Consider the following 72,089-nt stretch of genomic DNA (forward strand, 5'->3'; position numbering starts at 1 on the left):
CTGAATGGAGTTTTTGATCGGGTTGGGCCGGTTCGTTGAATTTCAAAACCCAAGCCTGGGTTGACCCATGTGAGGTCAATGGACCGGCCTAAAAGGAGTTTATGATCGGGCTGGGCCGGTTCGTTGAGTGTCAAAAGTCAAAACCCAAGCCTGGGCTTGACCCCTGACATACATACGAACACTACTCTTGGACTAATTGATATTTGCATATTTGGAATTTAAGTATACAAGAGAGCCTGAAGGGAGCAATTCCTCATCCCTAACAAATTTCTCTCTCTCTCTCTCTCTCTCTCTCTCTAAATGGTGAATATTTGAGATACCCCTTGTATTCTCAAATTAAACACCGACCCCTTGACCTCAACCTTCTCTGAGAGACTAATAAAATGACCTCACCTTTGACCTCTAATCAACAATACCTAATTTTTTTTCCTCAAAACCCATCATATTCAACCGTTGGGCATAAATTTTTACCCTTATCTTCAATCCCCAAGATTCTCTCTCCTTCGAGCTTTACGAATAACATAGGACTTTTGGTAAAGCTGAAAACAATGGATTTTTCTTATAAGAGGAGTTTGGCTAGAGGTTAACAACGAGGGCATTTAAGACATTTTCATTGATTTTTGTTAAGAAGACTGAGATCAAGGATCGTATAATCATTTTCAAAACAGGGAGTAAAAGAAAAAACTATGGTTAAATAAAATTGAAGTGGCTCTATATATTAAGAGAGCTACTATTGCCACACCAACTCCTATATGAATCACCAAAGAAAATAAGAAATTGCACACAGTTGGCATGGTGTTAGTAAAAGTTGGTGTGGCAATAGCAACTATTGTATATTAAACATAATGAAATAGAAATTAACATATAAAGTAATTCAAATAAGAAAAATTTACACAGTTTGATTCAAGCAAAATTTTTTTTTTATGAGGTCAAGTTTTCAATAATAAGTGAAAATAGTTACAAAGAAGTTGATCTTCTATCTCAGACTAAAGAGATTCAATATTTTTCCAACCATTTCAGCAATCTTAGAGTTTAAATGAGGGCAAGCTGTATTCTCATTTTGGAGTGGCTGACAAGAGACAAAGCACTTCAAGATGCCATAAGATACTTCAATATGAAAAGAACGTGGTGGGCACGTTGTCCTTTATGGTCTTCCCTCCCCCACCTTTTTTTTCCTTAACTGTTTTCATCTACTATAAATATCCCTGGTACTATTGGATTGTTGGGTGGTTGTATGGCCAATGCTTTAGAGCACATGTTACAATTTTAAAATATTATAATATTTTATTTTTAAATGGAGAATTACATTTGTTTTCTTTGAAATATAATGAATAATTTGGTCTAGCTTCTAATCTGACTCAACAAGTTTCATAGTCAACTTGATAAAATGATTCAAATTTAGTATCAAGTAATTCGAAATTATTCATGTTTATAGTCTTTTTGGATACACTTAAAAAAGTCTAGTTAATCCCAAGGGGTTGGCCTAGTGGCAAGTTGAGCCTTGGTAAGCTCCTCAGGAAGGGTAGGTCAAGTGTTTGAAATCCCACGAAGCTATGAATTCCTTGGGGCCACCTTCCAGGGTCTGGTTGATCCTTGACTCAATCAGTTGGACTTTTCGAGGGGGGCAGTGCTTGTGACCGTGGGATTAGTCTCACCCGAAGGGTGGGGATACCCACAATAAGTTTAAATAATAAAAAAATTGTAGTTTTTCCCCACCCACGATAAGTTTAAATAATAAAAAAATTATAGTTTTTTTTTTTTTTATAATATTTGAAAAGTAAAAAAAAAAATTATTTGGATTATTTTTAAAACAAATAATTTTAAAACGTAAAAATATTATCTTAACTTTTTAAAAATAAAAAGGAAACTACAATTATTTTATGCATTCTATTTGTGGAGGACAAAACAACCTATTATAAGATATCATGTGTTACCTTAGACACCCAATCCTATCTTCCTCAGAAGTTAGTAGGTTTGAACTATGCGAGGATGGAAGGATGGGGACTGATCAAAGAAAGAAAATAACAGTGAATCCGCTCAAATTTTGAAAAATCAGGGATATGGCATTGAATATGGAGTAGAGTGCTGGCCCTTGTTGTGGTGAGTTCAGCTTTTTAGAGTTCTTCTCCTGGTTCATGAGAAGGAAGGTCCCAAGCTTGTAAGTGTCTTAGTGTCTCGTGTCTCTCTTTCAGATCCTTGTAAGACTCTATCTTCCATTAATGTAATGATGTTTTTTTTCTTTGTATTCAATAAGTATTGCATGACCGAATAATTCAAGGAAGGGCTTGATACTGAACTTACTAGCAATAGCCGGATGAAGCCGCACCTCCGCTTGCAGCTTCATCCGGCTATTCCTTATAGAAGTAAATAATCCCTCACTTTCTGGCCTATTTTGGGAAATCCTGATAACAAGAACATTCTAAAATAAATAAATAAAACTCCCCTCAATAGAAAATTCCTAAAAAATGCTAAAGTAACCAAAAAAATGGGTTTGAATCAAAGAGGGAGGATTATCCAAATTCTTGATAAATATGGATCCAATTAAATACATCTTGCACCCTTACTTTGTTATTCTTGATACTAAGTTTGACTTGGGCATTGAAGAGCTTATGGTGTGCAGACCCTTTTGGGAGCATTTGGAGCAAAAGAAGTTTACAAAGCTCTAAGACTCTATGGTGGAGGGAATTTGTGCCTCTATAATATCCAAAAGACCATTAATGGTGGACATCATAAACATGCCCATGAGTGTATTCCTATCCCTTGATATGGGTTTTTAAATAAAAGGTGGTCTATGATGATTCAAATTTTGGTTTTGTTGACATGTGCTCTAAGGGCACACGTTAAGATGCATTAAATACACTTTGGGAATAAGATTTCCAATAAAAAATACCCTCAATTTTTTGTTCCAACCAAAAATACATTTAAATACTTCTTCCCAATGCATATTTATGCATCTTAAAGTGTGCCCTTGGGGCACATGTTAACAAAATCCTTCAAATTTTATTCCTTACATGGGCTTTTGCCTCATGAAGCCAAGGGTACACTTCAAATTTAAGTGGGTTCAACGGGATTTGAACCTAGAGGTCATGGGATCAATACTCCTCAAGCCTTACCAACTTAACTAAGCATCCTTCAACCTAATGGTTAACCTGTTTGGAGTGGGACATGGACTCATTGCTTGACTTATTTGCATAGAGCTTGAATCTCCTCCTTATGTGTCAATTAATTGTGATTTCACCCACCTACATTGGTTGAGTGTGATATTGGCTACTTAATCTTAGCTAGATTTGTAAACACGAAAGAACATGTGAGGTAGTTTTCAATTTAATTTTGGATGCTAGGTTTAGATTTGTACTATGTTTTTCTTAATTCGCATACATACAGTCATATTTTTTAATGTTATTCATACCAATGGAACATAAAATGAAGTTTAGAACATATAATTTGCTTCACAAAGGCCAAAAACAACTACTACTCCATTTTGGATATAAGGGCATTGTGATATTTGACCTAATCCAATATAAAACAACTAATTATATCAAACAATAATCCCAACTTCAGGACAAAGAATAACACTTTGGTTATCTTCACTCTAAAAACTGCAATCACTTCTCCTTTTGGCATTTTGTTAGCTGCAATCAGATGGCGAAATTCCTTTCCCCATAAATTCGATTTTCCATGACATGTTTTCCTGATGAATTCATTTTCCCTGAACAATGAATTCCCTACCATCATACATACCCTTTAGTAGAAGCCTAAATCTAAGAGCATGGGAAAAAAAATTAGTGAGCTCATTAAAAAAATAGATTGGTCATCCCCAATTCATAAACTAAATTTAATTTTACCATGTGGTTTTTTAAAAAAGAATTGTGTGGCAATATAAACTCTCCAATCAATATGATAAACACACAACAATCGTCTTCCCCCAATACTTATCCCCCTTAGAGAGCGATCCAAATTCAATCTTGCATGCATCTTTTCACTTTTCCAATAAGATTAATGACAAACTGACTTGCTAAAATTGATGCGATTGACATGGTATGTTACAAAACCATATATCTTTTTCCTTGTGTATCCCGAAGAAAAAGATCTATGGTTCTATGCATTACCATGTCAACCATGTCAGTTTATCAAGACTCTTCCGATAATGCATCTTCAACTTTATTAATTTTTTTTTCTTTTTTACACCATTTCCAATAATATCTCTCTAACTTTATTGTCTTTTTTATTTTTTTGCCTTTCCAATAATATCCCTTCAATTTATAACATTTGCTCTTTTACCCTATTTCCAACAATACGTTTGCAATCTTGTTATCTTTTATCTTTTAGCCCTTTTATCACAAAAATGACTACCATACCATGTGGTAAAGTCTAATATATATAATGAAAATAGTGTGAATCTTGCTACTTTTGTCCTTTTTTCTCTTTTCACCTTTCTAAAAAGACTAATAACAATTTGACTCGCTAAAACTGATGCAGTTGACGTGGTATATGCACTAAACCATAAATCTTTTTCCTTACGTATCTCAAAGATAAAGATCTATGGTTTTTGTGCACCACCACGTCAATCGTGTCAGTCATCGCGTCAATCATTGCATTTGTTTATCATGACTCTTCCGAGAATACATCTTCAACTTTATTACCCTTTTTCTCTTTTACATCATTTTCTAATAATATTTCTCAAACTTTATTGTCTTTTTTTTATTTTTTCCCTTTTCAATAATATCCCTCAAACTTATGATATTTATTCTTTTATCCTATTTTCAATAATACCCTTATAATTTTAATATCTTTCCTCTTTTACCCCCTTAATCACAAAGATGATGACTGTACCCTACAACAAAGTCTAATTTATATAATGAAAATAACATGAACCCATTACTTTTGTCCCCCTTTCTCTTTTCATCATTTTGAAAAGATTAGTGACAATTTGACTCGCTTTAAGAATGCAGCGGCACCAAAAACTTGTTGTCTTAGTTTATGCACACAAGTATACGTATTGAAATAAGTAATAAAGTGATGAGAAAGTATCATTCCCACAGAGATTAAATACCAATCTATTGCTAATTATCCATTTATCTCACTCTAATTTTATCCAAACAAAAGTAAAAAATAGGAATTAAAAATAAACAAGAAAATTAACACATATAATAAATTTGAAGATTAAATTCAATAAGTGATGAAACCTAGGTTTATAATTTCCCCCAAACAATCCACTTGATTAAATCCTCCTTCCGTCTATGATAAATTAATCCACTATGATTGTCACCTAAGAGCACTAAATTCTCTACAAGTCTCTGTCGATGGTCATGTAAAAATACCCTTCTAAATTAACTCCCTATATGTCTATGAGAATTAAATTAAGAAGAATTCATTAAGAATAAGCTCTCATAAGGGATGCACATGCAACGTGAGTATATGTCTATCTCAAATTAGCGTATGTTATTCTATCTAGGTAATGAACACAAAACAACTCTGTAGATATTATTAAGGTTCATCAATTCAATTCAATCAATGACCAATTAATTAAATCGTATTAAACATCGAATAGAATAAACAATCATGTGTATAAATAATCATAAAAGAAAGACAAAAAATTAACCAAACATTATGAATGGGTTCCATTATAACCTTATAATAGAAATTAGTTAATCATTGAAAAAAAAAAATCACAAAAGTATTCAACCATTCTTAGAGATTTTAAAAAGAAAAGATAAAGCTCAGAAAAATAAAATTCAAAAGTCGAATCTCTAGAACCATAGATCTTTTTTTCATTGTGTATCCCGAATAAATTTTTTTATGATTATGTGCACTGCCATGTCAACCATTTCAACCACTACGTCAGTTTATCACGACTATTCCAAGAATACATCTTCAACTTTATTGCATTTTTTTTTCTCTTTTACATCATTTTCAATCATGTCTCTCAATTTTTTTTATATTTTTTTCATTTTCAATAATACCCCTCCAACTTATGACCTTTATTCTTCTACCCTATTTCTAACAATACCTCTACAATTTTATTGTATTTCCTCTTTTGACCCCTTAATCACAAAGAGGATGATCGTACCCTATGACAAAGTCTGATCTATATAATGGAAATAACATAAACCTCGCTACTTTTATCCCTTTTTTTCTTTTCACATTTCCAAAAAGATTATGACAAATCGACTCGCTAAAACTGACACGGTTGATGTGGTATGTGCACAGAACCATAAATCTTTTTTTCCTTGTGTATCCTAAAAAAAGATCTATGGTTATGTGCAATGCCACCTCAATTATGTCAGTCAATGCGTGAACCATTTCAATCACTACATCAGTTTATCATGACTCTTCAAAGAATACATATCCAACTTTATTATTTTTTTATCTTTTACACCCTTTCCAATAATATTTCTTGAATTTTATTGTCTTCCCTCTTTTTTCCTTTCCAATAATACCCTTCTAACTTATGGCTTTTACTCTTCTATGCTATTCCAATAATTCCTCTATAACTTCATTGTCTTTCCTCTTTTATCCCTTAATCACAAAGAGGATGATCGTACCTTACGATAAAGTCTAACTTATATAATGAAAATAACATGAACCCCCCCACACACAAAAGGGGTTGGGATTTAATCTCATTACGAATCTCAATGACAACTTTTAACTGTATTGTCATTTCCTCTTCTCTTCCTTCAAAAAATATCTTATCAACTTTATTCGTCTTTTTTGTCTAATATTTTCCAAGAATATCCTCTATAACTGTTCAATACCTTCACTTTTCTCCCAATTTTCAATAATACCCCTAAAGTTTTATAGTTTTGTCTCTTCTCCAACTTTCCCGATAATACCCTTACTTTATTATTTTTTAAATAAAAATTACAAATTACAAATACAAAGCCAAAACATTTAGTTGATTGAATGACCCTAACCATTTGATCTACAGTGCTTGCAGTCTTTTTTGTGACCATCCTATCCTTTTGTGTCTCTTAGGTAAACTTGTGACCATCCAGCTGGTGTAAAGTGTAAGCATTCTCTAAGTTTTTAAGGTTGATCCAATTTTATCAATATATATTCTATAATTACTATTACAAAACCTTTTTGCCTTGTTGGGATTTTTAAGAAAATGATGGGCTTGGGCTAATGATATAACCAAAAGCCCAGAGACACCTTGATCATCCAGGTCTAATCCCTCATAAGGATCAACAAAGGATTAAGAGAATGTTACATCAGAGATTATCTTTGACTTGCAACATTTGTCCTACCTAGATAAATAGTTTCATGGGACAAGAGCTGTTGTGCCCCTTACTAGGCTAATCAATTTAACATTAATCTATAGACCAATAGGTGGTACGTGCAAACACACATGTATTACAAAAATTAGGATTTATATATGTTTAAAAGGTTTTATATTTTTTTTAAACTTTTCAAATACATAACCTAATTTCTTAGTATATTTTATATTATAATATATTGTAAGGGCCTTTTTGTATTTTAAAATGTTAATTAAGGCAATCTTAAAAATAATATAATAAAAAGATATTTTCATAATTTTAGAAAACTCACTAATGTGAGATTGTAATTTTATTAGGATTGCAACTTGGGCGGACCAAATCTGAACCCGACCTTCGGGCAGGTTTGAGCACAATTAGGTAGGGTTTGGGCAATTTTTTTTTTTACTGAATCAAATCGGGTTGGGTCTGAGCATAGCCATCGGATTGCCTGAACTCGAACTTTGCCTAATTTGCCCAAACTCAAATTTAATATAGTTAGTTACAATTTAAAAATAATTTTAAATATATTTGTTTCTTTCTCATTCACAATTCACATTTCAAACTTTAGCTAATCATCATCATATTTTTTAGGACAAATAATCGTAAACATGGGTTGAGCATTTTATGCCCAAGGTCGGGTTGGGCACGTGCACGGGTTGATCCCCAACCTGGCCCATCCCGCCTGAGTTGCAGTCCTAAATTTTATTCGTTTGACAAAAAATGACTTTGATAATAGTAAATTTAAATGTAAATTTTTGGGGCATTTTTGGTGTCAAGAAACACCTATTCAACTTTGAATCATTATAATTACAATAGTCAAGAAGGTTTGTATTTAGATTTCAAAAATAATTACTTTTTTACTATTATAAACTTCATTTTCAAATAAATCATGAGGGTCCTAATTTACTCACCCAATGCCCTTCAATTATATTTCGACTAACTTTGGTTAAATTAGACTCGAATCAAGGTTTATATCCTTATACTTCACAATTTCCCTGTCTTTTAATCCGATTTGCTTGATGTTTAAATTGACAGCCCATGTAAATGCAACACAAAAGCCCAATAAAAAGCCCAAGCCCAAAATATGTTAAGGACACGAGGTCATTTTGTGATTAGGGTTTCACAAGAGAAAAAGGAGAGTTAAAAAAAGAAAAAAAAAAAAAAAAATATCCGGTTTTGGAGGCAGAGCCGTGGTGCTATTTGAATCACCTCTTTTCCATGATCAAACCCTCTTTTTCTAAAAACCCAAACCCTCGGCGGCTGACCCCCCAAAGTCCTCTCTCTCTCTCCTAGGGTTTCTCTCTCTCATCCAAAACCTCCCATAAGTTAGGGTTGTATACTGTCTCTCCCTCCATCAGAGCTCCTCTCATCTGAAGATCTGCGATCATGGCGGCTGTTGCTCCACCTGCTGATCGTATCCTTACTGATTTTTCTCATTTGGGTTTCCTTTGTTTCTTGGTTTCTTTCGTTTTTTCTTGATCTCTTTTTGTTCTGGGTTTAGATCGACTGAATGTTTTTGAATTTGTGGGTTCGTTTGTGTTTATGTGTAGATCGGGAAAGATGAGTGTTGGATTTTAGGAAGATGGGTTGATGTGTTTTTTTAGGGTTTATCGTTATTTGAGGTTTCGAGATATATGTAGGATTTTATTTTCTATTGGTTGAGAAGGTTTGTAAGAATTTTATTTCTTTTATTTAGTTCTATGTGGAGATTAATTTGTAGTAGATTACATATGGGTTTTGGTTTTATTTTGGTGTATTAATTAGAAATCCAAGAATTTATTTTTTCAGATTCATTCAGGAATCGGGATTTGATTGATCTTTTTCTTGGTATTTTGAATCTAATTTTTGTGCTGAGAAGATGGTAGATGTTTGATTTTTTCATCTCAGATCTTCTATTTAGTAATAGACTGAGTTCATGTATAATTTGAGTTGATTTATGTTTTTAAAGATGATTGCTTCCTTCACTGTAACTGCTACAGAAGCTACAGATTTACTACAGAAGTTATCGTTAGATCCTCAGACCAAGGCCCTTCAAGCTCCTGAGGTCACAAAGAAGGTAACATCTAGTTCATTACTTCTGTCAATTGAAGTTTTTGTATTTTAATGAATTTATTTAAATTTTTTCCATTATATTTGATGATATAGTTTGATAATCTCCTTTGAACTCTCCCCAGACTTCAGCCACTCCATATGGGTCTGTTGATGCTAGCGAGGCAAATGGTCAGATACAGTATTACGATCGGTCCACAACCCCTCTACCTCAGGAATTCGTGGATCCGACTATGTGCTATGTTCCTAATGGATATATACCACCTTATTATTATGGAGGTAAGATGATCTGGTGAGATTGTTGTATGATTTGTATTTAGGGGAGTCTCAGTTTATAGTTGGCTAAAGAATTCAAACATACTTTGTTAAAAAATGTTTTGGGTTGTCAATGAGTATCTTAGGTCTAGGTTGAGTTATATATGGACAATATGTGCTTATGTTGTGACCCATCTCAGTTTTACTTGGAATAACTCTTCAATTTTGGCTTTTTTAGGTTATGATGGGCCTATCAATGACTGGGAAGACTATAGGTATTTGAATCCTGATGGATCAGAGATGACTCCTGTAAGTTTTTTGTTTGTTTGCTTACGTACGTATTCGAGGATGATGATGTTTTAGCTTTGATTTGATGAACTAACAGTTTGTGAATGTATATGTTAGATCATGCCGTATATTTTTATAATTTCTTGCAAATTCATTGAGTGTTGGTTTTGATGGGTGAATTTGTTAATTCCAGGGAGTTTATGGGGACAATGGGTCGCTTATGTATCACCATGGGTATGGCTATCCACACTATGGTCCATACCCTCCGGCTGGATCGCCAGTTCCTACAATGGGTCACGATGGTCAGCTATATGGACCACAACAATATCAGTTTCCTAGTAATTATTATCAACCACCAACACCACCAAGTGGACCATACACTCCTAACCAAGCTCCTGTTGCGCAAGGTGAAGTTTCCACCTCCGTGGCTGCAGATCAGGTGCCTTTGTCAGTTGAGGTGGGTAATGGAGTTGCAAACGGGAACGTTAATGGCAATAATAATGGGTCAGCTCCATCGCTATCAGGCCACCCCAATCCGTCTTTGAATTCAAATGGTTCATATGGAAGGGGGGGTGTCTTGCCTGGAGGAATCACTTCTCCTGGTTACCAGGATCCAAGGTTTGGCTTCGACGGGATTAGGTCTCCGGTTCCATGGTTAGATGGCCCGATTTTTTCTGATGGGCAGCCAAGACCTGCTACAAGTATGTCACTCTCTTCTACAATTTCACATATCAATAATAGCATTCAATCTGGAAGGAATCAGAATCTCCGACCTCTTTCGCATCTCATGGTGTGTAATATTCAGTTTATTCTTTTATTTCAGCTTACACAACAGATTGTCCTTATAGAGTTGCTAATGTTATTGGAACTTGGGTTTCCTCATTTGTTTTGCAGGGTTTGCATCCACCAAGACCGACATCCGGCATGGGTGCAGGTCCAGGATTCATGAATAGGTTATACCCAAACAACAGGATGTATGGTCAATGTGGAAACAATGTTAGATCTGGTCCTGGTTTTGGATCCAATGGCTATGATAACAGGGCAAATGGCCGTGGATGGTTTGCTGTTGATGGAAAGTACAAACCCAGGGGCCGGGGCAATGGTTTCTTTGGTTATGGTAACGAGAACATCGATGGATTGAATGAGCTGAACAGAGGACCGAGAGCGAGAGGCTTCAAGAGCCAAAAGGGATTCACACCCATCACATTAGCTGTCAAGGGTCAGAATCTCTCTTCCAATGGAAATAAGGACGACAAGGAAAATTCAACTTTGATTCCTGAGAAGGAGCAGTACAATAGATCAGACTTTCCTGATAAGTATTCCGATGCAAAATTCTTCATTATTAAATCTTACAGCGAGGATGATATCCACAAGAGTATCAAGTACAGTGTATGGGCCAGCACACCCAACGGAAACAAGAAGCTGGACGCTGGCTACCAGGAGGCTCAAGGGAAGTCTGGTGACTGTCCTGTATTTCTGTTTTTCTCCGTGAGTTCTTATAAGACATCTTTCCATATTGGGTTTGTTCTTTTATCTTAAAATTTGTTTTGTCTTAACTAGTCATCATTATTATTATTGTGTACATTGTTTTTCAGGTCAACACGAGTGGGCAATTTGTTGGTCTTGCAGAGATGGTGGGCCCAGTTGATTTTAACAAGAATTTGGAATACTGGCAACAAGACAAGTGGAATGGTTGTTTTGCACTGAAGTGGCATGTGGTAAAGGATGTACCCAACAGTTTGTTAAAGCACATCACGCTTGAAAATAATGACAACAAGCCCGTGACGAACAGCAGGGACACCCAGGAGGTGTGTGTGCGCTTCAAACAATTATATTGGAATAGATCTGTACCATATGATGCTAGTTGAGTTTCTTTAACTTGTTATGGGTATTGTGTATTGCAGGTCAAATTTGAACAAGGTCTCCAAATGCTCAAAATATTTAAAGATCATTCTAGCAAGACATGCATCCTGGATGACTTTAGTTTCTATGAGGCTCGACAGAAAACAATGCAGGAGAAAAGGGCTAAGCAACAGCAGTTTCAGAAACAGGTATGAAATGTCTTCCTTGAAATATCTCTGCAGTAGTTACTAGCTTGCTTGTTTAATTGATGCCTGCTTCCTAGATACTTATATTATTGTGAATGTAGTATTTTTTGTTAAGCATGGTGGAAATATGCTACTAATTCCAATGACCATGATTGTTCCTATAGATTGGTTTGCTAGAGAAAATTTTATTACATAGTCCACTAAAAAGTGAATGCTTTTAAAATAGTTGCTAAAACTTCTCCTGACACTCATCATGGATGTTCTACATTTTTCATGTAAAATAGTAGCTTGTGATGATCTAGGATAATATAGAGAAGTAGGTTTTGATTTCCCTGAAAAGAGCAATGTTAAAAAAAGAGAGATTTTTATGTACTTGAACTTTCAGAATGATGTCTTCATATAAGCAATATAATTTCTACAGCCATGTTATTCTTACTCTGTGTTTTTAGCTCTTGGGTTGAGATGGATAACATTTTAGACAATCCAATCATACATATTATATCATTCACCATGCAAAGATCATCGTTGCTAAAAATAACTACATTGTAACAACCATATTAAAAAGTTGCCTTTAATTATGGGTTTAAATGAACAATTCAGATTCTTCAAATTCAAGCTATTTTGAAGTATGTTAGAACTGATTGAAATTATCTAAGAGTGGGATTTAGGGATCAACTATTTACCATGCTGTTGGATGGTCTAAAACGTTATTCACATGGACCCTGCAAGCGGGGGGAGTACACTGGGATAGGGAGTATCTTTTTCAGTAGGGGAAACATGCAATGCTGTATCATGATATTTCTGAATTGCCAATGCAGGTGTGGGGAGGAAAGCCTTCTGATGCTGCTGTGGCTCCAACTTTACTGAAGGAACCAGTTGCGATTCAATGTAACGGGGAGCGGAAGTTACCCGAAGAGAATGGATCGATTGCAGGAACCGGAGATGCCCCGAAGGGTGCTAAATCAGTTATAATGACAGAGAATAAGGTCCTCTCAAATGGGGTTGCAAATGGATGCTAGTTTCTTTCTTTTCCCAGTAATCTGTACCAGTCTCTCTAGTATTTTGGGGGTTTTCTTGGTGGAGTTAGGTCAGAAAGCTTGCTGGTTTAGGTTTGTATACAGAGGCAGACAATGGCCGACTGTGAGTATCCAAGTGGAGGGCCTGGGTTATTACTTCGAAGTGGCAAAATAATGTGTAAAATGGGATCAGAAGCCCTACTTGGGTTTTCCCCAAATTTGGTAAGGCAGGTTCAGCTCCTTCTCAGAATATTGAGTCTTTTTTTTCTTTTTTTTAATCTTTTTTTCCCCTTAAAGCTGATTTCATATCTTAGTAGTAGGATCTTGTGTTGGGTTTGTTTTTATAGTTAGTAGCTCCTAACAAGGTTTTTTTTTTTTTTTGGGTGTCTATTGGGGCTTTGGGTTTCTTAGAGTTTTTCTTCTTTATAAATGCTTTTGTTGGTTGGTCTTTTCTACCCCTTTCATGTATTTTACTTTGTCGTTGAGCTTTGTATGTTTAAGAGAGTTACCAGAAGAATCAGGTGGCGAAGTATTGCAATGGAGGAGTAGTTTATTAAAGAACCATTTTAAGTGTTTTTTTCCCTTCCCTTGTTAAGTAGTTAAGGAGGCAAACTACCTATTTTGTGAGGCATGCCCATCTCGTCTTTTAAATTGTATTTCATCTGCTGCCTACAACCCCCGCACATATTGAAATGCTGTGTACTCAGTTGAAATGCACCATACAGTGGGCTAGCAAAGCTATGCATATTTTTTAGATCATTAGAAATACTGAGATTATCTTGTGGGCGAAATATTCAATGTTTTGGCATCAAATGTTTTGTTTCAGTCTTGCAAATTTAGAATTTTTAAATCATGCCGAGTGGTACTGGCATCATACTAATAGAGACTGCTTAAAGCTTGGGCATACATTGAACGCCCTTTCTTTCTATACAACATGGAGTTGAAATGGGAATGATTAGACATGCTTCGAGTAGTTGTGTATTTCATATGGGAGTGTAATAATACCCATCTTCAATTTCTTTCTTGCCAAAAATCACTCTTTTGCGCTAAAGGGTTATATTTATCAAGTTCTTCAACACCAGTATCTCAATGATGTGACTAGTTCGAGGAGAGATGAAACGGTTAAGGGAGTTGCACATTTCTGTCCTTGTGATTAAGTGCTTTTTTTTTTTTTTGACTGGAGTTGTAAGAATGCCATCAATTTGAAAACATGGATTTATAAAAAACTCACCATTGGAGTGTTTAAATCACCTTTGTTTGCTTTATAGCAAATGCCAAAGGAAACTCGTGTATGCGATAATGGGCCCCAGATTTTGTAGTTTTCGTTCTGGTTCTTGACTATGATCCCTGACACAACACAATCAGGCAGAGCTTATGTTGCAGTTTATTTGGCTTTCTTCGAGTAGGGAAATGAAATGCTGTTTTACTCCAAGCCTCTCAAATAATTTGCTCTAAACCTGGATCATGAATTTTCTGGAACCTGAAGGTAGCTAAAAAAAACCCCGACAAAATAGGGTTGACACAAGTTCCCCTACACCCTTCCATATCAAAAGAGAGCTGCTATTGGCGCCCCATCTTTTACTTATTACACCCAAATTTAAATAGTAATAATATTTAATAAAATAACAAATGAATGAATGGTTGAGAAAACATAAAAGTTTGTGTTCCATTAGAAGCTTTCATTGTTTTTGTTAGATTTCTATTTTTAGGTTTTGGATTTTATTCGAGTTGTAAACAACTGAAATTGGTTGAATGAGTTTTCTAATGTTGAGACAGATAATAACTGCCAAACCTTCATAATGTTTGGATAGTGTGTTTTAATTTTTAATTGGGGTGATAAATAATTTTAGAAATTGTGGTGTAATAAGTAAATTTTGGAGGTGCCAATAGCAGCTCTAACAAAAGGATTGTAGAAAGATAACAGTCACCTCATCCACCTTGGATGTTCCATGAACTAATGGGGGTTACTTTTCAAACCATAACAAACCACTACCTAGTGCCCATGGACTTCAAGGCGAATTTTTTTTTTGGGGGGGTTAACTATGAGTTCTTTATATAAGATCTGTGCTACATAATTTTTGGCAACATCCTACCTTGGGGAATGGCGTTTCTGCAATGGCAGTTTAGAAACCTAAACTGGAATTCTGCTTCCGAAAGAGACTCCAATGGTCATCTGACTGCCCAACAAAAAAAAAAAAAAAAAGGGCAAGAGATGGTGCCAATGCCCAACCACCCAGGTGCCTTTATAGACTCCTCTCTGTATTGTGGATCTTACCTTGAAGATCTCCCCTACAACAGACGATAAAAAATACGGGAAAAAAGAATATGGGGAGACGAAGCTCACTCAACTCAACTCAACCCCAACTCTTAAATTAAAGAGCTAATCTCAACAATCAACTCTCAAAAGGATTTTATCTGAAAATGACAAGAAGAGGCTCCAGTCAGTCACCTTCTTTACAAGAGTTTTAAACTAAACAAACTCTCAATCCATCCTAGCCAGAGGATTGCCATCATCAAACTTCTTTCAATTACAAAAAACACTCTTTTAACCTTTTTCAGTATCTTTGCTTCTAGGCTTCCATACACTGATGGTGTAGAAGAGACAAACAAGATCAATAGAGTTGTACTGTGACTAGGGAAAAGCCCCCACTACTAACCTCTACTTGTTAGCAATTGAATTATGTAATAAAAACTTCCAAGTTTCATCTCCATAGGTTAATTTGTTATTTTATTGCTATTTGCAAATATCAGGTTTACATGCTTTCAATTATTAGGTCAAAAATTAGGTGTAAATAATTCACATGCTTTCAATCATTTGGTAAAATATTAGGTGTAAATAACTTTCACATGCTTCATGATTAACAATCTCAATCCAAACATGTGGTGGTATCCTATTCATAGAAGATTATCTTATATGACTAATAGAAAGTTAAAATTGGACTGCATTAGGTTCTGGCTTTGAGTCTATATTTATTCGATCTAGTTATATATTCAAGAGCACATACCTTGGTGCATATTATTTGCGGATGTAGTATTAATAGATGAGATTAGAAAGGGAATCATCACAATAAAAAAACTAGAATTATGGAGATGTTAGAGTCCAAGGACTTTAGGATAAGTAGAACCAAGACCGAATGTGTAAAGTTAAATTTAGCACTAACACCAGGAAGAGAAATGTCAATTAAAATTGAAGACCTAAAAAAATACCTTGAAGTGACAAATTTTGTTATCTTGGGTCTATTATACATAAAGAAGAAGAGATTGAGGACGATGCTTGCCAATAGAATCAGAGTTGGATGGTTAAAGTGGAGATGTGATTCTCGAGTATGAGACTAAAAGGAGAATTTTATAAGATGGTACCAAGATTAGCTACGCTTTATAGAGCTGAAAATGTTGGGCGGTTGAGAAACATCATATTAGTAAATTGAGCATAACAGGGATGAGGATGTTGAGATGGATGAGTGGACAAACTGGGAAAGATAAAATTACAAATGAATGCATTCAAAAAACATAGGGGTAGCTCCAATAAATGATAAACTAAGATAAAGTCGGTTAAAATGGTTTGAGCATGTTCAACGAAGGCCCTGATTACAGACCCAATTAAAAGAACTATTCAAGTTGAAGGTCCTAAAAGAGCGAGAAGGAGACTCAAAAGAACTTGGACAAGAAAGCATATATGAACTCAATAACAATAAGACTTGGCTTTGGACATAGTAGAATGGAGGAACATGATTCGTTTAGCCGGCTCCAAATCTTTGGGATAAGGCTTTCTTGTTGCTGTACTAATAGAAATTAGAAAATTGGAAATAAACAACAGATGCCTAAATTTAGCAAAGAACAATCGAAATTTGATGTAGTCTGATATCTAATTAGAGAGCATAATAAACATGACAGTTAATTCCTCAAATCCACTGAGAAACTGTTAATAGTTCGTATTTTGCAACCTGGCGAGCACAAGATTTAAATATTTGATGATCCATTCAAGAAATACAAGAAAGAAATTTGAATCTGTGGTAAGAGTTAAAAACCTTTGCTCGCATCAAGGATTGTGACTGTCTTTCACCAAATAGGATGAAACAATTCAATGATCAAGAAGATATATTTGCCATACTTGGTGTAGTGGAAACTTATTGATCATAAACGGACAATCTCACCTAATATACCTTCACTAAAAATTGTGTGTAAAGAAAGATATGTTGCATGCAGGTGTGGTGTGTTCAAAATCTGACGTGGTTGTGCAGAGTTGATTTAATGAAAACCAAAAATAGGATTTGTGGACTTGGGATTATATTTTGAACAGATCAGAATGAAGTAATTATTACAATATAAGTCAGCACTTAAAGGCAAAACGTCTTTGTCAATTTTAAGCTATCCAAATTTCTGCTTCTCTCGAGAAAATAAAAAAACAACCTTATAACCTCTACTCACATACATCATATGTATTATCTAAAATCTTTGCACAAATGAGGGAAATTATGCAATTGCAATTTGATACGTAGTATATCTTAAAGAGAGCACATTTCCTCACCTCCACCACTCTTTTCTTATTAATACCAAGATGCATCTATCTATTTTCTCTCCCTTTAAAGTTATTTTTTTTCCTGATATTTTTCAAACACCACATTATTTTTAATCAATATGTTGGGTTGCAGTAGAAATAGGATTGTGTGAGAGGTTTAGTTGAGATCTTCACACTGGTATCCATTACTAGATATTTTTATTTAATTACCAAGTTTATACCTATTTTAATTTTAAAATCCTATAGTATTTTTAAGAATTTGGGGTTTTAAGACAAAAAATGTGGTAATCAATAATCGTTACCATCACATCAACAATGCTTATCCCAAAAAATTTGGGGTCGGCTCAACAAACTTTGTTCCTTAATTTAGTTCTGCTTAAATCCATGTCTTAAGTTGATTCATTTATATCCGCAATCACTACCTCAATCCACGTTTATTTGGTCTTCTTCTAGCTCTTTTAATACCATTAACTTGCACATGATTAGGCCACATCTCAATCGACTTTCCCTTAGTTTATTACCTACTCCTACAATTTCACAAATGCATTCACTTTAATTCCATTGCAGCCCTTAGCTTTGGTATGCTCAACCTATGAACATGTTTCTTCATCCAACATTCAGCTCCAAAAGCATAGCCAGTCTTATTGCAATCATATAAAATTTTCCCTTCAATTTGATTCGGATGGGCCAGTCAAATAGCACTCTAGAAGGCACCGCCACTTCACCCATCCAGCCCTAATTCTATGGAGAACGTCCTCTTCAATCTCTCCGTTCTCATGGAAAGAGAACCAAAATAATGAAAATGAAGTATTGTGATGGGATATCTTTGAAATATATCATATACCCACGGACAAGTGAATACATATGTTTAATGTTATATTTGCGAAAAATAGTAATTTCAATTAGAAAGGGGGCCAAACTCATAGTCTATGATAAATGTTAATCAATATGTTGCAATAAGGGAAGAAAGAATAATTGGAAGTGTCGTACTAAAGTCCAAGGAGTGTCGAAATTGAACATCGTTATCACACTCTTTTTAGAAGAGTCCATATAACATATCAAGAAAAGTCAAACAAGGTTTTCACACACTAAACATTTTTTTGGGATCGTTCATAGATTCTAATATATTCATGTAAAAAAAATATAGTATTTCACAAGTTCTTAATCTAAGTTACGGTAAATGATTTCCATTGGAAGATTTGTTTTAGGTATGCCTGAGAAGGTGGGATGATACTTTAGTAGTAGACTTAGTTGCACTTTTTCATTTGTTGTGCATCAAAGCAATGGGTTTTTTCTTGTCTTCAGAATGGATAGATTTTTTTACCCACATATTGTTATCAGTATGGAAGATTTTTCCAGAAATGAGGGCTGCGATTTTTTTTTTTATAAATGTAAGACAAATAATATGTCAACATAAGTTTAGCCAATTGAAACCTGCAATTATTTTATTTTCAGATTAAATTATCCAACATTTTTTTTTGGATAAGTGATAAAATAATCCAATATTTGACTTGTCAACACTGAGTGGCTGAACTTGCATGGAAACTAGCACTACAGAAATTGATGTTATGGAAATAATCAACCTTTCAATAACCCTTCCTTGCAATAATACTTTATTATCATCAAGAAAATGTAAGAAATCAGGTAAATTCACTTGAAAAAACTAACAAACTAACAAACAGTTGGTATAAATAAAATACATTTCTGTAAATTTTATAGTTAATGTACACGACTATAGGGAGGCTGCCATGAAAATTTAGATTGGATGATAAAATATGATAAATTTTTCAGGGCGGTTTTAGGCCATAACATGTACAGAGCACAGGAACATACCACTACACTGCAATCAATGTCATGGCTCTGAAGGAAGCTTTCCTATGTATTGGCGCCACTCGTCAGGCACACCTTTTCTCAACCTCAGAGACTTTAGAGCTGTACTTGTCAGTGGTATGGCAAGTATATCAAAGTCTTTTGGGGCCTGCAAGATCAACAACAATCAGCCCAGTTCCTAAGGGTGCAACATGGTTTGGTTTAGTGCCAAATTGGAACAGAACCGACAAAGGTCGGTTCTACTAAATCAGAACCAGAACCGAACCAAATTTCCCATAAAACTGAACCAAACCAATCCGAACAGAGGTCGGTTCGGTTCTATGGGTTGCCAATATCTTATAAACCCTCTTTGGAAGCAACATATTTTTACTGAACATGAAATTTCATATAGTAAGCCCATTAATCTATCTATATATAAAAAAGTCATTGATCTATTCGGAAAAAAAAAAAATATCATTAATATATGCCTTAACTCCTAAAAAGTAGTAAGTCATTAAGGGTTTGGTTTGGTTCAGTTTTGTACAAGCCCTGAACCAAGAACCAAACCAAATGGATCAGTTCTCCATTTTCTCAACCCAGAACCGAGCCACAAGATGTTCCAAACCAGCCCAAAGCTATCGGTTTGGTTTAAACCGGACCAAGTTGCACCCCCTACGGCAATTCCTACTTCATACATAAGACAATTTATTCTCTCATATAAGGAAGCAATGGCGATGAGAGAGAAAGCAAGAAGACACCTTGGGAACTTTAATCAGTTTCATATTTGCTTGCTCTAAAGTTTTCTGTCCTTTTCTTGAGTTGCATCTTGCACAAGCAGTCACCTACAATAAGGAATAATCTATATCAGAAAATATACTTCAAAGAAAATGTTGGGAAAAGAATCTCTACGAACGCATTATAACTGACTCCCATGAAAGTTTCCACAGATTTATAGGTGTTCAGACATTCTATTATTCTAGATCTTTCAACTCTCTCGTCCCATGGGTGCAAACCCCAATCCTCCAGTTTCTAAACAAACCTTTCCTTTCATATTCTGAATTTCCATCCCACTTCACAGCTGTAATTTTACCATGAATCTGAGCATTTCTCCAAGGATGAGGTGTCCATTCATCCCCATTTACCCAAAAAGATGGTTTCAAAGTGAACTTTCATGATTCCCCCCGTACAAGGGTTTTGGGCTGAGTAACCTTTAAAAAAGCAACATATGTAAAAATACCAATAAATTCTACGTAAGCAGTTTCACGAGTTTAGGGTTTTACTGTTTTGAGAATTTCTTGTTTAGATGGGAGCTTGTTAGTAGAGGGTGATTCCGGCTTGGAGTGGGTGGTGTCTGTTTGTTTTTTGTTAATACTTTTTTTTGTGCTATTGTTTGTTTTCTCTCTTTCTCTTTGTTTTGTTCTCCTCTGAGGACTTCTTGTCCTCCTCTAATAAAATTTTGGTTATCAAAAAAAAAAAAAAAAGAAACCAAGAAATTCAAATAGGGATATCAGATCGGCTTCCTTTAGGCAACTCATTGAACCACAATGAATCCACCTTGTCCCCATGACTCCAGGGGGCAGGACCATTATACTTCCATGATTCTCAAAACAAATGGTTTCATATGTTATAGAATTCACATCTTTGATAAGTTGGGCTACAAAACCTTTTTTTCTTTTTCAGAACTATCCATTTTTCCCCAAGTTACTTTCAAGTATAGGCATGTTAACAACAATATTCTGTGATTTGTGCAAAAGTTTACAAAACATGATTAAATACTACTAGTAATCTTGGTCTTCACATTTTGAGTAGGAAAGTAAATGATGTGTTAATATCATGCATGCACCCAAAACTAAGAAAGATGTGTTACATTAGGTAACTTCTAAAATCTTTATAATGCGTTACCAAATTTTCCCATTTCCATTCTCCACCTCGTGAAATTGGCAGAACATGGTCAATAGTCAGGTTCTCACGTGAGGAACAATACCTGTTGACAAAGGATATAACAGGTTAAACCCACAATATTTTATTATTTGTAACTGCTAAAATTGAAGAAAATTAAATTTGGAATGGAGAATTGGACATGAGCTTTATGATTAAGCAATCGAGAAATACTGAGAGGAAAAATAGGTCTGAGCTTGGAAGGTGTTCTCAAGTAAGGAATATATCTGTATCTCACAAACCTTAGATGAAATTAGAAGAATATAGTATTTCCATTTCCTTCTCAGTTCTAATTTGGCAGAAGTTAAGAATGATTTAGCCAAATGAAACCAAAGGAAATAACAAGAATACTTGTTCAAAGTGTGGAAAACAAAGCACTTCAAACAAAATGTGTAGGAAAAGAAAAGGAGTGAAGTTGACAAATAGCTACTATTTGGCATAGGGCAAAGAAAGTATTGGACCATGAATGAATCCCATCAAGTGGACAAATTACCTTCACAAGGTTTCCTCTTTCTTGCAATTATGACTCTACATTTGATCAAGTCTGGATACTTGATGGCATTGCCACACATCATATGCAATCACATAGGTCATACTTCAATGCTTATAAAGGATGTGAGGGTGGCAGGGTGTCAATGGGCAATGGCTGTAAAGGGCCAAGCGGTGTTGGTTAGTGCGTTGAGGATGTTTTGACAGGACAATTCAAATCTAAAAAACATTTGAACAATTGTACTCCTGGTTTAAAACAACGGTAACAAAAGAAATAGCAACCTTCATAACATGAATGCTCTGGACCCATTCCATTTATTGGAAACAATGACATTGTTATAGGTTGTTTTACATTTTATGATAGCCACCATAATGATTCATAACGACGTCATTTGAAAAATTCTTTTTTGTGGGGAAAAAATAAATCTCAAATAACACCATTATCTTAACTTTTTTGAAAAATATTGCCCATTATTTATAATAATTTAAGTTCAGAAAGTGTAGTTAAACATGTTATATATATATATATAATCTATGGTGGGACTGACTATTATGTGAGGCCATTTGGTTACCATTATAACGGAAATAACAGTGACGCCCGCTTGTCCATTCCTCTGTTATAACAGGTCTATTTAAAGTTTGATTACAAGTTCATAAGAAAGGTGCAGTGAAAGTAACCAAAGGTGCTTTATTGTCAACAACGGAGTTCAGTAAAAGCTGGGACAAGGATTTGATGATATATAATGGATTCTATCCAAAGAACTTGTACTAGCTATTTGAAGGTGGGTAAGAAAGTAGCATAACTTCCAGACTTTCAAGTGAGAAAATTGTTAAAATAAGCGCAGTTAACTACTAATGTTCCAACCAGTGTTACCTCATGCTTATACTTTTGGAATTTTTGTTATGCTGATACTTGTTGGCTGTTGGGCACTCCTCACCATGACACAACAATTCTGGACGTGTCTCATTTCGATACGATAAAATGAAGTGTCCTTTAGGAACAATAGTGTAAAATATTGCATGAAGTATTGCAACATTTAAATGAAAATGCTTGGGTCCTTCAAAATTATTTGCATGATATCGAATAATTTAAGTGTCAACACACACAGTTTAAATTTTCATCTATTTGCCAAGTAAGTTTTCCAACCAGTTCTCTAAAATTTGCTGTAGTTTTGTTTCACTAATACATGCATTATATCTAACATATCAAACAATTAGCATATCTTATTTTCAAATTTTTGTACATCACCATATTTGTTTGACTAATACATGCGTTATATCTAACATATCAAATAATTGCATATCTTAAAGGACTAGTGTTGAGGGAAGGATATCACCATATTCATCCTACTCTTAGTTTTTCAATTTTTATCTTTTGTACGGACATATCACTATATTCAATTTTTCAAAAGATGGTGTGCCAAACACCTGTCGACCTGTTGACAACTGGCACTCGTGCCACATGTTTAGGTAATACTAGTTCTAATTGAAAATTGGCTTGGTTGGGCAATGATCTACGCAAATGACCATTGACGAGCATTCTTGGAAGAGTAACTTCGAGGTGTATATTTGGTGGAACATGTTTGTGAATTTGATATTGGTTCTACTTATTTTAAAGTCATTGGACTCCAACACTTATCTCCATAATTCTATTTTTGTGTTGATTTCCTCTTTAGTCTCATCAATTAATACTACATCATCCACAAATAGCATACACCAAGGTTCTATGCTCTTAAATATGAGCGGTTACTTCACCTATTACTAGAGTAAACAAATACGAACTCTACGTCGACCCCCTGATGTAAATTAATTGTAACTGAGAACTAGGGTTTAAAACAAGTCGGGTTCAGGCCGGATATGAGCATGTCCATATCCATATCTGAATTTTTTATCTGGATGCATATTTGGACCCAAATCCGACTCGGATCCTACTAGCTAAAACCATATCCGAACCATTTTACTTTCATTAAATTCATATCCGGATCCAATTCGAGCGAATTAATTGATTCGGGTCAGATAATGTCAAACCGTTCAAGGTTATTTCAAATAAAATTGCTAAAAAGTGGCCAAATGGTTAGTTGAACTCAAGACCTCTCCATTTTGAAGAAAGGCCTTGACCACTAGACCCAACCATTGTTTGTTCATAAAAGATGGTTTGCAAAATATAAAAAATACAACTTCCAAAGTAATATATCATTGGGATCTTGACCGATATAAGGATTGATCTGTATCCGACCCGGATTTGACTTGGGTCAAGGGACATCAACTCATATCTGAACCATTTTTTAATTCGGATATACTTGATAGATCCAAACCCGCTAAATTAGGATTCAGATCACTCGGATTTTGGATAAAATCCATCCCATTTTACGCCCTACTGAGAGCTCATTTGTCTCCCCTCTATTTGCTTTCACACTAGTAACAAGCCGCTTAGACATATTTTTAATTATGTCAATATATCCATTCAGGGCTCATTTCCTTCCCACTATTCACTAAATTAACTCTTTTGGTACTTTATCATATGCTTTCTCTAGATTAATAAAAATCAAATGGACACTGATTAGGATTCATGTTAGGAGGTAGCAGATTCTTACATCGGCTGTCAACCTGACACAACTTTCCTCCAGTCCTCCTTTATCTGGACTTGGGATCGACACTATAGTGTAAAGGAAACACTACACAGGTAACACACATAAATAGAGCAAAGTATGCATCCATAGGGACTTTTGGGAAATTCCTTGGTAGAATCTTGTTTGGATATATTTGCTTCAATAGAAATTTCTGTTATCTTAAATAACCGAATATGTATTGTCTTGGCCCTATTTATATAGTAACACTTTTTTCTAGACTATCCTTCCATAGTTTTAGTTTTGAATTTACTCCCCTTCAGTTTCATCAACCAACACTATTATCAGCAAATAATGTACTCCAACGAACCTGTCCTTGAATATGAACTTAATCTATCCCTAACTAGTTTAGAATGGTCCATAAACTTAGAGAGTCGACTTGTAGTGCAAATCTGCTGGTACTGGAAACTCCAGTATCTTACCATCAACTAGTCTCACACTAGTTACTACTCTTGTCCATGTATAGTTGCCCATGTCTTCTTGTTTTCCAAATACCCACCAAACTCTATAGGAACTCCACATGCTTCTAAGTCAACAGTAAATTATCCAAAGAGTTGATACGTTTTTAGTGGATTACTTACTGACAACAGAAAGCATCTCGAAAATATATATTCTTTCGGCTGAGGTTTTGAGTGATTCTTCTTCTCTTGACAACCTGCAGTAAATGTGGAACCTGAAAGTAGGATGGGCTGTAGTAAGTTGAAATGGACTGATCATAATCTGTTGGAACAAATTGGTTAAAATATCAAAACGAGAAGTTAGAAGAATGGTAAGAGAAAAATAACAGCAAAAAAGTTAAAAAAAGTTAATGCATAGAACAATCTAATGACTCATAAATGTTTTGTTTACATACCCTTAAGACAGCTGGTATGTAGAAGGAACCTCTTGGAGAGTTTACAGTCTGATCATAATATTCAAGAACATCAGCCTGGACGGAAACGAGATCAGGAGTCAAACAAAATGGTGTCAATTAAAAACACATATCCCGTGAATGAAAACATACATAAAAGACATAGGATACATGCAATGGGATGGGAACAACATTTGGTGAGCTAGAAGAATTTTGAAACCGAAAAGCAACCTGATTGGATTACTTTTATCATCTAGTTAGTCAAAACTCTTTTGGACAGTCAAGGATTTGGAAAATGGTCCGGAAAAAAAATCATTATGTTTATCATCCAATCAGGTCATTGAGCCCATAGTGGACTCCAACACCCTATATCCATGCCAAGGACACCGAAGGTTGTTAGTAATCATTCTGGTGGGTTACCACAATAACTTCCTCTTCTTTAAATAAATAAATTTCCAAAAAGAGAATAAATTGTTGTAGTATGTGATATTGGTTTAAGGCCCAGGATCCTGACTCAAATCGACTAATGCCTATCCCAACTCGGATGAGTGCGATTTAAACAATCCCAGACTAATCTTGAGTTATTTCAATGGCCAAGTACAGTCCGAGTTTATGCTGTGTTGAGTCTAATTCAAGGTCGAGCCCGGACTGAACCCAATATCGTTGGCAAGTTCAAAGCTGAGTTAGACCCGATTCCAACCCAAATTAAAACTAATTAGACCAATTAAAGGTCAAATCCGAGTTGTTATTTGGTGACTGTGGTGTTTGGGTTTGTCCTGCAACAATCATGAGACAGCTCAAAACGGTTGCCACGTTTCATGCCAAGAAACTGGGAAACAAGCAACCACATTAGTAAATTTTAAAAAAAATGATCAGTAATTATCAAAGACATTAAATAGAATTAGAGAGACCATTAACTAGACAAACAATCTAACCTTCTCCATGAACTCCAAACAAATAGCACGCTTCCAACATACAACATTGACAGGCCTAGCAGTGGATTAGAAAAATCAGACATATTCAGTTCAACTTTATGGTATTAACCCATTTTCTTTTTATCAAAATATTTACTAATCAAAAGAAAAATTGAACACTAACAATTAAACCATTAACATTTTATAAAACTATTAATATGAATAGAATCACATGTTTACATTTTCAATATGCAAATGACATTACCCAGTCCAGATGATGTTAAGAAATCAAAACCCAATGAACTTCCTTTTAACTTATGAGACAAGGAAGTTAATCGGAAAAAATGGAGGAAATATCGAAAGCAAGGAACAACATTCAGAAACACAATAGAAAACTAAGGAAAGAAAATAAAATAAAGAACGGAAGCTGCCACTCCTTGCACCAAGGATTAAACATGAACTCATTTTTCTGGTTTCACTGCCTCCACTAACTCCTTCAACAAATACCTCGGTTACAACCACAAAATGTAGTACCTCCACAGACCTCAAACCCCTCAATCATTAAAAAATGATAAATTTCACAACTTACCATGATCCCAGTCATATGTTTGTTGGTTTTGTTGTACGAAAATATTAAACTAATCACAAATCCAATGGACATCTTCAATTTGAGATTAAGAAACTTCTTTTATTAAAAGTGGGTACCGCAGTTAGACCCACTCTCAACAATCAAAGCCCCTAAAAACTAAGGATGCTGGTTCCCTCCACTTTCATCATTGATCACCTCATTAAAAGCATTGAGATTTCAAAACTTTTCTCGTCGAAACAATCAATCAATTTACCAATTATGCTTAATTTCATAGGTAATCCCTTCAAATCTATTTAAAGCAATCGATCAACAACGCTGAAGTTCCCTGGATCAGTGCTTTTGGCTATGCTACTAGAAAGAAAATTGCATCATCACACAATACTAAATTTTAAATTTTCTTCAACAAAATTGAATGAGGATTCATATAAAACTAGAATCATTATAAAAAAACAGCTAAAATAGATTTAGATAAAACTCACATTAACAAAAATCTCAAACCAACAAATAAGAAAAATCAAATAATAATAAATTAACAAACTACCCACTAATCTAAAAAAGGAAAAATGAAAAATGGCCAACCTGTAAGAGATGTCCAAAACCAAGCCTCTAAAACAAGACAACTCATCCCTCTCAAACTCATCATCTTCATATTTAACTTCAACTTCCCCACCATCATTATCACTGAAACCACTTGATTTCTTCCCCAAAGAACTGAAAATCCTGCTAGACCCATAAAACCTGGCCTTGTTTCTGTGCAATTCAATGGGGTTGGTATCCATGAATCTATACCCGCCACCAACTTTACAATAAAATGGGTCTTTGGGTTCGAACCCAAAAGACACTCTTTCGCCACAGAAGAGCAGCTTTGCCCCTCCTTGAGCTGTGAAGTGCGCCATGGACGTTGTCGGTCTGCAGATGCCCTTAAAACTTCATTGAGAGAGAGAGAGAGAGAGAGGTTTTTCACCTTGATGGATCCCTCTGTGGTGACTCTGTTTCACGCATTGGAGAAGAGTGGAAGCAAAATTTTCTTTTGTTACGCAAGAGATTTTAGAACCACAAGTTCATGGTTTATGCCACTCGAATATCTCTTCAATCAACCTCACTCTCTTCAAACTTAATTGCTATCCACTTACTATAGTGGGGCTCACTAGGTTTGGTAGGGCTCGAGCCATATCGAGCCAAAATTGCCCTCAAAACACTCAACTTAAATCAACACCCAACTTGAGGACTAGCCTACGCAAAACCCAATTCAGGTCATGTTGGGTTAGTTCGATTGAGTCTGATTAATCAGGTTAGAATTATGATTGTGACGATTGTTCGAATGGGTTGGATTAATCAGTTTATATACGATCACATATAATGTTATGTCCCCAACATTGTTTCACGAGATCAAGACGTATCGCCCGAGCCATCTCAATATCAGGCATGGATGACACAAATAAATCAATTTTTCGTACGAGATTTAAAATCCATGCTCATTTTTCTACCAAATGTCTCAAATGTATCGGAAACTCGTTTGGACGAGACGAGATGCAAAACCGAGTTTTAAAACTATAGTCCCCCAGCTTGAAAAGGATTTTTCTTGTATAGTTCATTGAAAAAGATTTTGATTTTGGCTAGACACAATGGAACTACTCAGAAGCTTCGGTGCTTTTAGTTTGGGTTTTGGTTTTCAATTTTGATTATTGTAATCAAGTTATAGAAATTAGTCGTTTCTGGTTCTGATTATGGATTGTCATAATCAAATTATAAAAAAACTAAATTTCGAAATAAAAAATCTTGTTTAGTTACACTATTTCAGAAATTTGATTTTATAATCCAAAAACTCGTAATCTTGTCTGGCTAACAATGTTTTGAACATTGATAATATGAATAAAATTATCTAATTATGAGAGTATTAATAATTATCCTATACATTGAAGATGATGAATTTTGTGAAGAAATAAAAATTAAAGAATTTGAATCAGAGATTAAATACAAGGGTATTTTAGATCATTTTCTATTAATTTGCAAAGGCTAACAATTATGATGATCCATCTATAGTAGGGTTTTTGTTTCCTTTTTTGCAACCATTAATCATCATACATCTTGTGTGATCTCTCAAAGAAATCCTTCTTGTTTATCATCTGACCCTCTGTAATGTCTTCGAAATATTTTTTTAGATCCACTATAACTCAATAGGGCTGATCTTTTGCTAGACCAATATGCAAACAATATGCTTTGATTGGGGGTTTCCAAAAATTAGATTTTAACAGTTTTCAACTAAGTAAGATATTTGTATTAAAAAAACACAAGATTCATAAGTTATACAAATAAGTGCTTGGAACCTTGACAATGACTCACTCAACTTCAAGGTTTAATGAGAGTAGTGTTCTTCTACTTGGGATTCATCTGAACGAGGCCTTCGATTCCATATATCTATGAAAAAGAATGTGTACCAAAAGATGAAAACTATGTAAAGACAGATTTCATTAGACTTGGACCGATCCCTTTCTGCCAAAGAGAATTCTATTTACAACGTCAACAGGCAAAGCATAAGCTGGGTCTAAAGCTTTCAATCCAGGGTATTCAAGAAGTGAAAGTCCTGCACCAACACCAAACAAGAGAAACATATGAGACAACATATTCAATGATATGGAAGCTGTTAATCAAATAGGAATGAGGAATGCACATGTCAGGACACAAGCGAGCGAGCCACCCAGCTCAGCCATTGTATGCTGTGGCACAACATCCAAGAAAGTTGGGACCCACAGTGCAACAGAGGAGCCCGGTAAAGGAGATTTTATGGGCAGGTCAAGAACGGAGTTAATAGGATGGTCATCATACTTCTTCTATGGTAAGATAAATGTTGGTGAAAGCTCTAGAAAACAAGACGGAAAGAAGTCTAAAGATTAAGAACAGATATTTATTGACCAAAAAGAGACCTCCATGGTTGGACCACTAAAAGGTGGATTCACACCCTTGGATGGGTGCTTTATAACTTTGGCACATCACCTCCTGAGAATTCCTCTTTAAGAGAATAGTTAATTGGTAAGAAAAAAAATAAGGAATTTGAGCTATTTGTACCTGCAACACCAAAATATGTATGGAAAACATCAACGGCATCATCTGGCCTATCCGAAATTCCTCCATTCTCCTTGTCCTGCATGTTCGTTCAACAACGAGCACCATCAACTCAGTACACATTGACACTGAAAGATTTTAACAACTTTGAAACTTCAAAAAAGGGTGCCAAGTTCAACATTACATTATTTCCAAGAAATAACTTCAAAACTACTGAAATGTGTACCTGACAGTCTAAGATGAACTTTGCAAGCTTGTCCTTGTCTATCCAATGTACTCTATCAATCATAGTTAGGCTTGAAAGAACCCACCAAGAGTAACAGACCTGAAACCAACAGGTGGATAATAATTTATGAGAAATAGGGTAGAATAGCGTCCAAGAGAAAAGAACGGTTTCAAAAATCTCACATCAGGAAGCTTCTCTGGGCGACCATTTAGACCTCCAGACTTAACTTGTCTCTCACATAACCACCACCCAAGAAGGTCCTTGTCAATATGATGTAGAGAACCCGTTAAAGCAAGTGCACCCACACAGCAGAAGACTACAGTCACAAAATCCAAGAGTTGACCGAATTATGAAAGCTTGGTGTTTAAATGATGGGCAGCGAACATGCCCTGCCTAATTATAAAATTCATTGGTTCATTTTAGGTTGCTGAAATTGACTTGGTCAAAGTGATTGGATAGCGAAGCAAACCCTTATAAACTAGTAAAAAAAAGAACCTCAAATAGGTTTTCATCCAAGCAAGTTTGTCCACCTTAGACTGACTAAGCCATGTCAACTATAAGCATGTATAGACCACAGTTAGTAGGCGAGAGATACAACTAGTGACTATAACTTAACATTGTCAAATCAAGTGTCAGATATTTCAGGATTCTAAATTCTCTCTATACCTATTTCCCTTCATCACTTTCTACAGGAATTAATTGTCAAGTTCTCATATCCAAGGTATCTCAAGAATGAGCTCCAAGGCTTCCCAAGTCAAAGAAACCAGAGCATATTTATAAATAGTAGAACTAAACAAACTTAGGTATGATGCTACGACAACTAAACTGTCTACCATGTTGTCTAGCAGAAGACATGTCAACTTCATGACAAACAATCAAGAATAGTGAAAATAACTTCAAAATCTCATCTAGTAAGAACAAGGAAGGAAAATTTAACACAGTAGATCCCTATGGCAAAATAATTTGATAGAAAGAAGCCTTATTTTTCACGGTAATTGTACTTAGAAGGGATGAGATCCAAACAAAGAAGTAATGCTTATACTCCCAAGATCGAACTTTTGTGGCAGTAAGTTGAGTAATTTAACGTGAATAGCAGCTACAAAGCATGGAAGTATTTAACATGTTTGAAGTCACGGAGTTTCCAACCCAGAAAGATCAAGTAACATCACACAATAAAAGAAAAAGAAAAGAAAAGAAGCTCCATTTGCGAACTACAAATAAAAAATTCAGAATCAATAAAAATCATACAACATACTTTGTCCTGCATGTGACTCCCCACCAGGTGTGCATCCAAATCCACCATCCAGATTTTTACAGCTCACAATGTAATTCACAGCCTTTTCCACATTGATTTTATCTAAACAATGCAATAACGAAAGGCAGCATATTGCAATATAAGAAAATCTACAAAGAGGAGAAACAGAGTTAGTAACAAGACTTCTGCGTATTTTTGATAATGCAACTAAAGCACACAAATGATAGAAATCTGTGCCTAAGAAAAACAGGGGTTTGGGGATTAAAAGTTTAAGATTGAATAATAGAGCACTTTTAGGCAAGTGATTATGGAGGTTTAGAGAGGAGAGGGGTAGTTTGTGGAGGAGGGTAATTCAGGCTAAATACAGGGAGAAGAGGCTAAATTGGTATAGTAGTAAAGCAAAAGGCAGGTGCAGTATGTGGAAGGGGATCCTCAAGGTAGTAGAGCAGCTTGATAGAGATATTAAATTTAGAGTGGGCTCAAGGGTTAGAATTGGGTTCAAGGAAGATAGATGGTGTGGCAATTCGACTCTGTCAATACAATATCGATCCTTGTACACTTGTTCATTGAAGAAGAATTGCTCGATTCAACATTGTCTAATTCGCAACTAAGGGTTCAGGAGAAATTTTAATAATTGAGAGCTAACAAAGGTGGCATCTTTCCTTGATTTCGTAAATTCTTGTCAATTCAGGGAGAACGAACATGACAAGAGGGAATGGATCAAGGCTAAAGATAAGAGATTCTCTGTCGTTCTTTTTATAAGTCCCTTCTGCCTCCGCCAGATTGTTCCTTCTCGGAGTCTATCATTTGATCAAAGTTAGTTCCTTCTAAGGTCTCCTTTTGTGTTTGGTTAGCTTCCTTAGGGAGGATTTTAACTATGGACAATTTGATTGTCCGGAGCTGCATTACTGCTAATTTTTGTCCCCTTTGTACGAGGGATGGGGAATCTTTTGATCACACCTAAATTCATTGTTCCTTCTCTCGGGATATTTGGTCTCTCTTCCTTGTCCAGTTCCAGATTTAGTGGGTCTTACCACACAATTTCTTCTCTTTGTTAGAAGGGTTGGCTAATAACTCCCTAAAAAAAGGCACCTTTGGGCTATTCTTCCCTCGGCTATTGCTTGGGGACTTTGGAAAGAGAGAACTAACAAAGTGTTCCAGGATAAGGTAAGGAGTTCTCAAGGCATTTTCATGGAGATACGTGACTATTTGTACCTTTGATCCAAATTAAGCAAGGATTTCTTTCGATGATTTTGGGTTTAGATGGGATTCTATTTGTAATATGTGTAGTAGTTTCCTTTTCTTGTTTATTCTTGCTTTTCCTTTCTTAGGGGGCTACCTCAGCCTCATTCTTTTGTATTTATGTTGCTTTTTCCCTTCTTAATATTATTTTACACTGAACAAAAAAAAAGAGAGACAGAAATCACAAGGAAAGAAGAAAGTACCGAGTATCAACTTCACCCCACATGTCCCCAGAGAAGGATCCATCTTCATTCTGCAGCTCCACAACATCTGATTTCAATATCAAGTGGAACAAGAAATGAATGGAACTAAACTACATCCTTTTAAGTTGAAAACCCAAATTATAAAACAGATCCACATGTAGATTTCATAAATGGGACCAAGCTACAATTCTCTTCTTTTTATCCATTTTGTTCTGATTTGCTCAGGTTAAAATCCTGCTAGATGAGATAAGGCTGCTATGTTTACATGATTAACAGCATTGCAATCCACAACTAAAAGTCCATAGGACAAGCAAAACTCTCTTATTTAATTGTACCAAGAGTACACCACATGGTTTGAAAGTAAAGCAGTTCAAAAATTCAGGTCAGAGTGACTACCTACAACACAAAATCAAGACTTTCTTATTTCCTCCAATAATTTGATACAACTAAATTTTTTAAGGACTTAAAAGTGTTCATTCCAAAAATGTTGTTAGAATGTATTAATGTCTAATGGATAGAAAGATGTATTAGTTGCACATGTTGAAGCATGACTGAGAAGTCTCCTAACCAAAGAGATCAAACCCTAGTAAAGCATGCCCTGAAGGATACAATTTGCTAGCTTTTCGATGTCAAGCACATCTAGCTTGTCAAGCAGAACCAAAATTTGCACTGCACTAAGCGTATACAAAATGTGGGGATCATGCCCAACGTTACCAGCAAAGCCACCTGTAGAAGACAATAGACCATATCATGTTTCATGTTTTATAAATTTATTAGCATATGATTGATTAATATATTGCTCTTTTGAGTGAAAATTTACTATCTCAATACTTAAAAATGCTAAATCAAGTTAATGTGTAGCCTAACAGATGATTATATAATCCAATTTGACATTCATAGATCAGCTTTATTGTCTACATATGGCTAATTTGTGGGTATTTTCTAATGGATTAGAAGTTAAAACCAAAGGAAAAAAGATTAGTTCATAAACCAGATTCGTGTTGGCACTGCATGACCCATGAAACAACTTCATCTTTATCCACAACTGCGAGCTTTCCCAGAATATCCAAGGTGGTCAAGCCCCAATATGCACCGCTCATCCTTAGATGCTCCATCACCACGGATTCAAAATCATCCTTCTTCTGGAGACAAAATTAGGCAAAATTGAAAAGTGGGTAATTCATTATCTGACAGTATATGACATTGCAAGCTAACATTACAAACCTTTTCGACTGACAAAACATATCGGACGTGTTTCTCCACTTCAAGTTCCCCCATTGAATCCCTTTAAAAGAAGCTTCTACACATCAAACCATAGTTTCAAATCATAGCTAAGAAATAATGAAAGATATTCAATCAATGATATTTATATGGCATCTCAAAAGGGGAAAAGATGAACATGAGGTTATCACACTAATGCAAATAAATCTCGAGATATGAAATCTTTCACACAAAAGTCAAAACTAACAAGAGGGTAGAACTCCAGATTGTGCTGCTGTTGAATTTGATGAAATAAAGTGTGTGACGTGTCGAATTGACTTTGCTTCTAAATGCTTACAATATATGTTTGGATTCAAATTTTTATAAAAGCATTCCAACTTGAAGTGGTCTTCGATTTGAAAGAAAAAGCAACCCTTGTAGGGCTACGGTTTCCATGCAAAAATGTTCAAATAGATTAAGGGCTACGGAATACGGAACGATTTTCATTAGTCTAAAAATTACACTCGATTACGGTTCAATCTTGCAAATCAGTTACTCAATTCGAGCTCTGATGCTTCAGCTAGTAAAATTTACACTCGATTAAGGGTTTGAATCCCCTTTCACATAGAAAGAGAGAGAGAGAGAGAGTGTGTGTGTGTGTTTTCTTAAAATTGGCAGAAACCATTAATGGAGCTCATAATTTTCTACACCATGCAGCAAGACAAAGATCCATAGAAAGAGAGAGAGGTGGCGCACACCTATGTCGATGTCAAGTGACGCTCGTATGCGACCTCTTCGCTGTCGTCGAGCTCTGTGCGATTCCTCCTTAATTCTAATTTCTATTTGTTTTTATTTTTACTGAGGTTATAATAAGTAAAACTTGGGTGCCAATAGAAGTTTTCTTTCATAAGTTTTGAGAGCTGCGATTGGTACCCAACTTTTACTTATTACACCCTAATTTCAACCATTCATTTATTTTTTGGGGATTTTTTTCAAAACATGTGCAACTTATGTCCAAATTCCTATTTTGGTACACTTTTCATTTTAATTCCCAAAACATGCATTTCAAGTGAATTTTGTCATTTTTATAATCAATGAATTCGTAGATATTAAAAGTGATGGACACACAAGTTGGTAGGTTATAAAAATGATGAATCCGTTTTGGGACTTAAAATGAACAATGTATCGAATTCATAATTTCTTCATATTCAACACACGAAATAGAGATTCACCCTATTCTTTTAGGAAAAATTACCACTTCATGTGCTGAACATGACAAAATTCCAAGTCTAGTACATTGTTCATTTTAATTCTCAAAACACATTTTCGATCAAGTTCACTAATAGGTAATCTAATTTAAAGTGACGAACTCATTGATAATTACTGGCAATCTTGCCGTTAAAAAATACGGACATTTGTCTTTGAATTTACCAGTGAGATCGTTAGTTTATGTTTAATGGGGTATGATAAGTAAAGTTGGGGTGCCAATAGAAACTTTCTTTTGTTTAAGAATCGGCCAACAAATAAAAGGGAATTTGACCGTAAATCTAAGTTGCTTTTTTTCTGGATGACTTAACATTGAAGATTTAATTTGGATCCGTTCAAACCTGACTTCCCCTTCAACACTGCAGACATGGAAGTGTGCAAGAAACCATTGATTGGTTTCCTCGAGATACAAGAAAAAAAAATCAATGATTTTCTGCACACACTACCATGTCAGCACAGTGTTGAAGGAAGTCAATTCAGCATTTTCCTTTAAATTTTTTCCAAATTTTTATTTAGTAATATAAGTATCGAAGAGAATTTTGAAAAAGAAAGAAAAAGAATCTCAAAATTTCACCCTTAATCATCATAAAAGCAAGTAAAGGGGGTGAACCCAATCTTGGTTTTGAGTTTTACAATTATAATAAATAAATAAAACCTAGCAAAATTGATCAAAATCAGCCCTAGACTATATAATACAATATTTCAGTTGGGATAAAAGCCAATACAGTCTCGAATGATATATTTTGAGACAATTTGGATTTGTGCGAGACACTGATCAAGTAGAACTTCACCTTGGCACGTCAAGGAAGCTCAACTTTCTCTACCACTCAATCAAGACGTGTGAAGATAATCACATTCACCATCATGTAAGCTACCAATCATAAGCATTTAATATTGCAAAAGTTATGGACAATTGCTAACTTACATCCTTACAACACCGTTGTCAAGGTTGCGTGTAACATGAAACCATGTGCAGGGATTGGCAAGGGTAGTATCCCACTAAGTTGGATTTTAAGTTACCCAATGCATCATCACCTGTTGACAAATTCAAGCTGATATTCTAAATATTAATAACTCAAAACTCACAAATCTTCAGGGGTAAAAAGGTAAATAATCTCAAAATCAAGATACTATATTTAACCTAACAATTGGTGTATTAGCATCTTCAATTTATCAGGTGAAGCCATTAGATGATACAGAAAGGGACATCTCGAAAGCTTGGGAATTTAAATAACCTAATCAGTAATTTAAATTACCAAATTTGCACCACATCACAACTCTTTGCATATGGTTTTTTGCCCAAATGAAAAGATGTATAAATTGAACCAGAACCCACCAATCAAATCAACACAAGCCAAGAGATTAGTTCATCCTAATAAAAACAGGTCCATTAAAGAAAAGTTTACACAGTATCAAATGGAGAAGATACATATCTCCCCTTCACCTATTATTGGGAGCTACATTTCAATCCCCACATTGCAGCACACCCAAGGAAAACAAATTCCAAATTGAACAGAAAAAGAACTCATGAATGTCACGGGACTCAACAAAACCAGAAAAAAAAAAAAAAAAAGAGAATCCTAAGAATAAACAATAGGGATTGAGCGATGATTTGGATGCAAGGGATTCAAAATAATTAAAAAATAAAGTACCTGATGAAGAATTAAAACCATAATGGAATGGATTGTATGTCAGTCTATGGACAATGTAACTAATAGGGGGTGGGTGCACCATAAGTAAGTCAGCGGTTCGCAAAGCCAGTTTGTGTTACAATGTGTTGCTGCTTTCGCTGGCAGAGATCGAGGGGCCTTCAGACTTCACGACATGTGATCCTCGGCTGCTACCGATATCAAGCCCCTGAAAGCGACCCAGTTGATCTTGCTGCAGAGCATGAGAATGGGCTGCTGTGAGAATAGACTGATTTGTCATGTTAGACTGAGAAGGATGAAACTGCGGAAATTGGATGTTCTGGTGACGATCAGGCCCTGTTTGTTGCGGAAGTGAGAACATGGATGATGGGTTGAACGGCATATAGTGCATTCCCATGTTAAATGCCTCGCTGGGGCTCACTATTTCTCCGGTGGCCATCTTGAGCCTTTCAACTTCCTGCTTTAGTGCTTCGTTCAGAGCTGGATGTGTTATCAAGCATCGTTAAGAGCACAAACTTAGAGATTTCCCATTATAAATTTAAATAAACCAGAATTCAAGAACAAATATACAGAATATCGACCCCAACTCCAACACCATAAACATGGCCCATAATCTTTTCCAACTTGACTGTTAAAATGGTTTGGTTACCCTTAAAAGAAGCTTAGCCGAAAAATCAGACTACCAGATTATGTTCAAGAGTTTATGTACTAGTGGAGGCTAAAATTTAGATAGCTAGACAATAACATTAATGTTCAAGAAGAAAGATTATATTTCAGGTAGTTTAAACTTTAAATTTCCTTTCTTATTTGTTTGATCTTTGGGGCATGCCCCTTCTGAGATGGCATTCCATGACCTATAACAGATCAGGTTAATACATTCCTGCCCAACATGTGTGGTATGTAAAGAAATGAAACATTGAGTTCTACGCAATTGATCATTTTTATTTCTTTCACCTAAAGTTGAATTTTAACCGGAGATATGCCCAAATTCTCAAATTAGTATCCAATATCTTATATGCATGGCAAGCAATAATGTGTAGATATTTTTTTTTCAGTACAAATAACTGTATTAGGAGTATTCCACTAGTAAAAAATAAGTCAAAACAAATATTTGGACACCAGCATTACACCAGGTGAAGGGCCTCTTTCTCATCCTCTATCTAGTAATAATTGCATAGAAAGAGAGCTTATGCATTTTGGTAGACCTACAAGGTGTCTCATATGGCGTCCTTGAGAAGATTGAAATTGAAGGTGCCAGCTTAGCTAAGTTGGTAAAGAAGTGTGGAGTGTTGATCCCACGACCTAGGTTCAAACCTGGTTGAACCCACCTTCACATTGACCTCTAACCACTATGCTCGCCTAGCAAAAAAATAAAAATAAAGAGAAGCCCAAAATTCCAAGACATCCATATACATACATTAGCATAAAACATTTGAGCTATATTGAAACCAAAAAAGTTCTTTAACTAAGTGTAAGGAAAGAAATGTACGAAAACTACAAGAAAACATTCTACACCATAATAACTTAATAAAAGAAGATTTCTAACACTACCAACTTCATAAATTAGGATGTGAAGTATATAGACTACACCAACCCTTCTCAAGATTTTTTTGTTTATTTAGAAAACCAATAAAAATGAGCAGTGACATCATCTTCAGTGTTAGAATGTATGTCAGGGTGTATCTGCGTCGATACGTATCCGACATGGGAAAATATCATAAGTAAGTGTCCTTATATAAGCCCAGAACAACAAGCAAATAAACCAAAATACTATATAAATCTAAAATATGAAACTAGTAACTTCACACTATAATATAGGAAATATTGGGTAATAATTTTGTTCAAAGAAATTTAAAGCACCAAACCAAGATTTGGAAACAGCAAGAAGAAAAATGATAAAGAATTGATGAGGTTCAACGCATACTATTAAATTTCAACATATCTCAATGAAATAGTACCATTTCCACAAGGCTTGAATCTAAATTTAACATAATTTCTCTTTTTGTATATATTTCAGTGGAAATTACCATTCATTTCACAAAATATTCTGGTGAGCAGTAAATTTTCAACTAAAATAATCAAATTTCTTAATCAGAAAAGCAAAATTTTGGTGGAAATATTTCACTGAATGCAACCAAAAGTTTGAAGCAAAGGTAATTAACATGAAACACAAACATCTTATAAATAAAAAGTTCAAGTATTGCTCATATGTCCCAACTCCCAACAAAGGTATGTCACAATTAGCATGCTTATGTACACTTTTTTAGGAAGACTAATGATAAACTGACTCGAAATTCACTCGCTTGACGTGTATCCCGAAGAAAAAGATCTATGGTTCTGTGCACATGCCACGTCAAGCGAGTGCATTTTGAATCAGTTTATCACGACTCTTTTAGGAAAGCTGCATGAGATGGAGTAATCAATTAATCATAACATAATAGTATTTATGGAATTAGTTGGAAATGAAACTTACCATCGCGCAATTGAGCTTGTTGTTCCATAGATTGTAACCGAAGTTTCAGCTCTGTGTTCTCAGAACTCAGACCCGTAGTATCTCTCTAAAAGAAAAAAACAAGGGATAAGGTCATTGCCTTCCTGTAGCACTTGTAACAACTATGTGAAAGCAATAAAGAAAGTAGCCAGGATTCAAATTATCCAAACTGAAGAATCAAATTCCAATAGACTGTCCTGGTAAATGACCAATGCATTCTTAGAGAGCATGTACTACATAATAAATAACTGGATAAACCATTGCCCTTTTTTTTAAACAAGTATAAGCTTTATTAAGAAAAGAAGAAAGATACAAAGGGTCGGTACGAGGTGACCAACCAAAGAAAGCTAACTACCATACAACAAGTCCCATCTAAATACAATATTCTCGAAGAACAACCCTTTAAATTCCGGGTTTAACTTGCTCCAAAAAAACAGCAACCCAAGAATGGTGACCACAAGCTCTTGAAAGTGCGCCGCTCATCTTTGAAAACTCTCTTATTCCTCTCCAACCATAACCCCCAAATACTTGATAAAGGTAAGAACTTCCACAAGGTTTTCATTCTTCACGAAAATGAGTTAGAATCCCAACATTGAAACAGAGAAGAAACCGAATTAGGAAAAACACAACAAACTCTAAAGAGGTCAAAGAAATGGGCCAAAATGGCGGAAGATAATTTGCAATATAATAAGATGTGATCCACTGATTCACCAGACGAATTGCAAAATACAGAAGTTTGGAGTCACAAAACCCCTATGAATCAAAAGATCAAGGTGGGAAGTTTATTAAGCATTGCTAGCCAAGTGAAAAAACGCACCTTGGAGCTCCAAATGAAACTAGCCGGGAAGTGAGAAAAAGAATTTGGTGTGTTTACCATTCAAAGGTAAAAGAATTGACAAAGAAGATCTTCCTTTTGGTAAGATTCCATTCCCTCTCCTCGTTTCTCATGTGCTTCTAGCGAGCCACATCAAGTTGAGTCGTAAGGCCTATCAGATCCTGAAATTCTCAATCATTGAAAGCCCTTCTGAAACCCTCAAGATTCAAGAATGCAACTGAAGAGAAGTTGTAAAGACGAGGGAATTGATGACAAAGAGCTAAGTCTCCACACTACAAATCCTCCCAAATTTTGATCCTATCTCCCTTCCCTACCGTATACTTCACCCACTTCCTGAACTCAGGCCCAATCTTCATGATACCTCTCCACACACTACACCCGTATGAGGCCGTGACTTCCATGCTCTCTCACCCACTTCTATTTTCCCCATACTTTGCTTTGATAACACATTTTCACAGACTAGAGTTCTCTAGCTCGTACCTCCACAACCACTTTCCTAACAAAGCCTTATTCACGACCTTAAGGCCCCTAATCCCAAGACCTCCATTCTTCTTCAGCTCACAAATCAACTTCCAATTCACTAGGTGTATCTTCTTTTTCCCCATTTCTATCATTCCACAAGAAGTCCCTCAAGAATTTATTCAATTTTTCCTCCCCACTCCTCGGGATAGAAAACAAAGAGAAATGGTAGATCAGGATGCTAGACAACGTGCTCTTGATAAAAGTAAGCTTGTCCCCCTCCATATGCTCAATCACTGAATCCCAAATCGTCTTATTCCTGTATTCCACTCCTATTGCCAAACCCAAAAACATCGACAGAAGGGACTCCTTTTGGCAACCAAAAAGGCCAACCCATCTAGACACACCCTCATCCCCTCCCACCCCGAGCATCTTGCTCTTCCTGAAATTGATTCTTAATCCTGACACCGCCTCAAAACAAAACAACACAATACTCCCCTCAAATACTTCACTTGCCAATCTTCCGCACCCAAAAAACTAAAGTATCATCTGCAAAGGGAAGGAATGACACTAGAATCATCCTCACCTACTGAGAAGCCCGAACTCAGCCCAAGACTGGAAGCTCTCCTAAGGAATCAACCCAACACTTCCACCACCAACACAAACAATAAAGGGGAGAGGGCTAAGGAATCAACCCAACACTTCCACCACCAACACAAACAATAAAGGGGAGAGGGGGTCCCCTTGCCTTAAACCCTGGGAGCTTGTAAAAAACCTGCTGGAGTTTCATTCACCAAAATCGAGAAGGAAGCTGTTAGACACACATTTCATCACCTATTCTATCCATTTTTCCAAAAATCCCATGCAGTGCTTTAAATATCTCAAGAAGGCCCAATTCACATGGTCATACGCTGCACTTGCATATGCTGTAAGAGATTCTGTAATCCAAACTAAATAATTTGATTCGATGTTAAAAAATGACAACATGCCCCCTGCACATGCCTGTGTGTGTCAAGATCAGACAAGTGTCTATTTATGACTGAGTTAGAGGTTATGTCGGCAGATCCAAGAGCCCATTCAGCATCCACATTTAAAAGTTTTCAGTTGTCAAAGACTGTCTAGGAAAGATTGAAAATGATACCTACCATAATATACATTAAAATCTATATTGTTACTCCGTGGGCTGATAAGGAACATAATGGGGATAGTGCCACTGGATTCAAATTTCCAAGGACAGTTCTTATGGGATAATTGCATAGTTTCCTTCTTTGTGTGAACTTTTGTACTTGTTGATTCAGGATTATGATATATAAGCAATCATTTTAGGCTTATTGTGTACTCTTGTCCATTAGCACTCAGTGTTAGCTCTTGATTGTTGTCGCATGTAGATATAGACCTCGGTGTTGAACCACATAATTTTCCTTAATCTTGAAAATCGATTCTTTTTTTTGCTTTGAATCTCATTCATGTCTTTCTATCTAGGTAACATCCTACCCTACTCTATATCAATAAGAAATGTTCATTTACTTGAATCTACCCTTTGGATGGAACAGAACATCTTTTCATACTTGCATATCAGCAGAATTGCTCTCCTATCTGGTCTTTTCTTTTCCTTACCTTTGTTTTTAAGGCGAAATATACCCAAATTTAGTGTTGGGTCATAGATCTATGTATCATCTACCGAGTGCAAAATATACCCAAACTATGTCTATTCTAACAAATCCATAGAACTATGATATTTCGAGGTTTATATTCCTCATAATAGCTTACGCCTTATCCCAACTATTTAGGGTAAACAACATGAATCTTGTTTTTTGATAGGTAAAGGGTTAGTGGTTAGCAAGGTGAAAATTTGAACCTAGGACATGGGAACAACACTCCACATGTCTTACCAACTTAGCTAAGTTGTCACTTCCAAATGAATCCAATCTCATCATTCAACTGTACCTGAAACAATATCTTCTATCGAGCCATTTGTATTCACTATTCAAATCTTTCCTTTCTACTTCAATAAATTTCTCTTTCTTCCTTCATTTTTTTCCTTTTTTTAATTTTTAATTTTTAAATTTTTTGACCGTCCTTTCACCTTTTCAGAATCCACAAGTAGTACCAAAGTTCCATTTGAAATGACATTTTTTGTTTGGATGTCTGCCCTAGACAAAATTTGATTAATGACCATCTTATTCGTCGAAAAAGAATTATAATAGACTTTTCCAAATAGGTGCAATCATCTAGGTTGAATGCTAGTGGTAGGTGTTCACCCCAAATGGGTGCGACCCCATCACGAAGTCTTTAACCATTAGATTGAATCCTATAATCACTCGAGGAATCTTTGCTGGCTAAATTGTGGTTGTTGAGGTTAAAAAAATCATAGTGACTGTTTGAACGATCACATTGGCCTCTATAAAAGTCAAATTCATACCCCTAACATAGATAAAAATAACATAATTTCCATGTTTGAATACCATCTTGTTTGGAAAAAATTACTTAATGGTTGGATCTCTTTCTATTAGAGAAAAAAAGAGAGAGCGATAACAAAGGATCAGGGGTTTGTTGTAACCTAAGGGATAGCCTAGAATTTATGGCATTTACTACTTTTTGAAGTGTGTTGGGTTTTGGGGCCTTCGGAAGGAGAAAAACTCTTGTGCGTTCGACGGGAAGGAGCAAGCATTGCATGATATATTCACACTAGAGTTTGCTCGTGCTGTAGGTACTATCATCTTCTTTGAGATTAAGGTGGTAAAAGAGGAAAGAGAATAAAATTGTAGGCGTATTACTGAAAAAAGGGTAGAAGGGTAAACACAATAAAGTTGAAGGGGTATTATTGATGTTATATTAGTATTTTATATATGTGCCATAAGGACATATGTGTAATTTCATTTATTTTCTAGTTTTATATAACTACCACAGTTCATAATGAGAGAGTCAAGTTCGACTCCTCCCACTTCCTCCATTATTTTCTTCTCTAAATCCTAATCCGATCTTCTATATGGTATCAGAACTTCTCTAGTGATCAGATTTTGGTTCTCTTTCCACTTCTTCCGCATTTTTTTTTCTTCTTTTTTTCTCTTGGTATAAATCGGATTTTTCTAATCTCATTTGTACCTATTATCTTCGTGGTAGTTAAAATCCTCTATTTCGAGGATTTTTTTTTATGGTTAGAAAACATCCTTAACGTGATCATAAATCAAGGGATTTTATTCAATTATTAGTGGTTGATTGTGTTGCGGTGTGGTGGTTAGGTTTCAGATTGTGTTTCTAACCTTCAAGGTACCCTGTAACTTTTTTTTTTTATCGATACCCTGTAATTTCAGATTGTGTTTCTAACCTTCAAGGTACCCTGTTACTTCATTTTGAGAGGTATTGGAGATTTGCGATTTTATCTGGTAAGGGTTTTAGAGCCTTGCGTTTTTATTTGGAGAAGTTTTAGAAACCTACGACTTCACTGTGATAGATTTCTCTCTATTTTTTTGAGATTTTTCACATATCTTGACTATAAGGAATTCATGTTGAAGAGATTTTCTAGTAATAGAAAATTGTTCACGAAAATATCTAAAAAATGTAGAGCAATTTTCATCATGGAGTAGAAGACTATCTTGGGTATATCTATTGATTTGGCTGGAACTCAAATGACTTCTATACACTAAAATGGAAGTAACTACATACAGTGGTCGAAGGCCATGGAGATATTTTTGAAGGCCAAGGGTAAGAGATCTCATCTAACCAAAGCTAGGTTCAATTTTCTTGATGAAAAAGCCATTGAGGTATGGGAATAAAAAGATGCTCAGATTGTTACTTGGTTGTAGAATAGTTTGGAGCCGCAGATCAGTGTTATGTTTTTGGATACTACAAAAGAGATTTGGGACGAGTGAGGCACATGTATTTGAGATCCAACAATATAACCCAATTTATGAGATCACTTAATAGTACTTCTCCTTACAGCAAGATGATAAAACTCTGGATTAGACCTTCGTTTCATTGATGCGTATACGTGAAGAACTGAATCAATATCAACCTATTTCTAGTGATATCATTCAAATGCAGAAGCAAATAGAGGATATGGATGTTATTCGTCTTCTTTCATCCCTCTGATCAAAATATGATGTAGCCAAGTATCAGATTTTAGGAAATCCTGATCTTCCTTCCTTGAGAGATGTTTTCTCTAGGCTAAAGAAAGCCACTCTATCAGATAGTGGCCAACCTACAAGTGATCGCTTTGCTTTAGCTACTATTGAAGATCGTGGCGGTCATGGTTATAGAGGTAGTTGTGGGGGACATGGTAGTGGCCCTGGAGATAGAGGAGATAATAGAGATTCAGGGGGAGGTCGTGGAACCCGAAAGTGTACCCATTGTGGTAAGGATGGGCACACTATTGATTTTTATTGGGATCTTCATGGGAGGCCAGTCATCCCTCAAGCATCATCATTGTTGTGATTGTAACTAACGTGTGTGGGTGTTGTGATGTAAGTGGTATATGTGTGGGTGTTGTGATGTAAGTGGGATACGTGTGGGTGCTGTGATATAATTAAAGTGTGGGTATTATGGTCATTGACCAGCCCCATTATTTAATATACAGAGAGGGCACAGAAAAGATAGAAACCAATTTTCTGCGCCTCCGTGATTGATTATGCATGATAACCTACTCTGATACCATGTTATAATTTTTTGCGCCTCCGTGATTGATTATGCATGATAACCTACTCTGATACCATGTTATAGTGTAAAACAGAGGAGGTTTATTCTTTGATCTAATCTAACTCATCCGTGATTGGTTATGGTGTAAAACAAAGCAGGTTTATTCTTTGATCTGATCTAACTCATCCATATCTACTTTCTCTCTTTCTTTTTTATTCTTTCTCTACATTGGGTGATTTGTTGAGCCCTAGTAATCTAATTGCAAATTAAGGTTCTGGGTTTTTCTTTTTAAACATTCACCACTCGGTGAATATGTAGGTGATTGTTGGTCAATGAAATTAGTTATTTGGCTCAACCATGTTAGAAACAATGAAAAAGGGTGGTGTGCAATTGTTAGTGGGTATGTTTTCTAGTTATTTTGGTGATGCTCTCTTGTGATTTCTAAGAGTTGGAACCGGTATCATATTCTTTTGTGATTCTTTTCTTTATATTGTATGATGGAAAATTAATATGAAATTATGGTAACTTCTGAATTCTTTAATATTCAATGACATGCATTAAGTTGAATGGTAGTAATTCCATTCGTTGGTTGAAATTAGTTGAGGTGCTTCTCACTGCCAAGGGAAAATTGAAGTATTTGAAAGATGCCCAAATTATGATGTGGTTGTGGAACAGCATGGAGTCTACCATTAGTGTTAATTTGATGTTTCTATCATCGACAAAAGAAATCTGTACTCAGGTTACGACTATGTATTCTGGAGAAAATAATATTTCTCGGATTTATCAGTAGGCACAAGAATATTTTCATTACAACGTGATAATGCATTAGAGCAAATACTATTTCCACCTGCGAAATATTCGGAACGAACTTAGTATGTGTCACCCTCTCACCACAGATTTAGAGGTGTTGCGCAAACAGAGAGAAGAGTCAGATGTTGTCAAATTTCTTTCTAGCCTGAAATTTGAGTATGAACCAGTTAAATCTCATATTTTAGCAAGTAAAGAACTCTCATCCCTGACGGAGGTATTTGCTCGACTTCAAAGAGCTACAGTTGGTGGGTCTATTGTTTCTCCAATGATTCTCCAATGAATCAATCTTGGTAGTTTCTGGAGATGGAGGACATGGCAGTAGTTGTGGTAGTGGTCATGGCTTTCGTGGTCAACATAGTGGAGCTCAAGGGGGTAGTCATGATTCAATGGGAGGACATGGTCGTGGTGCTCCACGAAAATGCACACATTGTAGCCTGAATGGTCATCCAGTTGATTTTTGCTATGATTTACATATATAACCAACTAATTGGGCTAATCAGGTTGTTTGTGGTGATAGTGGCGTTGGTAGCTCCTCTACTCCTTCCTAGATAGTTACACCTCCTAATCCTAGTGAGATGATTACTATATCTCGTGAAGAGTACTCTAAGTTGACTCAGCCTCATCTATTTGTGGCTTCCTCATCCAATACAACAATATTAGCCCATTCAGGTATAGCTTGTTTTACATCTTCATCTCCTTGGGTAATTGATTTCGGTGCTTCAAACCATATAATTGGGTCTTCAGATATGTTATCTTCTACTCAGTATTTTACTTCACCATCTCAGTTTGTTACTTTAGCTAATGGTACCACTTCTAAAGCATCTGGTGTAGGTACTATTATCCCATATTCCACCTTAATTGTCTTCAAAGTTATATGTTCCAAAGTTTTCTTTCAGTTTAATGTACATTAGTAAAATAACAGTCTCTCAATTATTCCGTAACATTCTATTTCTCTTCTTGTGTTTTTCAGGATCTAAAAACAAAGAAGACGATTGGTGGGGAGTATGAATCTGGGCTCATCAGCTCTTCATGTTTCACTTGCTCCACATCAATGGCATGTCGACTTGGTCATCCTCACTTCATTTGTTGCAAAAGATGGTTCCTAGTTTGCGTCATATAACAAATTTAGAGTGTGAGTCATGGCAGTTAGCAAAACATCATCGTGTTTCTTATCCATCTAAAGTTCTGTCTCGGGTATGTAGTCCTTTTAGTTTAGTTCATTCAGATGTTTGGGGTCCCAATCGAGTTGTTTCTCGTAATGGTTTTCGTTATTTTGTTACCTTTGTAAATGATTTTTCAAGAATGACATGACTTTATTTAACGAAAGATTGTTCTGAATTATTTTCCATTTTTCAATTATTTCATGTTGAAATACAGACACAATTTGGTGTACCCATTAAGATCTTTAGCAGTGATAATACAAAGAATATAATTCTGATCCTATTCATTCTTATTTGGCCACCCATGGTATTATTCATTAGACTTCATGCTCGTATACACAAGCAAAACGGTGTAGCTGAAAGAAAAAAAATAGCACCTCCTAGAGGTTACTAGATCTTTATTATTTCATATGAGAATTCCAAAACCATATTGGGGTGATTCTGCTCTCACCGCGTGTTATCTAATAAATGGAATGCCTATGTCCAGTCTTGAAGGTCAAACTCCTTACTCCACTCTTTTTCCAAGTCTTCCTTTATTTTCTTTATCTCCACGTACATTTGGTTGTGTATGTTTCACACATCAATCCTCTCCAAGTTTTGACATGCTTGATCCTCAAGCCATTAAGTGTATCTTATGTGAGTGTTGATGTCACCTTTGTTTAATCTGTCCTACTTCAACAATCCTTTGAATTATAATGACCTTTTGTTACCGCTTCCCGTGCTAGTTATCGATTATGCTTCATCTCCTATGGATGAAAGTGAGACAAGTAGTGTTCAGGGTATTGTTCCATATCCTAAAACATATGTTCTTATGAAAACAGAAGTTACTTCTACTCAACATCTTTCTCCTAATACAAGCTCTTCACCATCGTCTTTACCATCTGCAGATCAGGTATCTTTTGCTCTATCTGTTGTTGATCTTCCTATGAAACAACGTAAAGGTGTTCGTTCTTGTACAAAGCATTTTATTTCTAATTTTGTCCCTCTTTCACATTTGTTTTATTCGTATCGTGTTTTTGCTTCCACTATTTCTTTTGTATATGTTCCTCTATACTCAAGAGGCACTATCTCATTCTGATTGGAAACAAGCAATGATAATTGAAATGGAGGCCCTTCATATTAATGGTACTTGGGAGTTAGTTTCATTGTTACAAGGTAAGCACGTTGTGGGTTGTCATTGAGTTTATGTTGTGAAATATTTGCCTGATGAGTCTATTGGGAGATTAAAGGCTCCCCTTGTTGCCAAAGGCTATTCTCAGACATAAGGTGTTGATTATTTAGAAACCTTTTCTCCTATAGCTAAGATTACTTCTATCTGAAATGCTTCTTGCAAGGTGCTTTGGAAAAAGAGGTCTATATGGAGCAACCACGAGGGTTCATTGCTCAAGGGGAGTCGAGTCTGGTGTGCAAGCTTAAAAAGGCTATTTATGGTCTAACACAGTCTCTGCACGTGTGGTTTGGCAGGTATAGTGAAATAGTGAACGGTTTGGGTAGAAGCAACGTCGAACAAATCACTCAGTATCTGTGCATGGGTTCTATGGCCACTATCATCTTGGTGGTTTATGTGGATAATATAGTGACAACAAGAGATGATATTCGTGGAATTGATGATTTGAAAATATTCCTACAACACCAATTTTATACTAAGGATCTAGTAAAACTGTGTTGTTTCTTGGAGATTGAAGTTGCCCGATTTAGTAGAGGAATTAGCTTGCCTCAACGTAAGTATTGATTTACTAGATGAGACAAATATGTTGGGATGTAAACCAATAAATACTCATATGGATCCTAATTTCAAATTAGTGGTTGATGAAGAGAATTATTTGATGATCCAAGTAAATACAAAAGGTTAGTTGGTAAACTTAACTACTTAACCATTACCAGTCCTGATATCTCAATTGCAGTTAGTGTGGTAAGTCAATTTATGCAGACACTGAGGTTACATATTGGGAAGCTATTATTCGGGTATTGCGCCTACTTAAAAAGATCATCAGGTCGTGGGTTATTGTATAGAACTAGATGTAACTTGAACTTAGAAAGTTATAGTGATGCTGATTGGGCAGGTTCACTATCTGATAAAAGATCTACATTCAGGTACTACACGTTCTTGGGTGGAAACTTGGTGTCTTGGAAAAACAAGAAACAAAATGTAGTAGCAAGGTCAGGTGCAGAAGCAGAATATAGGCCAATGGCTCTTATTGAGTGCGAGTTAACGTGGTTAAAGAGTTTCCTTGGTGAATTAGGTGTAAAAGTGACAATTCTTATAAAGCTACATTGTGATAACCAAGCTGCAGTACATATTACTTCGAACCCTGTGTTCCATTAGAGAACAAAACATATTGAAATCGATTGTCATTTCATTAAGGATAAAGTGCTAAATAGTGAAATTTGTACACCGTATGTAAGGTCTAAAAACCAATTGGCAAATGTATTCACGAAAGCACTTAGTTGTGGTCGTATGATTTTTATTTGTTCCAAACTAAAGCTAGTTTATAATTATGCTCTAGCTTGAGGGGGAGTGTCGTGATTGTAATTAACATGTGTGGGTATTGTGATGTAACTTGGATACATGTGGGTGTTGCGTTGTCATTAAAGTGCGGGTCTTATGGTCATTTGACCAATCCCACTTATTTAATATAAAGAGAGGGCGCAAAAAAGATACAAACCAATTTTCTGCCCCTTTGTGATTGATTCTACTCAATCCTCCTCTGTAATTGATTTGAACCCAATTTGGTACTTTTTATGCATTTTACGTTCTGATAATGCAAAAGAATTTTTTCTTGGTTGTTATACTACATATTGACAATCTCACAATATCATCAATCATCTTGTGTTCATACCCTTCAACAAAATGAAGTAGCTAAATGCAAAAACCGCCACCTTCTTGAGGTTGCACGTGTCTTAATATTTCAAATGAAAGTTCCCAAATATTATTAGAGTGAAGCTGTGCTTGCTAGTCATCTCATCAACCGTATGCCTACTGTTGTCCTTGATGGTACTTCTCCACATCAAATCTTATTTCCTTATCATCTTATTTTCCATCTTCCTCCTCATGTTTTTGAGTGTGTCTGTTTTATTCTTCATTTGGGTCCTGGTCGTGACAAGTTAGATCCCAAGAGTTTGAAATGTGTGTTTCTTGGGTACGCTCATACCCAAAAGAGTTACCGGTGTTAAAGTCCTACATTACGCAAACACTTTGTTGTGTTGATGTTACATTTTTCGAGTCTACACTATACTTCTCTACCGGATCATTTGTTGATGCTACATCATACAATATTCATTTACCTGTTTCTGTTCCTCTTTCTGAGCTCAGTCCTACTCCACAACTTCAAGTTTATCACAGGGTGACCACTACCGCACCGCCAACACCAACTTCTGTGCCGTCTAAAGATCCACCTCCACCTCCTGTTCCAGTATCTCCTTCCATTCAAGTAATGGATGTTGTTTCATCTTCTAGTGAATTACCTATCGTTATTCGCAAAGGTACCCATTCTTGTGTTACTAGGCATCCTATCTCTAATTTTGTTTCTCATGCTTCGTTGTCTTATTCAATGTCTTCTTTTATTTCTTACACAGTGATTTACATGAGGAAGTATATATAGAACAACCACCTGGGTTCGTTGCTCAAAGGGAGACTGAGAAAGTGTGTAAGCTTTGGAAAACACTCTATAGTTTGAAGCAATCTCCATGGAGATGGTTTGGTAAGTTTAGTGATGTAATTCTTACATTTTGGATGATGCAGTATTAGACAAATCATTCAGTTTTCCATCAGAAAATGGAAAATGGGTATGTGTTGCTGATAGTCTATGTTGATGACATTGTTTTGACTGGTAGTGATCTGATGGGATATAAAGGTTGAAGTATTATCTTCAACAACAATTTCATACCAAGGACTTGAGAAAATTGAGGTATTTTCTTAGTATTGAGGTGGCTCGTTCAAGTTGTGGTATTAGTCTCTCTTAGAGGAAGTACGTGTTCGATTTGTTAAAAGAGACAAGATTACTTCGATCCAAACTAGTGAGTACTCCCATGGACCAAAAGTTGAAACTTACAGTTGAACAGGGAGATGTGTTTGATAATTCCAACAGATACAAGAGCTTAGTTGGAAAGTTGAATTACCTCACCATCACAAGACCAGACATCTCACATGCTATTAACATTGTGAGTTAGTTTATGGAAGTACCTAGAATGCCCCACTGGGTAACTATTCAACGTGTTATGAGGTACCTAAAGGGATTTCCAGGACGTGGTTTGTTGTACAAGCCTATGGTCACACTCGGATTGAGGGATATACATATGCAGATTGGGTTGGTTCTCCCTCAGACAGGAGGTCTACCAAAGGTTATTGTACCTTCATAGGAGGTAATCTTGTATCTTGAAAAAGAAAGAAGCAAACAGTGGTGGTCAGATCAAATACATAAGTTGAATATAGTCATGTCTCATACTTCTTGTGAATTTATTTTGTTGAGACATTTTCTCTAGGAGACTAGTTTCACAGTAGATATACCTATGAGTCTTTTATGTGATAACCAAGCAGCCATGCATATAGCTTCCAATCCAGTGTTTCACGAGTAGACGAAGCATATCAAGGTGGACTGTCATTTTATTTTTCTAAGTGGTAAAATTACCACAACATATGTCAAGTCTGAAGATCAACTTGTTGATCTATTTACTAAGTCATAAGATAGTGATAAGGTTACTTTTCTATGTAACAAGCTGAGATTATATGATATATATTCTCTAGCTTGAGGGGGAGTGTTACATATACCGGTATTTTATATATGTGCCATTAGGGCATATGTGTAATTTCATTCGTTATCTAATTTTATAAATATACCATGGTTCATAGCGAGAGAATCAAGTTTGACTCCTCCCACTTACTCCATTATCTTCTTCTCTAAACCCTAAACTGATCGTCTACAACTAAAAGGGGCAAGAAGAGTTAAGAGAATAAAGTTGGAGGGGTATCATTGGAAAGAGGTAGAAGAGAAAATGAAACAAAGTTGAAGGGATACTCTTAGATGGGGAGAGAGAAACGGGAATAAAGTTGAAATTGTTCTTTGAGATACATGTGAGATTGAATTTGAACTACTCTTTATGGGGATAAACACTGGGGAAGACAATCATTGTGCTTTATTATATAGATTATGAGTTTTCTATTTTTCGTGCAAGCTATTTGCAAAGTTCAAAAGTTTTTTCATTCAAGATTTTCCATTTCGGAGGGATTTAGTATGTTCGCATAAGGGCTAACTTTTTGTAGTGTTGTTGCAATGGTCACCTCGATCATCATTTTTTTCTCTTTTCTTATATTAACAAAATGCCTATTATACTCTTCCAAAAAAAAAAAAACAGAATTTCTTTTCCGCCCCCCCCCCCCATTTGCAATTGTGGTCCTTACTGGAATGTGGCAAATAATGTTTAAAAAGAATGGCGATATCAAGTGCCTCGAAGATCAGTCCTCTTCTTCTATTCTCTCATATTTCACCTTGTTTGGTTCTCTAAAACATCAAATTTTGAATAATTCAATCGCTAGAGGTGGAATGATCGAGGATTGAATAATATCAACTTGTACAAATTTAGTAACACGGTTCATGCTACTTTTCATTCTTACTTCATACATATCTTTAAAGAATCAAAATGTCTTTAGACTAGAAGTTCCATTATCCAAACACATTTCAAATCAATTAGAGATCTCATGACTTTGAAAATGACCTCTAATAATAGAAGATAACTAACACTAGTTTCTACAGAGATAAGGGGGAGTGGGAAACAATGATAAAAGCCAAATGGTTAATAACCCTAAATATTTACTGATGACATTGTCAAGGGAACGTAGTAGGAAACATAAAAAATGGAAAACAGGAATGGGGATAGATTACAATGCAAATTCTATTGAAAAAAAGTTTTCCAAGCATTCTCATGCTTATCCCAACGTTGGAAAAACAGACATACATTTGAGAAAAGCGTCTTCCAGGGATACCAATTGTTATGGGAATGTTTTTTTTTTTTTTTTGATCAATAATGGGAATGTTTTTGTCAACAATTATAAATGTATAACTAACATCTTCTAATTTAATTAAACCCAATTTAGGAAACTACAGAAACCAAGAACTAAATGATTATAAACCTTCTACCTTTGGGACACTAAAATGTTTTGAACATCAACCTCCATAAGTGCCTTACAGGTCCATTCTGGAATTGACAATTAAATGTATTAATGACAGCTGACAGTTCTTTGGATACAAAGCCTGCATCCCACGGCCTTCTTTCAAATTTATAGACCCTCGCGTAAACCCAGTTCTTCGATCATAGGTTACATCAAACATGGGCAATAGAAGCTCAACCTCAATCATTAGGCTACTTAATTCATTGACATTATGAGAGGGTCCTTTTTTTATGGTCGCCTGTAAGGCAGCTTGCCAAGTGTACTGACATAAATGTTGCAATTCTGTAGAGTACAAACTAGCCAATGAAGTAAACTTTTTTTATATAAGTTAAAATTTTATTAGAAAATACAGGACGAGAAGTCCCATAGTACGATAAAAAACAGAAGAGTACAAATCAAAGATAAAAACTGTAAAGAAAAAGCCGCTGCTCTCGTAAATTACAAACAAGATCCCACATATTATATGTAGAAAAATAAAAAGATGTTTAATTTACCACATATTACTTAGTATCGACCCAACAGTTTTTTGCTGTAACGCAGATGAGATCTAAGCAGATTGCAGGATACAAATACAAAAGAACTCGCAAATGTTTGATTAGAATTCCACCAAGACAAACCTGAAATAATGTGAGTTGTGCAGAAAGGGTCGTTGCTTCAGTTTGAAGGGTCTGAACTTTGCGCTCAAGCTCCAATATATAGCGAGCTTTCCGCTCTTTTGAGCGAGCAGCAGATTGCCGATTCGCCAGAATCCTGCATAAAATAACAAGAATATTTTTCCCTGATAAGTAGAATGACAAGGATTAAAATTTAGACAAACATAAAAAATAAAATCCAATTTCAGAACATACCTAGAAACATCAATTTTTTTTTTTATTTTTAGAAGCCATCAAATTTCATTCCATGGGATTGTCTTAAAGTGCAAACATTATCTTCTGGACATGTGAAAGTTAGCAAGCAAGCTTAAGTTATATGGTCATTGCAATCATCATTTACTATGCCTTATTATATTTCAGCACTCAATTCTATCTAGATCTAAATCACCTTTTAAGGCGTGTGCCTTTAGGAAATGAATTCAAAGCATTAATTCATAACCACGGTTGTGAATCCAAATCATCATCATCATCTACTTATTAACCTAACCCAACTATTGGGGTTCGAAGATCCCAAATCAAGAAAAAGTAATATGATTTTAGAAGAGATAGTTATTCAATACTTAACAAAATAACTGCAACAAAGAGATAATATTGTAAGCTTCAGTGATCCGCAATATACAAAAAAAATTATCCACTATAATAAAACAGATTATTTGTGCCAGAAAGAGCATCCTCACAAATGGGAAGAAACAAATAATCCTTGCACAACCAATTTTCATAGAAGTTGGTCATAAACTCCTAATGGCATAAACAAGAGCACACTGGTTCTCAGATTCAGTAGGAATCACATTGATTCTTAGTTTCTTACAACTTGTTTCTTCAATCACCATTGAAGAAATTACACAGAAATCATAAGGACCAAATCTAGAGCAAGCTTTAATATACCTGACTGCATGATCAGAGGTTTGGAGATAGTCAAAAGCCCCATCAAATTAACATAAAAGTAAAGATAACATCCAAAAAGAATAAAGTCCAGAAAATAGCATATAACTTGCAAAGTTGTCAAATAGTAAATACCATGTTGTGCGACCAACATAGGTTGTGCACTCATGTGATCCGCACAATTGCATATGTGGTCACACAACATAAAAATGTTTAACAGGTATTTAAGAATAAGAATGCATAACCTCATAAATTTGAAGAAGAAACAAGTTTTTTAATTAATTTACTCGATTACATAATGTACATGTGATGGCATAAGCAAACACGAGCTTTTGTAGGGGACGACACAATAGTCTACCAGCTACTTCATTGCAAAATCCCATTATGGAATATGTGATGAAGCAATGAAGTGGCCACAAATGGCATATGTGATCTCATATGCACATATGCGATAGCATATGACTTTCCGATAGCTCACAAACTTATGTTTTGATAATTGAGTAGACTAGCAACCAATATAGTAAAAATTCCACCAAGGAAACTGTTTCAGCTAAATGGGAACTTTAGCACCTAAAACAATGGTTGGCAATGCGATCATTGAAAAACTCTTATGATTTTCCCGCTTTTTCAAATTTATAAACTTTTTAACTTGTAGGTAGTTCCAAACCTACGACTATTAAGGAGAAAAAGTGCAGCGTTGAAGCCAATCCCATGGGCTTCGGCCAAACAAGGAAAATATGAAATGATGAATATATATATATATAACACAACTGTAGGGCCTACTTTACTACAGTTTTGTGGGGATAAACGTCCCTTCGATTCTACTATCTTTCCTTTTTTTAACCCATTTTTCAATAATACCCTTTTAACTTTACTATCTTTCCTCTTTTACCACCTCAAAGACTTTTAATAATACCCCTCCAATTTTATTGTCTTTTCGCTTTTACCCCTTTAACCCCCAAGAAGATGCACATGCCTATGGTATGGGGGAACACAGGCATCCTAGAGTATATAGATACAACTAGTAGGTTTCTATCCCAAATATTCACCAAAACATCCTATTTCAGATATCCACCAAAATGCAGAAGTACATATCTAAATTACCCAGCCAATCTGGTATTGAATAATTATCATCCAACCTATAACATTATTTTGGATTTCGCCAAAATTATTGTTCTTTCTACTTAGTGGCTGTCACCATATCATCAATCAATGTTCAATGTTTGGGAATAAGTCAGCAAAGGGAAAATTCAAAGAAGAAAAAAATCAAGAAAAATGTGGAAAAATAAAGCTAAGATTAGGGTTGAGTGATCGATCCTACAAAGTGGTGTCTTATATTATATCATTAAATCTAATATTAAACTACAATAATAAATAACCAATGCTCATATAAATATCATTCATAAATCCACGAAAACTACAATTCCACAACACATTCAATGTTTCTATTGTTCTAAATGTAAAATGATTACAATCGTGAATCCAAGTTAAGATTTATCAACCATGATAAAAAATCATTAAATTCAAGATTATCCTCATTCTCTGACGCTTCAACGATAAAATGGTCACCATCATCTTCATCAATGTCATCTCCTCTAACTAATGCATTATCTAGGACTGAATATGGCAAGGCTGGAATTTTTATCAAGGTTGCATTATTCCAGATTACTAAAATAATACTGCAATACCCCGCTTTCATTTTTCTGATTTACTTGGAAACTTGTAAAAATGGATACCTTTTGAAAAAGTCATGATTAACTTGTGATTTTAAATCACAATTTGATCACGAATTTTTCAATACATTGTTGAATTTGGTAAGTATAGTTGTCGCCTGAGCTTCCTAAAAAATTATACTTTTTTTTACGAGTAGAGATTTTAATATTAAAGAAAAGGAGATAGGAGATAACGATCTGCCTACATCCAAGATAGACGTGTTAGCCTACCTATGAAATGCATATCGATTCCATCGAAATTGAAAATCTTCCAAAAAATTCACTCCTTAAATTCTATAAAAATCACATCAAGCATGGTTTCAAAACTCAGAATTGACATCTCGTCTCGCTCATGGATGAGAACAAGTTGTCTCGAACGAGATAAACCATTTAACACAATTTACAATTATTTATTCATATATTATTTTTTATATAATTAAAGGTAGATAAGAAACTGTTTAGTCATAAGATCGTATTTTATTTAGATAATAAATATTTAATGTTTTAAAAAATTAATTATTTTAATTAAAATATACAAAATCCCGACTGGCTTGACCGAGTGTTATTGACTCGGACAAGATTTCCAAAATACCATCTGAGTCATCTCGTTTATCTTGTGTAATGGTGTGAAGCCTAAGACGTCGTGAAAATCCATCTCGTTGGTGAGCAATATTGAGATGGTCTCAAACGAGATTTGAAACCATGACACCAAGATAATAAGTATCCCACAATGCTAATTATAACTTTCTAAATCATATACTCATCTCCTTCAAATAACCTACTATTCCTTTCTTTCCATATTCTCAAACAGATTGCAAAGGGAGTATTAACCAAAAAATTCTTTCTTTTTAACGCATTTCATTGATTTTTCTTCGATGTGATTGTGGAAACTTTTATGGGCTTCCACTCCTTGAGATTGATGACGAAGGATGATGAAGAACTTGAGAGGCCATTGTCAACTTCTACCTTCTTCCCTTGAATCCAACTATGAAGGGCTCACTGTGTTTGTTGAAGAAGCAACAAAGGAGTGAAGAGAAGAGAAGGTGGGGACACCGGTGTGGTGCCTGTCAAAATGACTCTGATGGTAAAGTTAGTTACAAAGGATGAAAAAAGTAAGAGGGTAGAAAAGAAGGTGAAACAATGATTGTACATGATGAAGGGGTTTTTTTTTTATCGATGAAGGGTTTTGTACAGGATGAAGGGTTGAAAATCAAGAGGTTATCATTTGTTTTTTTTTTGTTTTTCTGAACCTCTTCTTCATTTTTGAGATGAGTTTTTATAGAGCGTCCTAGGGATAGGTGGTACCTCCAAACCGTAGTAACGAAAAACGACTTTTTTTTATAATTAAAAAAAAAAAAAAAGACACATTTAAAACACATCTTGTGCCTCTGATGATTAAAATGATAAAAAAATAATAAAAATTCTCGATGTTTTGAAAAAATCACATTTTCTTCGTTTTAAACGTGTTTTCACTTTTTTTCCAAAAAAAATTGAACACTTTCTTTTTTTAATGTGGGGTTTGATACCTAATAGAATTTAGTGATTCATAAATATAGAAATATTGGATTTAATGATAATATATTGATGTTATGTTTTTCATTTTTTTCAATAGTATATTACTTTAAACAAGAGATATGTTGATGAGTAAACTTTTATTGTTTTGACAAGCATGAGAAAACTTTTGTTCTTTTTTTTTTTTTTGCATCATAACATGACTAATTATGTTTTAGAACATGTTATATTGGAAACATAGAATAAATTAAAATAAATGTCTTATGCATTATTAGGTATATATATATTTTATATTTTATATTTCATCATTTTTTTCTTGTTTCTTTCCCCTTTTTTACGCTTTTTTCCAAAGTTTTGCCTTGCAGTTTTAAACATGTACTCCGACTTAGTGACTATACTCCTAAATGATCCAAGTAAGTTGTCCATGGTTTTCTCATTTGGACAATCAGAGGCTGATGATTAAACCTCCTGCCCCTTGGGAGGTGTTCCCATGCCTCATTAATGCGGTAATTGAGTGTCATTAGCATTGTCTCGGAGCATTTAATACAGGGTTAGTGAGATTTCACTGTTTAACGGTAGGTCTGACAGGGAATGTCTTTTCCTTTGTCCTTTTTGATAGGCAAGGGTGGTAAATGTAAAGATTTGGCAGGGGAGAGCTCAGATCCTCGTTAATTCTTTGGCTTATTATGTCTACCTAAGTTATACTGAGTTTAATGATGACCGAGGATTTATTAAGGAGCTTTGCGTTGCTGATTTTAACCAAGCTCATAGGGATAACCGATCTCACAGACAACTTTCAAACTGACTGGACTGGCTCAGGCTCAGCTTCCCTTTGTTCCGGGCATTTTGGGTTGGTCTATTTATCTTGTACCAAGACAGGACTTTGCAACCCCCCAACTCGATCGAGACCATTGTTAGATCTCCCTAACATAGCAGATGTAACTAATATACTTAGGCTCGGTCCCCATACCAGAACGTGCAGTTTTGGGGACACATGTCATGATCCTAAGGTGAGACACAATGATTATTTGACAGAGTTTGAAAGACACCAAGATACATGCAAAAGAAAAAGGAAGTGAGCTCAAATATCTCTCACGAACAAACAATGAAAAAAGACATGATTACCCTACTCACCACTAATCTCGCATAAGCAACAAAGAAGCGGCCTTTATGAATATATATATATATATATATATTTGAGGATCATTAGATGCCCAAACCTTCAAGTTTTTTTTTTTTTTTAAAACGAAAAACAACATCATGATTCTACTTGTTATAGGTAAATTCAAGAACAATTACCGATTCAACAGAAATTTGGAAAAATAAATTAAAAAATGAGAGATAAAACCTCTTGGCTCGCTTGGGATCCAATGTCCACAACTCTGCAAGCTTATCTGGCGCCATTGCCTTCTTCGCATCCATCACATCAGCAAGAAAACTCTCCTCTCGCAACATCGAAGAAGATCCATCAACCGAATTGCTGTGCCGATGCCGAGACCTCACCATTTTCTCTCCCGAACCGTTCTCGATTGGTCCATCACCTTCCCCACCATTCTGATCGACACCATTATTACCTCCATTTTCGATCCGAGGACCTACGATCCTATTATCTCCGGTTTGACCATCCTCAATTTTCGATCCGATCTTCTCAATGTCCATGTAAGTGCAGAAGAGATCGTCCTCGGAACCGATCTCTTCAAAACTCGTTGTTGATGAATCAAAAGGATCGCCAACAAGATCAAGGTCTTCGGGAAACCTGTAATTCACCTCAGAGTGAGCCCGTCTATGGTGAGAGCTTCCAAACGAGCTGCTAGGGTTTCCACGCATCGAAGTCATCGTTGTCTTTTGGACATTTTGAGAGTTTGATTTAGGGTTCGGGTTAGGGTTTGCAGGATCTTTCGTTTCCATGGATTCGTCCGCCTCAACCTCTCTGCGTTCTCTCTCTTTCTTCTCGGGGCGAAGAAATTACGACTTTACGAGAAAATTTAAGACATTGAAGGATACAATTCTAACATGGCCCCCACAGACTACTCTCTGACCAATATCTAAAAGCCACGTGGCACACTGTTTGTATCTAACTCTTGCCCTTGATTGGGTGTGAATATTGTGGACGCTATTTACAACCATCCACCTCGAGATCAGAGTTAAGCTATTGATGAACCCTCACCCTGAGTTGGATGGAAAAAAGCTTTCAAGCAAGCCATCCCGCATTCCCGCGTCAAATTTTCGAAGGACCCTCTCCTTTGATTACACGTGGCATTTTTCAGAGGTATTTTAAAAAATTTTAAAATTGAAGGGTGTAAAATTAATACAAAATGCCATGTATCTTCTAACGAGTAGGATTCCTTGAAAATTTTGAAATGTACTAATATATTTCCACTAAAGCTGATGATGATCACATCACATCCTAACATTTTAGATTACGAGACCTTTTTGACTTTTTCAATTACACAATAAATTGATAAAGAATTCTTAAGAGTTTTTTTTTTGGTTAAAATGACGAATCTTTTAGTTTGATTTCTACTTTGGATAATCTTGGGTGATTTGATTTTTTAAACTCTCGTCAAAATTGATAAATTTTATGAGATTTTACATTTTATCTTAAAAGTATAAATTTTATGCGATGATTTACCGACCATCCGAGTTATGCATCCTTAAATGATGTTTTAAGATTTAACTCTTCAACATTATTTCCCACCGATACAATCTTGGAGATCGGATAAACTGTTTTGATTATATTGACTATGAATCATTAGACGATATTTATCATCTTCTAAACTACTACTATTTTTATCATCCACTGTCATATCTAACAAAATCAAGGATTTTTTATTCTTGATATACAAGAAAAAAATATCTACAGTTCTATGCAGAAATCATGTATGTGTCATTTGATCATTAGTGTTTCTAACCATTCTATTGGATTACATTTGACACTCACATGGCACACTTTTAGGTGTCGGGGCACAGGAATGGCGGCATCGTTCTAAAGAATATGTGCTGATTAAGTTCGTTTAGACACCTTTATGGGTTTCTTTGTAAAGGTGTCTTCGAGTTGAAAAATGTTGATTTTAAATGGATTTTTTCCGCTTTTTCTTTGGGAGAAGTGCACGTGAGAACGTGACTTTAGAATTTAGATGGAAGAAAGGAATTCTTCGCTCTCATCTTTTTTTTCTTTTTTTTTTCCTAACGTGGGGCATTAAATTAGGAGCTTTTTTTTCTTACATTGAAATGGGCTCCAAGAGTCCAACTAGTGGCTGAGATGGCAAATTAATATAGTACAGGCTTTGTAAGTGAATCTCAAGGTAATACTTTTCATCTCAGCTGTCCATTGAACACTGTGTGTGCAAATACATTAAACATTTAAATTTCCCTTCAATTAAATGCTACTAAAGAGCACTCTTCTTGAAAGTTTGGGTCCAATTTCATTTTAGCAAAAAACTTTGAAGGGCCTATCCTACATCAAAATTTTGGTAGAGCCCTCTCTTTTAAATCTTATGTGGTGTCACCATCCTAAATATGAACGAAAAGTAGGGTATAAAATAAATGCAAAAAAGCTAGGTGTCATGTTGCAAGGAGGGTTCCTCCAAAATTTTGAAACGGCCTACCTGCTTCAAAGCTAGACTCTTCCTTTTATATGTTGGGGTTGTTGGGTTGCCGTTCCTTCGTACGAACTAACATTTTAGTTGATGCTTATATTATGGGTTCGTATGGATACATTCAAAAATGTAATCTTTTATTTTATTTTTACGTTTGAAAGTGGAAAAAATAAAAAAATTGTATGGATTTAATCTAAAAATTAATAATATAAATTAAATAAATAAATAAAAGGAAACTACTTTCCACTTTCTAAAAACTAATTTCTTTCAGAGGAACTAACATTGTGGCCGATACTTATATTATAAGTCCGTTTGGATACATTTGAAAGTGTAATATTTTTTTTACTCTTGAAAGTTGAACAAAGTTAAAAAAATTTGATTGACTTTATTCTAAAAAATTAATAATTTAAAGGAAAAAATGTTAACGTCCAAGATCTCATAGGGACGTTAGTATTATCCACCAAATTCACTTTCCAATAATACTTCTCCTCGTTTTATCTTTTAGTGGAAAAAAAAAAAAAAAGATATGTTAATCTTTTACATGATAAATGTATAGAAAGCATTCGGAGGCCTTAAAAAGAACAAAACATTGTGCCAAACATTTTTCAAAATAGGGATTACAAGTTAAAGAACTATGGATCATTCATTTTTTGTAAATCACTTTTGATGGGGTTAGAAGTTTCATAATAACCCGAGTTTTTGTGAGGATGATGTCCTTATCATAGAGGTCATCATCACAAAAAATCAACCCATTCTGAAATTTATAACCCATACATTGAAAAAATGTTTAACACGATGTTTGGCTCTCTTTAGGGCCTCCGAACGCCACCCTAAATGTATTTATTAAGTATATTTATTATGCCCTTAATAAATCCAGTTATTATGTTGGCATTGATAGCAAAAATACTTACTAAAAAAGGCATTTGAATCAAAAGACTAAAATGCCCTTTGTATTTATTATATAAAAGACTAATATACCCTTCTTTTTTTTCACTAAAAGACAATGTGGAGAGGGGGTATAATTGAAAAGTGAAATTGGTGGATAATGTTAACGTCCTCATGAGATTCCCTAAATTAATTTTTTTCCTTAATGTAAAAGAAAATTACTTTGTACTTTCTAAAAACTACTTTCTTCTACAATTATTGTTTATTTTCTACTTTTTACTTTATATCCAAATAAGACCAATGTGCTAAGAAAGGAAATAAATGTACATTTAATTGCAAGGAAAATTAGGTGGAAAACTTTTTGTTGTGGCAAAAGGGTATTTTTCACGGGTTTGACGTAGCAAATAAAATAAAATTGTGAGGAAATTGATTTGTCCGCACGGTGGATTATCCATGATTATAGGCAAATCAATTTTTACTCCCCCCCCCCCCCCTTGGAAATTGATTTGCCAGTACGCACAGAATATTAATAAAAGGAAAAAAAATTAGAAGCTTTCTCTTTTCTTTTCTTTTTTTCATTAGATTTTCTATTTTTCGGACTTAAGTAGGGTATTATATGAGCCTAATAGTCGCTTTTTGCTCATAGTGCTCAACTCCTCAATGATTGCCACGTCAAGCACATAAGGGCAGTTTTGTAACTAACAAGAGTACTTTTATAAATTAGGAATGCTATTCAATACAAGTGGGTACATGTGATTGGTGGATCCCAGATTTCTGTGAGTAATTTTTTTTCCATGAGCCTAACGAATTGTTTAGTGAGTAGCAATTACTAATTGAAGAATTGTAAACTATTGGGAGCCCATCGAACTTGTTTTTTACATATTTTAAACAAATACTACATTGATTGATCGAGTGGTATAATGTAGTTATGTAGATAGCTTACATGAGAAACATTTTGCTTACTAACTTAGTAAAGATTGAAGCCTTACCAAGGGTTGTTTTGCTCAAATGGATAATCACATTGGCAATCCAACACCACAACCCTCTAGATTTCATAGAAAAACTCGTATCCAAAAAAATATATATACATTCAAAAAACAATTTTCTTTGTGCTTGATCCAGGGTTCACATTACTCACAAATTTAAACATAAAATTCAACGGTGAAAGGTAACTTTTCTTTTTTTCAAAGTTCATAGAATATTGTCCTTTACGATCGTGAAATCTGATTATGGTTTTGAACACCAAAAGTTGAGCCCAAAGACCTTAAAAATTGAACTTATAGGTAGTCTTAATGCTTGTCTATTGGAAAAAAAATGTTATCCTATTTTATAAAAGAGATTATTTCAAAATTTTCACAAAAATGATTTTTACATGATTTTTATATAGTTAGCACAAAAGACAAATTAAAATAATGGTTTTTGTTATTTTTTTAAATGCAACTCAAACAATAAAAATAATTTTCTGCAAAATTTTCCATGATGTGCTCAAACAATAGAAAATGATTTGCCTGAAAAATCATTTATCTGACAAATTATTTTTCAGATAATATTTTCCCTACAATCAAACACGTCCTAAATACAATAAAACAATTTTATTTTAGATTTAGATTAAGAAATCGTCATTTAAGGATAATCTTCACAAAATGCAAAATAACACAAACCCTTTGATCAAAAGTTATTGTCGTTGATTATCTCTTCAAGTAATGTTAAATTCTAGAATCTGAATATTGGTTTATATATAAAGCCAGTTCATAATTCAGATTTTTGGGCACCAATACATCCCAATAGATTTGTAGAAATGTAATTATTAATCAATCAAGCAAAGCAACAATAACAAATCATGAAACTGTAAACAAAAGCGAGAGAATCAAGATAACTTATTTGTTATCCTAAACGTTTTAATTGTTTCATCTACCAAATGAGTTGATGTTGTTAAGAACGCAATAACTACCTCCCAGGATTTAACAGGCTATCTTCTTTCGAACCCACATTCTTTGATATTAGATTTGCAAACTCACGGACAAGATTATACTTTTTAATTGAAAAGTAAAATTAAAGTCTTCATCTTTCAAACACACCAACAATATGGGCGCATGTTTGTTCCAAATCCATTGCCTTGCCTTTTAAATCTTAGGACTATATCAAGGGGGAGTTATGTTGACTCGAAAAGAGCAAGGTTTAAGACTTTGATCTTGGCCCGTTAAGGTAGGGCTCTAACTCAAAAAAATTTAGTCCATTAAATTCAGATCATACTAGATCCTAAAAGTATTCACTCTGGTCTATTCCAGACTTTCAGATCGATAAGCGGTTAATACTCATAGATTGTGAGTTTAATACTCAGTATGAGCATTAATTCCTCATAGGCCACTCGTGAGAGTGCACCCTCACTTACTTGGTGCATGTGATGTGTAGGCATTACACATTCCCTGAGACTAATTCTGTCAAGAGGGATACCCAATTATATAAAAAAAACCAATGTTCCAACATTATAAAACTTTGGTTCATGTTATTACCTCAACATTGCAAAGCATTATATAACACATTCAAATAACTTCAACAATTATTTATAAGGATTAGGTTCATATGAAATCCTAAATCTTTCAAATAGAAATCTAAGAGAGAGAGAGAGAGCAACCATTGATTGATTTATTGATTTTTATTTTAGTTGGGGTGCCAATAGTGGCTCTCTAATAGAAAGAGAGCATCATATAGATGAGATCTTGACCACTCAGAATCCCTAGAAAGGAATTGGATGGTTAGTAGGGGAATAAGCTGAATATGGGGAGTTCATAACGAAGGAAGGGGGAGTGCTGCCAACGTGAGCCCTAGGTGTAATTGGACTTCTGGACCTAGACATCATTCCACTTTTATTAGGTCCCCTTTCGCCACTCCTTCTGGGCCCCTTTTCCGCCCATATCAGTTCTTGCTGCTTCCACATTTTTGGGTACTTTGTGCAACACCCTATCGTTCCCGCTCTCCGTATGTACCTTTCAAACATCAATAAAAGTTCAAAATCATTATTAAACTATCTAAAACCATATCTCTGATTAATATTTATATATAAAAAAAATCAATTATCACACCATATATATGTGCCATGAAACTCATGAGTTGAGATGGAGGATGCAGGATTGGATTTCAAAGTGTCTCTTCTAGTCTATTTGATGCCCCATGTGTGGTAATCTGACTTTCTCTAGATTAGTAACAAAGTTCGGTTTTGTAATTATTTGACGGGGGTTCAATTTGGATAATTTTGAAAAAGTCAAGGAAAGTTTTGTATAAAATTTGAGAAATATCTAAATTATGTTTTTGGGTTTCGTAACAAAAAGCATCATATTTAATCACCCTACAAACTTTATCTTCTTATTGAGATTTAAATGCTTTTTTAAGAATTGGGTATCCGCGTAGATAGTGGATTAGGCTTGTATCTGGGCTTTGTTCAATTCATAGTACCATGGTCTTCTCCAAGGACTAGTCTTGGGGCACATGCAACGTCCGCACATCACACACACTATGTAAGTGAGAGTGCGTTCACTAAGATTGAAATCTTGAAAAAACTAATTTTTTTTTTTAAATAATCAATAAATCTTTGTGTAATACATCAATTCACGGATTTAACAGGTTAATCCCTTATGCAGTTCTGGAAAGATTTGGAGAATTTTGTGACTGTGTTATTGGGTATGAATGAGATTTTTTAGAGTTCATTTTTCTGTACAAAGCGATTTTCACCCTAGGTAGAAAAATGTTTTCCCTCCACCACTCGAGACGATTTTCCCACCTAATGTTATTCCCTTGTGATTAGCCTCATCCTCAAAATTGAGTCACCTTTAAAGACAATGATTAATTTACTACAATTTTCCCATACCAATAATGATAACAAGGATAGTTATGGAGAGTACATGAAACAATTATCCAAATAAAATATTATCTAGAGTATTAGAAAGAATAGTGTTGAAGTGACCTCAGGCTGAACCTCATATCGCACTTCTTGACATGAAAGTGCATGGGAAACATACATGCTTTTCATCGAGATACAAGTGAAAAAACATCTATGGTTCCTATTCACTTTCATATCAAGAAGTGTGATATGAGGTTCTAGCTTGAGGTCACTCCAGCATGACTCTATTAGAAAAGTCAATCTAGGGTTGTGGAGAGTTGGTTAGCTATCTAAATTGAAGTTTCAAATATCTACAATTATGGCACTTTTGGGGGCCTAGTGACTCATAGATTTATGATCATTGATTAGAGAATTTATTTATTTATTTATTATTAATTTTGTGATAACTTGGTATTCCTATAAACAACAGACCGGCCTGTATCTAAGCTTTTGCCCAGTCCATAGACCATGGTCTTGTCCAAGGACTAATCTTGAGGTATGTGCAACGCCTGCACATCACACACACCAGGTAAGTGAGAGTACACCTGACTCCTAAAAAATTAATGATCATACTGGTTATCGAACTCACGACCTATGGGCATTAATTGCTTATTGGTCCAAAATTGCCATTGAGCCAACTCTTATTATTATTTTCATATCAGTAGCTTGAAATCCACCCATAAGCCAAAAAAAAGAAGAAGTTTGTATGAATGCATGGAATTCATTTTAAAGGGAATATGAATTCCTTAGAGCATGTTGATTTGAAAAATAGTTCGGATGTTTGATTGTACCAAGTAAAATAAGGGTAATCATGATTTAAACTTCAGGAGGTAGGAAACCATTTCCTCGATAAGTGGGGGTGGAAAATAATTTTTCATCCCACTTTTTTTTTGCGGAGAGTCTGACATACCTTATATTGAAGAGTCATGATGAATGCATGTGGTCTTGGTATGCGGCTGATGTGGCAAGGGCACAAAATTATAGATTGTTTTCATCGGGATACACAGGAAAAAAAGATGTGCCATTCTATGCCATTGCCATGTCAGTCGCGTATCCAGACCGCATGCATTTATCATTATTAATTCTAAATTAAAGAATAATGATTTTCTAGAAGATGTACAATTGTGTATTTTGAGGAAAGAGATCTATGATTCTGTGTCCATGACACGTCAGCCAGTATTGACTGAGTGAAAGACTTTCTAGTTAGAAAATCAGCACTCTAAATTAAGAAAAGTTCGGATTTTGTTTTACCTTTGGCTAAATCTTCTTCCAAGGCACTCCACACACTTTCTTCCTTCAGTCATCTCTCCCATACCTACACGTACACAGGACCTGCAATAAACTCTTCCACAGACCTACAATCATAATTGTTAAAATTTTAATGTGAGATTTCAATTACGGGATCTTAAATATATATTAAATAGTTTTCCATATTTTGTGGTCGTACAATTGTCTTTCTTTGATACAATAAATTGCATTTGCATGATATAAGTGCTGAATGATATAAATTAATCTTTTGGGTGTGTGAATAAATTAAATATATTAGAATATAGATATATAAACCTTCAATATATATATGAACCCCATCAAAAGTGGTTTAGAGTTGTGGACCGTCTATTTTTTACATTTAATTTATAAACCACTTTACATAAATATCATCTTCACAAAAAATCAGTCAAATCCAAAACTTTTAAATCATATAGGACAGATTTTGACTCCCAACGTTGGCTGCAAACGCTATCCTATATATATTATTCTTTTTAAATTCATTCGTCTAATAATTATTTTACTGACAAATTTTGACTCCCAACATTGGCTGCTGAACACTACCCTAAATATCTTATTCTTTTTAAATTCGATCGTTTTATAATTGTTCTACTCTACATCAATCCCTAGTCCCTAACCTAAATGAAGGAGATGGATTACGTCATGTTGACCATTTTAGTATAAAAACTTAGCTATCTCGTGATACCAATCTTGATCAAATTAAATAGAAGAACAAGATAAAATTAGTCGATAATAAATTTTTTGAAATAAGATTTTGATGATGATGACAATGATATTATTCTACACTAAAAATAGAAAATTAAATATAAGAAATTATTGTCCAAAAATTGAATTATGAGTCTAGAGGTTCACCAAGCATCGATGTCGAAAGATATAGATGTAAGCGTTGCAGATGGTGCAAATGTTTGAGTGAGGAATTCCAGGTCTACAACTTCCTCCTCGCTCTTCAAGTAGACTCCTTGAAGCTATGCCCATGCCACTTACATTGTCATAATCGAGGTAACTATTTGTTGTACTTTTCGGCCCCATCTTCCTTCTTGAATTGTTTGGAGATTTGTGAGGTTGATAATTATCCATTCTGACGTGCTGATGACCTCTAGATGCTTTCATATCATTTTTTTCAACATGACGTCGATGGCCTTCTGATGCTTGAAGGCTCTTTGAAAAATTAGGTCTTGATGATCTAGGTAGGGATAATCCTTCTTTAATATTGCCCGCCTCTTGAATTGGTTCTACGTTGATTATTTTTCTTTCTGTCACTCCATTTTGTTGTTTCAAGTCGGGAAGATCTTTGAAAGTTAAATTAACTGATTCATCAAGGACTCCCATGTAAAGCTCTTCAAGTTCTTGTCTTGCCTTGGTCAACTTTTCCAAATCCTCCATTATGAGAGAGAGAGAGAGAGGAATGAAGAAGCTCTATGAGATGTTTTCCAATGTACATGAAGGCAGAGAGTAACAAAAAGCCAAAATGTCCGGCTCTTGCGAGGGAGGGGAACTAAAATTTTGCTAGAAGGTTTTTGGGGAGAAAAGACATTTAAAAAGTCCAAAAGAGTGTACTTTCAATTTTATAAAACCAGGGCTGATTATGTGATCTACATAGTTGCATAGCTAACCATTTCTAAATCACCTTTGCAAGCCACGTGGCATACTCCCCTCAGGTGTATGTCCAATCTATTCTTCCCAAAATTATGTGCCATACTCCCTGCAAAGGAGGTCTTGAGTTGGATTGCTGCACAAGTTCTTAGACTGCAATGGATTGGACAAAAAATCTGAAAAATAAAAGTATATTAATAAATTTTTTTTTTAATATACTAGGAAATGGACAAATGTTACATTAAAGATTGTTTATTTTGCTATTTTTTGAGCAAATTTTAAAAGATAAAATTGACATTCGATCTATTCTATTTTATTATATTATAAATATATTATTTAAATATATCTATTTAAGATTATATTATAATTTTTTTTTAAATTATTATTATTTTAAATCTGTTTTTACCGAGGTCTATAATTTGATGATGAAGGGAAGTAGCATATTTAATTTGGATTTCAATCAACATTACTCACCTTCCTCTTGTTGAATTGATCAGATCCAATCGTTTTCGATCAGAGTGAATTTGGATCCAATTATTGAGATCCAACAATTACCCAATCAATTAAATAATGGATTATAACGGAATTTATCTTAATTTTATCAGATCGATTCCAGATCAATCCACAACCCAATAAAAAATCAGTGATACCCATTAAATGTGGCACTACTTCAGCATACTACATGATATCCATTTAAAATATGGCCCACCAATTCATCGAGTGGGACAACTCACTTGAACGGTTGAGATCATCTATGATTTCTAGGGCCATTTTTAATCTTATATGCTCGTACTCTATGATAGTTTGCTAATTTATTGAGATGGATTATTGGTAATTTCCTCTTATTTTGGATGTGATTGATGTTTTGTGGAAATTATCGGACCGAATATAGGACAAATTATGGGCCGGACTATTTCAATATTGACTTCCTCATAATATTTGTCTCATCTGCTATACAATATATAATTCAATATGCATACTAAGTGTATGAAACCACAACAAAAAAATTCTCTCTGTCTAGATCACAACCATCAACTTTGATCTCTCAAAGACTCATCCCAATATTTGGACTTCGCAAAACTTTTGACTCATTAATAGAGTAGGCTCTTCTGGTTATCCTTTGGAGTAGGGCTGTCAATGGATTGGATTAGATCCGAAATCCAATCCTATAACTTCGGGTTTGGATTCCAATCAGAATCCGCTTCGATAAGGTTTCGATCAGATATCTTATTGGATTAGATCTAGATCAACCATGTCCCAATCCGATAATATGTTATAAAGTATATAATTATATTATATATTTGTTGAAAGATGTACAGTTTATTTTAGATTTTGTATACAAAAATGGGGTTTGGCTTGATCCGACCCGATCTGATTGTTAATTGATCGGATTTGGATCTTAATATTGAGACCCGATAAAAATCCGATCCGATACTTATCGGATCAGTCCTGGATCCAATCTAATACTTATTGGATCGGTACCAAATCAACCTCGACCCATTGATAGTCCTGCTTTGGAGGTTATACTCAGATCAAGGATAATAAATAAAATAGAAACCATATAAAATTGCATATCGAAATGACTTTTGGTGTCATCAGAAGGATTGAAACCACATTCGCGGTTTGACAATTTTTCTTGAGACGTCAAATTATTGGATTTGAATGGATCTCTCATGAAACCTAATTTTCTATTGGGCATTGAGACGAGGTTCTACGATACTAGGTGGCCTAGAAGAGTTCGATCTCAGATTTGCTAATGGAAGAATGTTATAGCAAAGTAATAGATTGAACTTCAATCATGCCATGAAAAGATAAAAAATTAATGGTCGAGATTTATACGTTTCCCAATAACATGTATCCTAGGGGTACTTAATCCGAGGATAAATCCCAACTATTGGCTTTAGTATTTACAGTTGGGATCATATGTTTTTTCACAAGTCATCAAAACTTGACCATATATTAAAAGAGAGGGAATCGTACGAATTACGAAGGTGATTGAGCTACCCCGAGGACAAACTTCCCTAAACAAAACTACCTAAAAACGAATTCAGATATCTCTACTCAGATATAAGTCTCTACCATGCTCTACTTTTCGACGAAATATTTTCTATTAAATTGAATAATCAATACATGAGCCATCTTAATAGAGTTTTTGTTGACAAATTACATCAACCAAATTATAAAAGCAAACCCAATTAGAATTATTCTATAGATCCTAATTGATCTAATTATTTATACTACCAAACTTAGATATCTTTCCCTAATCTCTACCACAACTTCGTACGACAGTGACGATTCAATGTATCCCATACCTCATTGTAGATTACTTCACATGCTCTATTATCAACTCCAGTACATTTCGTCCTTGTTGCGATTAGTGGTGATGAAATCAAGCCCATAAAACATCCAAATCGTTGCCACTGATGATAGTGCCATTGGTACGGGTCCCAACATCCATAACAATAATGGGAAGGTCATATAGAGTGCCCGAATGCCAATAAGAGAGAAGAAGCACCCTCGTTCGAACATGTCTAGTACGTGCCCGGGGGAGAAGCCCGATACATTGACAAGGAAATTTGCTTCATTCAAGTATCCAGCTGCCATGGAGCTGCAAAGGAAGCTAATCAACAGTAATAGTGATGAAGAGCTATACTTAAGAGCTACATTCCGAAAGCCTGGTGAACCAAAGGAGGTGTCTTGAAGGAGATGGCTAGCGTTGTATGTGTTATTCCATAAAGCAGCCAAGGAAGTGTTGAGAGCAACAGCTATTACAGCTGATAGT

General features: G+C 35.1%; 5 protein-coding genes across 10 annotated transcripts in view; 1 reads left to right on the forward strand and 4 right to left on the reverse strand.

Moving 5' to 3' along the window:
• Positions 1 to 8,474: 8,474 nt before the first annotated feature.
• On the forward strand, positions 8,475 to 13,495 carry LOC147397045 (YTH domain-containing protein ECT4-like). Its single transcript, XM_086452445.1, has 9 exons — positions 8,475 to 8,670; positions 9,236 to 9,312; positions 9,431 to 9,584; positions 9,799 to 9,869; positions 10,042 to 10,638; positions 10,743 to 11,336; positions 11,444 to 11,656; positions 11,753 to 11,899; positions 12,715 to 13,495. Exons 1-9 carry the CDS (start codon positions 8,643 to 8,645, stop codon positions 12,913 to 12,915), a joined length of 2,082 nt encoding a protein of 693 aa, XP_086308571.1. The 5' UTR covers positions 8,475 to 8,642; the 3' UTR covers positions 12,916 to 13,495.
• Positions 13,496 to 19,244: 5,749 nt separating this feature from the next.
• LOC147397046 (HNH endonuclease) lies at positions 19,245 to 27,735 on the reverse strand. Of its 2 annotated transcripts, XM_086452446.1 has the most exons (7): positions 27,227 to 27,731; positions 26,080 to 26,134; positions 25,148 to 25,222; positions 24,876 to 24,967; positions 21,143 to 21,224; positions 19,999 to 20,082; positions 19,245 to 19,409 (listed from the first exon to the last, which is right to left on the reverse strand). In XM_086452446.1, the coding sequence occupies exons 1-7, from the start codon at positions 27,541 to 27,543 to the stop codon at positions 19,284 to 19,286; spliced, it is 831 nt and encodes a 276-aa protein (XP_086308572.1). In that variant the 5' UTR covers positions 27,544 to 27,731; the 3' UTR covers positions 19,245 to 19,283. The 2 variants fall into 2 exon arrangements, with proteins under 2 accessions (XP_086308572.1, XP_086308574.1); XM_086452448.1 differs by lacking the exon at positions 19,245 to 19,409 and having other exon boundaries at positions 21,108 to 21,224; positions 27,227 to 27,735.
• A 1,153-nt stretch (positions 27,736 to 28,888) lies between these two features.
• RGTB1 (RAB geranylgeranyl transferase beta subunit 1) lies at positions 28,889 to 34,729 on the reverse strand. 5 transcript variants are annotated; one of them, XM_086452453.1, is made up of 10 exons: positions 34,595 to 34,729; positions 33,861 to 33,936; positions 33,628 to 33,775; positions 33,246 to 33,362; positions 32,637 to 32,703; positions 31,192 to 31,340; positions 30,119 to 30,252; positions 29,937 to 30,035; positions 29,714 to 29,789; positions 28,889 to 29,231 (listed from the first exon to the last, which is right to left on the reverse strand). In XM_086452453.1, the coding sequence occupies exons 2-10, from the start codon at positions 33,912 to 33,914 to the stop codon at positions 29,119 to 29,121; spliced, it is 957 nt and encodes a 318-aa protein (XP_086308579.1). In that variant the 5' UTR covers positions 33,915 to 33,936; positions 34,595 to 34,729; the 3' UTR covers positions 28,889 to 29,118. The 5 variants fall into 5 exon arrangements, with proteins under 5 accessions (XP_086308579.1, XP_086308576.1, XP_086308577.1 ...); XM_086452450.1 differs by having other exon boundaries at positions 33,628 to 33,778; positions 34,595 to 34,728; XM_086452451.1 differs by having other exon boundaries at positions 33,628 to 33,778; positions 33,861 to 33,933; positions 34,595 to 34,672.
• A 1,743-nt stretch (positions 34,730 to 36,472) lies between these two features.
• On the reverse strand, positions 36,473 to 60,044 carry LOC147397048 (transcription factor RF2b-like). Its single transcript, XM_086452449.1, has 4 exons — positions 59,415 to 60,044; positions 53,925 to 54,057; positions 39,225 to 39,309; positions 36,473 to 37,231 (listed from the first exon to the last, which is right to left on the reverse strand). Exons 1-4 carry the CDS (start codon positions 59,972 to 59,974, stop codon positions 36,870 to 36,872), a joined length of 1,140 nt encoding a protein of 379 aa, XP_086308575.1. The 5' UTR covers positions 59,975 to 60,044; the 3' UTR covers positions 36,473 to 36,869.
• An 11,606-nt stretch (positions 60,045 to 71,650) lies between these two features.
• LOC147397049 (uncharacterized) overlaps positions 71,651 to 72,089 on the reverse strand; it is an 841-nt gene continuing 402 nt past the window's right edge. Inside the window, exon 2 of the mRNA XM_086450180.1 lies at positions 71,651 to 72,089. This exon is cut by the window's right edge and continues 65 nt beyond it. Within this exon, the coding sequence (XP_086306306.1) occupies positions 71,651 to 72,089 (439 nt within the window).

The sequence above is a fragment of the Akebia trifoliata genome, chromosome 8, assembly GCF_017979445.1.
Source record: "Akebia trifoliata isolate Shusen 1 chromosome 8, ASM1797944v1, whole genome shotgun sequence".
Classification (NCBI taxonomy): domain Eukaryota; kingdom Viridiplantae; phylum Streptophyta; class Magnoliopsida; order Ranunculales; family Lardizabalaceae; genus Akebia; species Akebia trifoliata.

Bases quoted from the DNA above. Each gene is read 5' to 3' on its own strand.
- LOC147397045 (XM_086452445.1), top strand. From the start codon at position 8,643: ATGGCGGCTGTTGCTCCACCTGCTGATC. The intron at 9,313-9,430 runs GTAACATCTAGT...AACTCTCCCCAG, and splicing joins CTCCTGAGGTCACAAAGAAG to ACTTCAGCCACTCCATATGG. The intron at 11,337-11,443 runs GTGAGTTCTTAT...ATTGTTTTTCAG, and splicing joins CTGTATTTCTGTTTTTCTCC to GTCAACACGAGTGGGCAATT.
- LOC147397046 (XM_086452446.1), bottom strand. From the start codon at position 27,543: ATGGCGCACTTCACAGCTCAAGGAGGGGCAAAGCTGCTCTTCTGTGGC. The intron at 20,083-21,142 runs GTAACGCATTAT...TCCTTATTGTAG, and splicing joins AATGGAAATGGGAAAATTTG to GTGACTGCTTGTGCAAGATG. The intron at 19,410-19,998 runs GTGTCTTCTTGC...TTGATCTTGCAG, and splicing joins AACTGATTAAAGTTCCCAAG to GCCCCAAAAGACTTTGATAT.
- RGTB1 (XM_086452450.1), bottom strand. From the start codon at position 33,914: ATGGGGGAACTTGAAGTGGAGAAACACGTCCGATATGTTTTGTCAGTC. The intron at 33,779-33,860 runs GTTTGTAATGTT...TTTTGTCTCCAG, and splicing joins ATGTTTTGTCAGTCGAAAAG to AAGAAGGATGATTTTGAATC. The intron at 33,363-33,627 runs GTTTATGAACTA...TGTCTTCTACAG, and splicing joins GCAGTGCCAACACGAATCTG to GTGGCTTTGCTGGTAACGTT.
- LOC147397048 (XM_086452449.1), bottom strand. From the start codon at position 59,974: ATGGAAACGAAAGATCCTGCAAACCCTAACCCGAACCCTAAATCAAAC. The intron at 39,310-53,924 runs GTTTGTCTTGGT...TTTTTCTTTTAG, and splicing joins CACAACTCACATTATTTCAG to AGAGATACTACGGGTCTGAG. The intron at 37,232-39,224 runs GTAAGTTTCATT...TAACACATCCAG, and splicing joins ACAAGCTCAATTGCGCGATG to CTCTGAACGAAGCACTAAAG.